The sequence below is a fragment of the Populus euphratica genome, unplaced genomic scaffold, assembly GCF_000495115.2.
Source record: "Populus euphratica unplaced genomic scaffold, PopEup_1.0 scaffold152.1, whole genome shotgun sequence".
In the NCBI taxonomy this organism is placed as follows: domain Eukaryota; kingdom Viridiplantae; phylum Streptophyta; class Magnoliopsida; order Malpighiales; family Salicaceae; genus Populus; species Populus euphratica.
In genome coordinates this window covers 174,167-239,957 of record NW_011500040.1, presented here as the reverse complement: position 1 = coordinate 239,957, position 65,791 = coordinate 174,167, and the positions used below count along the sequence as shown (strand labels likewise).

General features: G+C 32.4%; 8 protein-coding genes across 15 annotated transcripts; 3 read left to right on the top strand and 5 right to left on the bottom strand.

Annotated features, from left to right (window-relative positions):
• Positions 1-420: 420 nt before the first annotated feature.
• LOC105107249 (uncharacterized) lies at positions 421-8,777 on the bottom strand. The gene is made up of 16 exons (XM_011001104.1): positions 8,240-8,777; positions 7,907-8,083; positions 7,660-7,776; positions 7,241-7,408; positions 6,542-6,856; positions 6,352-6,437; positions 5,519-5,603; positions 5,210-5,422; positions 4,572-4,631; positions 4,283-4,362; positions 3,819-4,149; positions 3,627-3,722; positions 2,206-3,546; positions 1,844-2,124; positions 1,073-1,240; positions 421-969 (listed from the first exon to the last, which is right to left on the bottom strand). The coding sequence occupies exons 1-16, from the start codon at positions 8,501-8,503 to the stop codon at positions 834-836; spliced, it is 3,918 nt and encodes a 1,305-aa protein (XP_010999406.1). The 5' UTR covers positions 8,504-8,777; the 3' UTR covers positions 421-833.
• Positions 8,778-18,143: 9,366 nt separating this feature from the next.
• Positions 18,144-21,840, bottom strand: LOC105107224 (uncharacterized). Of its 4 annotated transcripts, none has more exons than XM_011001073.1 (5): positions 21,706-21,839; positions 21,138-21,485; positions 19,053-19,112; positions 18,458-18,947; positions 18,144-18,396 (listed from the first exon to the last, which is right to left on the bottom strand). In XM_011001073.1, exons 2-4 carry the CDS (start codon positions 21,483-21,485, stop codon positions 18,465-18,467), a joined length of 891 nt encoding a protein of 296 aa, XP_010999375.1. In that variant the 5' UTR covers positions 21,706-21,839; the 3' UTR covers positions 18,144-18,396; positions 18,458-18,464. The 4 variants fall into 4 exon arrangements, with proteins under 4 accessions (XP_010999375.1, XP_010999376.1, XP_010999377.1 ...); XM_011001074.1 differs by having other exon boundaries at positions 18,144-18,400; positions 18,462-18,947; XM_011001075.1 differs by having other exon boundaries at positions 18,144-18,947; positions 21,138-21,498; positions 21,706-21,840.
• Positions 21,841-26,202: 4,362 nt separating this feature from the next.
• LOC105107226 (lysM domain-containing GPI-anchored protein 1-like) lies at positions 26,203-29,239 on the top strand. Its single transcript, XM_011001076.1, has 5 exons — positions 26,203-27,270; positions 27,667-27,784; positions 27,867-28,028; positions 28,147-28,178; positions 28,680-29,239. Exons 1-5 carry the CDS (start codon positions 26,619-26,621, stop codon positions 28,952-28,954), a joined length of 1,239 nt encoding a protein of 412 aa, XP_010999378.1. The 5' UTR covers positions 26,203-26,618; the 3' UTR covers positions 28,955-29,239.
• Positions 29,240-34,332: 5,093 nt separating this feature from the next.
• On the top strand, positions 34,333-38,820 carry LOC105107223 (basal transcription factor complex subunit-like protein). 5 transcript variants are annotated; one of them, XM_011001069.1, is made up of 12 exons: positions 34,336-34,503; positions 34,595-34,686; positions 34,773-35,046; positions 35,142-35,188; positions 35,526-35,563; positions 35,644-35,689; positions 36,305-36,358; positions 36,447-36,515; positions 36,751-36,827; positions 37,197-37,292; positions 38,018-38,116; positions 38,405-38,722. In XM_011001069.1, exons 1-11 carry the CDS (start codon positions 34,473-34,475, stop codon positions 38,088-38,090), a joined length of 897 nt encoding a protein of 298 aa, XP_010999371.1. In that variant the 5' UTR covers positions 34,336-34,472; the 3' UTR covers positions 38,091-38,116; positions 38,405-38,722. The 5 variants fall into 5 exon arrangements, with proteins under 5 accessions (XP_010999373.1, XP_010999369.1, XP_010999371.1 ...); XM_011001070.1 differs by lacking the exon at positions 38,018-38,116 and having other exon boundaries at positions 38,405-38,428; positions 38,461-38,716; XM_011001068.1 differs by having other exon boundaries at positions 34,337-34,503; positions 38,212-38,716.
• Positions 38,821-39,070: 250 nt separating this feature from the next.
• On the bottom strand, positions 39,071-41,667 carry LOC105107222 (elongation factor). Its single transcript, XM_011001065.1, has 6 exons — positions 41,238-41,667; positions 40,921-41,038; positions 40,613-40,824; positions 40,504-40,531; positions 39,861-39,969; positions 39,071-39,394 (listed from the first exon to the last, which is right to left on the bottom strand). The coding sequence occupies exons 1-6, from the start codon at positions 41,505-41,507 to the stop codon at positions 39,313-39,315; spliced, it is 819 nt and encodes a 272-aa protein (XP_010999367.1). The 5' UTR covers positions 41,508-41,667; the 3' UTR covers positions 39,071-39,312.
• Positions 41,668-47,663: 5,996 nt separating this feature from the next.
• On the top strand, positions 47,664-52,162 carry LOC105107221 (DNA ligase 1-like). The gene is made up of 9 exons (XM_011001064.1): positions 47,664-47,955; positions 48,142-48,247; positions 49,108-49,640; positions 49,822-49,927; positions 50,012-50,362; positions 50,478-50,554; positions 50,636-50,760; positions 50,967-51,218; positions 51,755-52,162. Exons 1-9 carry the CDS (start codon positions 47,837-47,839, stop codon positions 51,775-51,777), a joined length of 1,692 nt encoding a protein of 563 aa, XP_010999366.1. The 5' UTR covers positions 47,664-47,836; the 3' UTR covers positions 51,778-52,162.
• Positions 52,163-52,414: 252 nt separating this feature from the next.
• Positions 52,415-54,897, bottom strand: LOC105107220 (ChaC-like family protein). The gene is made up of 8 exons (XM_011001063.1): positions 54,599-54,897; positions 54,432-54,508; positions 54,142-54,195; positions 53,588-53,644; positions 53,463-53,503; positions 53,300-53,371; positions 52,863-52,942; positions 52,415-52,759 (listed from the first exon to the last, which is right to left on the bottom strand). Exons 1-8 carry the CDS (start codon positions 54,894-54,896, stop codon positions 52,680-52,682), a joined length of 759 nt encoding a protein of 252 aa, XP_010999365.1. The 5' UTR covers position 54,897; the 3' UTR covers positions 52,415-52,679.
• A 608-nt stretch (positions 54,898-55,505) lies between these two features.
• LOC105107219 (WAT1-related protein At4g08300-like) lies at positions 55,506-57,990 on the bottom strand. The gene is made up of 7 exons (XM_011001062.1): positions 57,690-57,990; positions 57,517-57,579; positions 57,288-57,404; positions 56,643-56,880; positions 56,374-56,532; positions 56,117-56,268; positions 55,506-55,928 (listed from the first exon to the last, which is right to left on the bottom strand). The coding sequence occupies exons 1-7, from the start codon at positions 57,899-57,901 to the stop codon at positions 55,706-55,708; spliced, it is 1,164 nt and encodes a 387-aa protein (XP_010999364.1). The 5' UTR covers positions 57,902-57,990; the 3' UTR covers positions 55,506-55,705.
• Between the last annotated feature and the right edge of the window lie 7,801 nt (positions 57,991-65,791).

Below are 65,791 nucleotides of genomic sequence, written 5' to 3'. Positions count from 1 at the left end.
TAAAATAGTACTCAATCAAAATTTGTCGGGTGTTCAAGTCACGGATCAACTGAATTTTATTGGATTTTTATTCATTTTGATCTGCCAGTTTCCAACTTAATCAGGTTTTCAGTCCATCTGTCATGGCGGTTCGAATTTAGTAACTATAGACGTAGATGGGTCTTCAAAATCGCAGGCGTGGGCGGGGGATGGAGATGTTACAATACAGACGAATTAGCATTCAGCAACACTTTTTCTTCAGTCTCGTGACTAGAGGCAGTATACGACATTATCATGACATCGCCCTACCGTGGTCGGTGCCTTATTCCTTTCTGCTCACTACTTTTAGGGCACGTGGAGTACTTGAAGGAGCCCCATCCCAGGGCCTTTCCGACGGGGATTGGCAAAGCTTTTTGAGTCTGATGATCTTCGCAACCCCTGGCAAATTGCAAAATAAAATGAGGGTTGCTGCACACACGGCAATTGCTCAAGTTTAATTTCAAAAACAAATCGCATCCGTTTCTCCTTCCACGTGGTACTTTTCTTCCATCTTTCTCTGCAAATTGCCTTATTTAAATATAAAATCAGAAGGGAATCACCATTAGCTTTACAACAACGAATCATGCATCCAAATTAAAGGTCAAGAAGATAACCACAATGACCAGATCAGACGTCGCCCTAAGGTGTCACTGGCATGCCTAATCTTCAGCCATCGATACAAGTAAAATCAGCATCCACTCTATTTGTTCCTGTGATTTCGCGAAAGTAACCAATTCTTGTAGCAGCTGCATTGAGTCATGGCCAACACTAGTGAAGAGTCAACTGTCTCACGAGTTAGTTCCTCCACAAAAAGGTTATATAATTCTATGTGTGGCGTCCATTGATTGGGACGGAATCTTTGAATAGATGTTAGACTGGCCCAGCAATGAAAGTTCTTCCGGAGACAGCATTAGGGAACCATTGCTCAAGTAGTTTCCAGAAGCTCGTGCCCTACATAATAATAAATTGTAACTAAATTAACCTTGTGGTGATGACCGGGAAAGATTACTGGTATTAAGAGGGTTTCAGTAATTCTCGCACCACAGGCACGTACCTCCGTCCTTTTGTCCTGACAATGCTTGCTGATAATCGAGAAGTATCTGATCTTGCAATGTGGCACAGCGAAGATTGATATTCATAGAATGCATCACCTTTCATCGTCATATATGCTCGTGAAGGGACTATGGACTCGATTATATCACGAAGGCTTGACTGCATTTCACTACTTGGAGAAAACCAAAGAGAATTGGGTTAAGAGAAAAACGCTGCAGCTAACGCAGATATTGAGTTTGGCTCACAAAGCAAGAGAAATTGCATGCAATTGACAGTGCCAAAGCAGGGCAAGTTTTGATGGCATATAACGTGGACAGTGCAATTTAATTAATTCTTTTCTTTTATTTTTTCTATTGAGGGACAGGGAATTTGGAAAAGAGAGGATAATGTATGCTTTCAATCAAAGGAAAAACTAAAATAAAGGAATAGACCTTAGAAAAGCAATGCATAAATATGCCCTGCTTGGCTAGACATTTGATAACCTATATGCCATTAGTTTCACATATTATACAGGCAATTAGGTATACATACCTAGCTTTGCTATGTCTCTTTACAAATACCATTTTAATCCAGAAATTTAAAAGAACATGGCAATGGCATGAAACCTTTGCCACGTGCACGCAATATGGAATGATTTTTAAGATTCATTGCATGGCAGTGACTTTACATTAAATGTCAGTTTTGATCTGTAATTCAAATGTGGAAATATTCAAGCCAGTCCGCAAATGATCTAACAGTATGAGCATGAGTAGAGTTGAGTTGAGCTCTATACCTATTTGACGATGTTCCATTTTCAGGTAGGCTCACCTCAGTACTCATCCCAGAATGTGAGCTCTTACTGCTCAAATTCCGTCTAACCAAGTTACCACATTCCATCATACTAGCAGTAGACAGCATCTCCCAGGTGAAATCTACTTTGGAGTCCAAACCTATTTTTAACCCGTCATTGGCAAGTTCTTTGGCATAGAAGCAAAATCCTTGCCAAGCTATTGTTGATGACATCTGCAAATGCTCATCAGACCAGCTGAATGCATCCAACACATCAGAGGAATCCTGCAAAAAATGTACCAATATGAACTAACTAGCTGAGGATAATACACAAGGAAAAAGTTTTAATTGTTAGTTCATACTAACCAAAGTTTGATGCTTTGAAAGCAATAGTTCAGCTTCTGAAATCAGATTGCTCATACCATAAGCAAGTTCTATTATCCCAGTAGCGTCTTTGACTTCTGAGGTGACAAAATGTCTTAGATCTATGTGACGATCACGAAGTTTTCTCCAAGACTCTCGTACTAAATCAGTCATCATACAGGGTCGAAATTTCTCCACTGGCTTGGATTTCTTATTGAAATCCATGCGGCTACATTCATCCAATACTTGATATTCTCTTGTAATAACTTCAGCACGTTCATTTTGAGAATCTTCCACCTCTTCATGAGATGATTCTGCGATTACATCACAAGTGCTTCCCAACATATCAGAATTATGTTGTGATATGGGTACAAACTTGTCAAGATTTTCAGTTTCAACTGGACATAGGTTGTGATTGAACTCGTTGCTCACTGAAACTTCTTCCAAAGCGTCAGCCACTGAAGTGCAATACACCCTGCTAAATGACACCTCTGTTCCACCATTAATTAGAGTTTCTGGAACAAATGTTGATTCTGGCACACATGATACATCAACTGATATGGGTGTCTCTTTTACATGCAACTCAATTGCTATATCTGGACAGTGACAACAATTTTCATCTAGTTTCTCCACTCCAGAACAAAGTTGCAGGTCAGTTGATGGACTTGAGCAGTTTTGCGTGCTTGGACAGTGAGAGGGAAATGCACCATCAGCTTCAAGGGTGACTTCACTGTTAGTATCCCTCTCTCCAATTAAGGGAACTCTGTCATTGACCAACTCATCTTCAGAATCTGAAGACATTACTACATTGAGCTTCCTTCTACCTTTTCTCTTGGAGAATGACACCAGAGTTCCTGAGGAATCAAAAACATCATATACTGCATCAAAAGGGATTTCGAAGTGATCACAATCATGATCAGAGCAATTCTGGATTAACATTGCTTCTTTCTTGGCCTCTATACTGTATTTGCCATAATTATGAATCTTCAAGTTAGTTTGCATTTCTTTATCTTCAAAATCTTCTTCTATGACCTCCATGGAAACAGAATTTGCTTCTTCCATCGCAGACAATGAATTTGTGATCTCCTTTTCAACTAGCTCAGATAAGTGAGAAGGGAAATTCCATGGCATCACTTTTGGCAATACTCTATGCCCAGCCTCAGGATCAAACTTGAGCGGGCCAAACAATCTTGGTGCTTCTCTACCTGGAAGCAGTTTTCTAATTTGTTTGCCCTGAAACCAGAACTGAAGATGCATAAAGGTTTTTCTGATATCTCCTTGACAATATTCAACTACTTGCTCTAGTAGATGAGGTTGAATGTTGACCTTCTCAGCAGAACAAACCTAGAAGTCAATAAAAACACCAATTTAAGCTGGATACAAGATTAACAGCATAGGAAAGCACATAAACAGGAAGCACATACCATATACGCGTGCCGAAGAAGCTCCTTCTCTGATGGCATCATGAAAGAAACTTCTAGCCTGTCCAGACTGGCAGGGAGGAAGAACAGGATTTTCACCTGGCAATCACCACAATCACAAGTTAGTGACACTAAGAAAAAACTACCAAAACAAATGACATGTCAAGCAACAAAAAACAATTTTAACAAGCAAACCCTACTATTGCTGGTCAGTATCACAGGCCCTTTTGCTTTTTCAGCTATTTGTTGTATTGCAGAGACAAAGCCACGGTCTTCAGTAAAAGTAATATCCACATCTTCAAAAAGAATCAAATGTTTAAGCTGTCCTCGACCACTGGCAATTGTAGTCTCCTTGGAAGCACACTTAGTAGTGGCCTCAAAGGCTCCAAGAGAATCATCCTTATTCAATGTTGGTATCACCTCAATAATCTTGCTGTCAGAATCTGGTGTCAATTTACCATCAGGAAGGACTGGGGGAAATTTTGCAATTTTGTTGCTCTGTGGTTCCACATGAATTTCCTGTGACCTGGAACAAATACACTGTATATTGTAGAATAGAGGATTATATTCTCAATGGTTGACTAGTTTAGGTTTTAATTACTGTATGTTGTAAAAGAAGTTAAAAGATATATGTGCATTGCTGCTGAATATTGACAAACCATTCAAGGGAATGTGATTCTAATGCCTCTCCAAATCTTTGCTTCACCACAGCTCCATTTCGACATTCTGATGCATTGACCTGAGGATGATGATATGAAAAAACATTTAGTTTTCACTTTACAGGCTACAGTGATCATGTTATGCTATCCACTCTAAGGATGAAAAACCATATGCAGTCATGAAAAAAATTGTAAGGATGCAATGTTTATCATGGCATCTAAGATCGTCCCCGAAAATGATGCACAGAAAACTGTAATGCAGTTCTGAAAATTAGTGTTTAAGCAGCACCTCTAGAACTTTGAATCCTTCTTCCTTCGCACAAGCATAGATAGCAGCAGACTTCCCACTCTGCAATAAAAGGCCATGCGTTAACTACAGTGATGGAACTAAAATTTGCATTAAACTAATACCAACACACATTACATTATGGACATTCTTATACAGTATAACAGTTCATTGTTTAGTATTGAAAAGAAACTCCATCAAAAACTCCAATAACAACACATTAGCATCCTCTAAAGTGGAATGTGACCAAGAATAGGCCATACCCAAATTGTAAAACATAAAAGAGAAAAGAATCCATATGAACAGAATTATCAGAATGATTCCACGGAACAGTGGTAGGGCTGAAATCTTACCCTGACCTGAAGCAAACTATAAACAATTCCAGTAAAGAATCCAAGGAGCTAATGAATAACTGTATAGCATGCTGACAAAAGCATTTGACTGAAGAATCCTAGAAACCTTCCCCTTTTTTTTTTTGGAGAACAAACAAAATGAAACAGAAAACTTCTTATTTCCTCCTTTATGAATTGCAACCAAGAGGAACTTTCATATGGAATTCCACAGCTAATTTCTTTCCACAGGAACCTCAAAAAAACAAGCAGTAGGAATCCGTGAGGTATTGAGAGGGAATTGATTCATACCCCAGCTGGTCCAGTGATCAAGAGAACATTCTTAAGGCTGGCCCCTTCATTAGTATTTTCTGAATCAGAGTCACTTTGAGAACAGGTATAATCAGCATCTTGTCTATCATGTACATCACCACTGAAGGTATCTGTGCTGGCTTGATGACCTCTTTGTTTCCAAGAACAAAGCCACTCACTCAAAAGTTTCACTGATTCATCATTTCCACATACCTGCAGAATTTTCGGAAGAAGTATTACAGAAAGGAAAAAAATAATTCCTGTAACAAAGACTAGCAAGAAGATAGAAGTAGATTAAAAACGTCTGACCTCAGTGGCCTTCTTTGGTTGGTACTTATCCATCCACAATCTATCCTCAAGCTGATTAGTGCAACTAAGGTATGATGAGTCAGTCCTACAATATCAGCAATATAATGAAAAGGACGTTACCTCTCTAAATGTACTAACTAACTGAAACTAGTCAGATAAAAGCAGCAGCCAAAAACTAGCATCTATGCAACAAGGTCAAAACTAATTTATGATAAGACAACCAACATGTTTGGGGCTAAGCGATGTTAGCAGCAAGTATCGAATATGACAGCTATGATATTATCATCACAAGATTCATAAACCAGCTTGACCAACAACATGTTCTGCAATTTAACCCTAAATATTGATGGCGAAGGGAAATTATATCTCGTATATAATAAAGTAGAAGTGGAATGTTTGCTTATCATCATTTGAGAATGCTAAAAAAGGTTCGGGTACTTGGAAGTTGGTATTTTGCATTTAATGTAGTTTGCTTATGGTTATCACAATTCATATAATCAAACTTCCAGCATTTGTAAAACTATCCATTCATTAAGGACCTTTCCAGTGCTCCTTTCAGCCATAAGAATCTGAATCAGCAAACAAGAACAGGAATGCTTATACATATGATGCAGCTGAAAGAACTGATCCCTTGAAGCTACAACTACAAGCATCAGCATGAATGAGTTCAAAAGCCTTACCAAAGATGTTACTCTGCAATTCAAGGACTATGTTTACAACAGTAGTACACACTGAACAAAGTGTAGCTACAGTTACAGAAGTCATCAATTCACATGCAAACAGCACATGGCTAAGTGAGTAAAACAAATAGGATTGCCAATGATGATCCAAACCTTTCTTGAAGAAGGTCACTTTGCTGCTTGGCATCTGATTTTCTTGTACAGCCAGAAAAGAAACCAACTTCAACAACCTTACAGTCCTGCAAGTAACACATTTATAATCTCAAAAATAGGAATGTGAGATGCAGAGTTGCATAACAATCTGAATTACGGTGAGAACAAATAAAGATGCAAGATACTTAACAGGTGTTGCTTCACATATGATTTCTGTATCCTTAAACTGACAGCATCCCACCTGCACATCTGATGATGTGGAAGAGAATATTGCTGATGCCTCGCACCCAAATTCTTGTCGACAAAGGCATTGATCCAAAGATGCATTATCTTGAAGAAGTGATGTACTGGGAGGATGTGACGCACAGGGGAAGTCATTTATGTCTAGCGATCCAATGAAGCCTTCAAAGTTTGATGAGGCGGGGCCTTCTAGACTACAGCTGCTATTGGCAAATGGTTCCTCACAAACTTTCCAATCACTCCAATCAAGAGGCCTTGCATCATGCTACATAGCAATCTTCAAGTTTCAGTTGATGTGAGTTAAAAGTAAAAACAAATGCTAGCTTTGAACACCATTGATGGAACAAGAGTGATTTGAAAGCTGATTTTGATGTTCAGTAATTCACGCAAGGTCAGAGCTGGACGTGTTGCTTGCAATGGGAGAGGGGATTTTGAAAAAATAAAAAATTTAAGATTTGATGTTTTATGGACATCCATAGATAGATAAACTATAGCAAGCCCTGCAAAACTTTGATACACACACATAAACAATATCCCTAAATCCCAATATGTGTATCATTTTCATACTTACTTGGGTCCTGCAGTTAAAATTCAACATAGCCATATAGCTCTACCCTACAAGGATGCATGGCCAATGGATGATGCATACCTGATCCCTTTCAAAGACGTGAATAGGACCAATATTGATGTTTTTATCTTTTATCTTGGCCGAGCAATAGTTACTTTCTGATTCAGTTGTTTTGTTGCATCTCTTACTCACTTTCCATGATGTGAAAAAGGGGTGTATTTGCTTCCCAGCAAACAATCGTGAATTTTCCTGATAAAACACAATAGAAGTTAATAGTGTTACCCACCGATTCACTTCAGCAGATATTGAAAAGAGTTTAACTTTTAGTTTTAAGCATTTTCAACTTCCAAACCAAAGTCTGATTGTAACTGAACTCCATAAGCATCATGGAGTCTCACCAGTTAATAGCTGCTAAACCCTCATGGAGAAAGTGCATAAATATTATATATATATATATAAACACTTTTTTTTCTAGAATTCATGGTAACAAGATAACTAACCTCGGCTGTCATCTTGGCCTCTAACCTCAAATTAGGGATTGGTGGTGATGCATCCTTGTTCTCTATCAGATTACCAAAACCTTTTCCATTACTGGAGCCATGTGACTTCTCCCTTGACTGTTGAATAAAACAAATAAATAGAGCACATAAATTGACTGCAAAAATCAAAATGATTCCCACACGAAGCCAGTCAAATCACCAAAAACTTAACCACTTCATGCTTATACACGGCTAATTTTAATTGTACCTTTTTAGGAGTTATACTTTGTGGAGTTGCCTTTCCTTTCCGTGTGTCCTTCTTCTGAATCCCACAGTATTCTTCCCCTTCACTTTCGCCATCCCCACAGACAGCACTATATTCTTTACCGCGTTTCTGATCACAGCTGAATTCCGTCTCCGGTGATTTGTGCGGTAGCTGCTTAGACTGTTTGACAAAAGAACTCGGTATCAAAAAAATGCAACAAGCTGATGGTGTAAAAACTAAGCTAAAATAATGAATAATTCTCACACTAACCAGTCATATTAACAAAGATTTAAGCAATGCATACCGTATCTAAATTACAGCCAGTTTTAATTTTACCATTTTAGGAGTTCTGGTTTGTGGAGTTGTCTTTCCCTTACGCGTTCTCTTCTTCTTATTTTGACTCCCACGACACTCCTTGGCTTGATAATCGTCATCCTCACTGTTACATTTTTTATCGAGCTTTAGTTCGTTATTTTCTGGTGATCTATGAGGGAACAGCGTGGACTGTACAAGTCTCCGGCGAACACTCCTCCGCTCCGGCTGCGGAATCTCTTCAGCTGCGGCCACCACTGGTCCGTCTCCATCGGCTGATCTATCCATGCTAAATTACGATAATTAAGTGATTTGATTTTAGGGTTTTTGACGATTTGGGGGTTTTGTTGATATAGAGAGAGAGAAATGGAGGGAAAGGGGCTTTGTTGCAGCCTCTAGAGCAGGATTGTATTTGTTTGGAAATGGGCATGTACTGTAAAACAAACGAATCTCTAATCTAATGCCAGGGGATTTTTTATTTTCTTTTTCTTTTCCTTTTCTGTTTTTTCTCGTTTGAACGTTGCCCGCCATCTTTTGCTGGGCTTTGATATCATGCCGGAAACTTTTTTCCCGCGCGCTCGATGCTGCGCTTTCTTTGTTACGAAGTCTTGTAAAGAGTTGTGATCGGTGTTTTTTAAAATATTTTTTTATTTATAAATATATTAAAAACATATTTTATTAAAAAAATTATTTTATATATTAAAACTATTCAAAAATATTAAAAATAATTAATTTAAATTAAAAATTAAATTAAATTTTTATAAAAATTATATTGAAGCATATCCATAAACCCAAATGGATATTTAATGGGAAAATCTTAAACAGGAAATTTAGGAGCTTGATTTTAAACAGCACAGTAATAAAAAATATTCTGTAAGGTAAAACAATAAAAAAAATAGAAAAATAATACATTTTATCTGTCACTCCTTCAATTTACCTTTTTTTATTTATTTAACTCTTTGGCATTGCAATAATGTTGGTTTAGGTTTTTCTAGGTTGTTTTGTATGTCTATGAACAGGGATTTTGAGGAATCGGAAAAATATTTTGCTGCTCGATTTCATATTATAAAATATAATTTTTTTGGATTATAATAATTAAAAGTTAAGGAATTAAATTTGATGTTTTAAAAACTTTTGAGCACCTTTAATTTTGTCCGATTAAGGACTAGTATGCATGGGTAAGGCAAATATTTATGTCCTTCTTTTTTTTTTAATTTTGGTTAATGTTCTTCCTCTCTTTTAATTTTGATCCTTTTATTTTTTTTCAATTTACTTGATAGTTTATTTTTTTTTACTAGGATACACCGGTCTCGATGTTTATAAAAAGTTTTGGTGTTTAATTAATACTTAGTTTATCAAAAATATATTTAAATTATATTGATTTAGAGCAATTAAAGATTAAAAGACTAAGTTTGATAATAAAACAAATAAGGAGGGCTTGAAGTTAATGGGAAAGTTTTAAATAGTTACTGCATGTATTACATATGAGAAAGAGTTAGGAAAGACGTGGTGCTTTAACGACGCATGCAACATTCTATAATGGCCAGATCAGGGCTTCTATGATGGCGATCAATGTGGCTCAACATTCACTTCTTGTGTATTTTCTTTGATTGATTTAGATCGTTTTTTTTTTAATTTTGAACTTCCTTGTTGGATTGGCTTTGAACTAGGCTTCATCGTTTTTTTTTTTATTAATGCTTTTTTTTTCTTCAGGTTCTCATTAAATTTTTTCTTAGTTAGTCCATTTATTATCGTTGAATTTTCTCTTATTACTTAATTAAATAATACCAACTTATTTAATTCTATTGGATTTATAACCTGAATTGTAGATTTTATTTTCTTATTTGTAGTATATTTATATTACTCAAGATTTTTTTTTCACGTTGAAAAGAATCTTATTCAACCTTTGGCGTAATTTGAGGCCACAAATGTAAGTATTTTACTAAATAATCTTCAATTCTTTTTAATGTTAGAATTATTTATTTTACTTTAACTAGCTACAAACTTTTATGTCTTCCCTTTGCATATTAGTTTGTTATGCTAGATAAGTAGTCTGCATTATGTCGTCGTGAACTACTTTTTAATGTGTAGGAGAAGTTTCATTAATGCAATTAGTAAATGCAAACTATGAAAAAAAGATGAAGTCCCGGTTTTCAGTGTAGATGTTTGTTTAAAACTGCGATAATGTTATAAAAAGCATATTGAAATAAATTATAAGGTCTAATTTTTAATTAACCGTGTATATAAAAATAAAATTGAAAAAAACCAATAAAAACTCAATGTTAAACGATAAAAATTAAAAACAATTCTAAATATTTTAAGAAACTTTTGTAAAGTTAACTAAGACAAATCACCAATTCTAACATTAAATCAATTAAATATAGAAAAGATCAAATTAAAGAAAAAAATAAAATAACATAAAAAAGTCAGACCAAACATGCAAGTGTGGCAGTCCAACAAACTTAGGCCTTAACATAAAAAATGTTAGGCATGTGGGCCTAGGAAAGGCTCGCGGGCCTAGGAAAGGCTCGCATGCATGGACAATTTTAATTTTTTTCTTTTTCAAGAGGCATATAACTTATCATCGACCTTTTTCTAAGTTTTTTTTTTTAAAAAAAGAAGCAAATGATAAGTTATCTGCAGTGGTAGCTTGTCTGCTTGCAAAGAATTTAGCCACCATAAAGGTAATTGATAAATTAGGAGAATGTTTTACAACCTAAAAATTTATTTCAACTCATTTTCATAATAAAACACTTAATAAATACCCTGAAACCCTAAAAAATCAATCTAACAGCCTAAAAAGGTCAAAACACATAGAATCAAATTGGTAAAAAACTCTCCCTTCATCCCAAATTATTTTCTTAGGTCATATGAAAGTTACAAAAAACCTTAATGGCACTTTTCTCATCAAGAAAAAAAATTTGATACCAAGTTCGCCCCTTTTCTGATCAGAATCAGACTAACTAACCTTTTTTTTTCTCTCTCATTATTTTCTAGTAATACTCTCTTCTCTCTCAAGCAATTTTCATTATACACAATGGTAATCATCATGTCAAAAATTAATTGTCTTATATATTCATATTTTAAGCTGATATGTCTATATTTTTCATTGTAAATCTTACTTAATGTCTTAGACATGGTTGTTTGACTATCATTATGCAAGAAGATATATGGCATTGGTTGTGACCATAACTTAACATCCAATTATATATTTTTCAGCTATTTTATCTCTTTTCCTATGGCTATTAGAGTTATGAACTCGAATTCCATTGTAGAATGAGTTATACATGTTTGTTTTTTTAAGGTCAAGAAACAACACCACCATAAAAAATAAATACTTGTTTAGAGGTTGAGTTAATATTAGTTGCATTAGTTATTAACTAGCATTATTATAATATTTAAGTATAGCTAGAAAAATATTATAAAATAATCCAAAATGCATAGTTCTTTTCAAGTAACCAAATACTCTTATACTTGATTTCCAATTATCTAAACTAGAATTGCTTGTGTATCTGGACAATTTGCATACCGTGAAAGCAATATCTAGTATAGTAATGCATGACATATATTAAGTTGTCAATTGCACTAGCATATTCAATATGAGCGATTAATTTACTTGTATTTTCTGTTAATTTAAAGGAAACATCCAATAAAGTATTTGATTTTTTTATATTCAGATGATTAAATTTATTTAAGACTTTCTCGATATAATAAGATTGACAAAGAGCGAAACCATCCACTATGTTTTCTTACCTTGATGCCTAAAATTGTATATATCTCATTTAAGTCCTTCATTTTAAACTTTTAAGTTATATATTTCCTCATAAAATTGTATATAAAATAGTCCTTCATTTTTTTATATTCAGATGATTAAATTGTATTTTCTTTTGAAAACCTGTTTACATCTAAACTAACTTGAAACTTGAAAGTAAATCAACAATAGTTCAAGTATTTTTATATAATAATGAATCCATCTCATCATTAACTGTCTATTTCTAAAAACCAACATCTGAAGACATCATTGTTTCTTTATATGTTTTAGGGTCATCTTCTAGTGTTAATAAAATTGGTATCTTATTAAGCATATCGATTCTATTACCTTCAACTAAAAAACCAATAGACTATGAAGATATATAATCCAGGTATAAATTCTTTTCTTTTCTAGCACGTTGACTTGTTCCAAGTTCAATAGGATGATCAATTTGAATTCTTTTACTTCTACAATTTGTATTATTTGTTGATTTTATTTTACTTTTAGAATTATTGATTCTTTCACTAATTGAATTTGAATCAATTTGAAACTTATTTTCAATAAACATAAAATCTCTAGATTTCATAATTGCATTAGAACTCAAATCAAATATTCTATATGCTTTTGAATTTTTACCATAGCTAATAAAATTTTCCTTTAAAACTTAACTTTAGGTCTTAATTTTATCCCTCTAGGATCTGAAACTCTATAAAAGGCAAGACAACCTTAAACTCTAGAATAATTTAAGTTTGTTTTTCTTGTCTTTTTATAATTTGTATGAAAAAAATTTTAATTTTCTAGAAGAAATTCTACAAGCAGTGAATAAAGCTTTATCCCACAAACTAATAAGCAACTTGGCATTCACTAACATTTAAGCATATCAACAAGTGATTTTTCCTTTAAAATCTTTCTTTAAAATTTTAGGTCTTAATTTCATCCCTCTAGGATCTGAAACTCTATAAAAGATAAGGCAACCCCAAACTCTAAAATAATTTAAGTTTGTTTTTCTTTTCTTCTATAATTTGTATGAAGAAACTTTTAATTTTCTAGAAGAAATTCCAGTATATACATGACAAGTAGTGAGTAAAATTCCCCCTACAAACTAGTAAGCAACTTGGCATTCTCTAACATTTAAGTATATCAACAAGTGTTTTTTTTATGCTAAGTCTTTTTGGTAGGGTGTATATAGAACACTAGTTTGATGTATGATTCTATTTTCTTCATAATATGAAGAAAATTCCATGGAACTCATCACCTTTGTCACTCTTTAGAATTTTAATTTTCTTTCCCTTTTAGTTTTCAACTTCTAATTTATAATTCTTAAACATTTAAAAAGGTTGATATTTATGTTTCATTAAATAAACATAATATTTACTCCTCTAGTTAAGATGTCAAAGATAAAGATAACTCAATCATATAAATAAAAATATTAACTTTATTATTAATACCGAGTTGTAACATTCCATCACATGAGTAACTCTTTCTCATAAAAAGTTTACTTTTAGATAGGATAATTTTATTAGACTAAAACAATTTTAAAACCCTTTGTACTTTTTATAAAGCAAATTTGTATATATAAGATTTTTCTTTATATCTAGTACATGTAAGACATTGACTAACAATATTTTCTTTTTAGAAGTGAAATTTAGTATAAAACATATTTTCTTATCACTTTTATTGGAAATTTTTGTCTATCTTCTACAACCTCACACTATTTGAAATGGTTTTTGTTGTTGCATACATGGATGGTTGTATCAAAATCATACGACCTGTCATTAAACATGATACTTACAACCATATAAAGTCCAATAATAATTTTGATATGCAAATTTGAAACTATTACAACCAATTTGGTTTTGTATTCAACCATATTTTCATTATTTAAATTCTGGACATTGTTAAAATCTTATTACTTTTATTTATTTCAAAACATGCACTTGTGTTTGTAATGTCATTTACTGTCACAATTGTAACAGGTCTTTCCTTTCTTTAAATTGCGTAGGTTATCTAGATTTTTGAAGTTATTTGCTACCTTAACAAATTTTCTAATCTTTCCAGCATTCTTCTTTTGAATAATCCAATTTCCTTCAATATAATTCAATTTTGTTGTTAATTCAATGTTGAATTTCTTTACATGAAATTTCATTTATTCTTCAATTCGTAAGTGTTTTTGAATTTATTCAAGAGAAAGTTCTTATGTGATATATACTAGCTTTTTTCTATAATCATTCCAACTAGGAGGAAATTTTACAATTGTCCCTCCTACTTCTACTGCTTCAAGAAATTTCACTTTCAAGTTTTTAAGTTTAGAAATTAGAACTTGTAACTTATGAACTTGATCCATAACAAAAATATTATTGATTATTAAAAATTAAAATTTTAAAATATTTCATGATAAGAAATTTGTCCACACCTTGTTTTTCTGTATTGTATTTGTACTTCAGTAACTTCCATATTTTCTTTAGAGACTTTATGGATGTAAAAAGATTACACAGATGATCTAATAGATTATTGAGGGCATGACCTCTGCATAACAATTCATCATTATCTCATAATTCATTATTATCTCATGTCTTACACTTTGCCTTCAACTGATCATTATCTTTAAGTGTAGATGTAGGAATTTTAGACTGATCCGGATCAAGGATGTAGGAGATCTTTAAAGTAGTCAACATGAACATCATCTTATCTTTCTAACAAACAAAATTTGTTCCATCAAAACTCCAGCTTCACAAACTCTTGATTCACCATAGTTTTAGACTCCATTGCAAATTAACACCTTAAATTTGTTAGGGCAATCAGTATAGCAAAAAGGCTTTGAGAAGTGAAGAACAATATCTTTAAAGTATTAATTGCTCCCACTATATTTGTTGCAAGATTAAAGCAATAAATCTTAAGGATATAACAAAGCCTTGAAGCTTATAGATAACAACTTCTATAAGTTTCCTAATAATTTCTGTTTTGTTTCTGATGAATATAAACAAAGAGTTTAAAGAGAAAGAAAATAAAGAGATAAGAAGATTCTTTTTTAATTGATTTATATCAATATTAAATTCATATTTACAAGGAAAAGAATATTTTTCAGACCAATATGTCTGTAGAAATTTAAAGACACACCTCTACAGACCAATATGTATGTAAAATTCAAAAATACAACTTTTCACTTAAATTAAAAGAATAAATTAGCAAGAGGTATTATGCATGATTAATTAATTAATTTCAAAAAATTAATTAATTAAACTAAACTAATTATGAAAATAAAAATTATTTATTTTTATAATTTCAAATGCCAAATACCCCATTGCCAAGTGTCATCATATATATAATATTTAAATTTTGGTTTTTCTTTAAAATCTTTCTTCCAACATCTAAATCTATTGATTTGATGTCTCTCACTTTATAAAGTACAACAAAACCTATTTCATTTCTAACATAGAATAGATTTCTCTTTGTCTTACGTAATATTCAAGCTATTATAACACGTGTTTTAAGTTGGTTTTCTTTTTGTTTTTGTTTTTTTTCCTCTTTATTTTTTATTTTTTTATTCTTTATCTTCACATATGATTCACCCTTATTTATACAAGGTGAATGAGGTGTTTAAGGTCCCTTCCAACCTTGAATCTTGGCCCTTGATTTGTCTGAAAATGATCTTAATCATTGGTCATAAGCCAACAACTTAGTACTGTTAAAACCAGTTGTTAAAGATGGCCAGGTCAGGAGTTTTGGCCACTTATAGCAGTGACTAAAAAGCTATAGACTAGCGGAAATAAAACTGAAGAGGTAAAATAATTCAAGATGTGAGGATGATTTATTTTTTATTTTATTTAGTAAAGGTACGAGAGAGGACAAATGCATGAAAGGTGGCATTAGAGGTAGCTTTCTCAGGTTCTTTATTAAAAAGATAATGAATATTGTCTGATAATGTGTTGTCTGGCTTTTTCCTTTTTTTGCTTTATGTTGACCTAAATGATGTCATTTTAAACCAAAATGAACAGTTTTATTTAAATGAAACGACGTTGTTTTGAAAACTTTAGATTCAATTAGGTCATTAAGCCAGTTTTTTTAATTTCGGCCCTCAATCTTTAAATTTGTTTAATTGAGTTCTTGATTGAATTTTTATCTTTAGAATTAATTTAATTTTACCGCTGTGAAGTTCTAAAAAGACCCTATAATTTTAACTTGTTTTTCAACTTAGTCCTTAATCTTAAATGTTTTCAATTCTGTCCTTAATTGACATTCAAACTTTTAATTTCTTTAATATCAATCCTATTTTAGCTGAATTTGATACGCGGACCCTTTGCAAAGAGCTCTTTGAGCTTGAATTTCTTCAATTCAGCCTTTCATTGACATCTAAACTTTGATTTTCTTGCAATTTTAACACTGATTTCATCCGATTGAGTTTGAAAAAAATTAAATATGGTCCTTTAAAACTTCAATCTTCTCAATTAAGTCTGAATTGAGTTTCCAATTTTTTTCACCAATTAAGTCATTAATCATTAATTTGATTTATTAAAAGTTTAATTAAGTCCTTACACTTAGTTAATTCTTTTAATTTTTACCCAAATCAGTACTTAAAACTTAATTAAACCTTTAATTAGGCTTGTGATTAAATCAAATTAGCCTATTAAAAATCTAATTAAATCCTCAAGTTTATTTTTTTTGCAAATTCATCCTATATCAATTTAAGTTAACCTTGGATTTGCATTATGTTTTAATCTTTAGATCCTTTAGAGGTACAATTAGGTCTCTAATTTCATTAAAGATTTCAGTTTGGTTCCTCCATGTATGTAAATTCCTTTCTGACTTGTTTTTTTCCAAGTTGTTGGTCATTTTTTATTTTTTATTGTTTTTATTTTTTTTGAAAAAAAACGAACAATTTTAGAGGAAATTCAAAATTAAATTATGACAAATATAATGCGTGTTATGAAGGGAGAGGCTAGTGTCGATGCTATAATGTTCTAAACGGTATAAGATGCGAAACAACCAATAATTAAAGACAATACCTTAGTGGCATGGATGATTGCTATGTATAAATTTAAATTATCCCTCGCCAATTAGAAAGGGTTGACCTAAGCTTTCCAAAAAAATATAGTTGTTTTTCTAAGTTTTAAAGAGAAATAATGGTGAGCATGATAAAGGTTGCAGCTACCGATTTCCTTAAGGTTGACAAAAGACGAAAAAAGATTTTTCATGAGATGTTATATGAAGGAAATGTTTTTTGAAGTAGCCATGTATGCATTCATATGACAAGCTTAAAATAGTAGTTGAGGTAAAGAAAAGAGACAAATAATACAGATTGATGCTGCAAATGATGCAAAGATTGCTCTAATATCATTACAGAATAAAAGAGAAAACTAATAAAGAAAAGGTGAGAAAAGATGTCGATAGCTCAAAAGAAATCCTTACAGCCTTTGATGCATGTACTGGCATGTTGCCTATACTTCGTAGCGGGTCAATAATAATTTTTTTAATATAAAAAAAATATAAAAAGCATAGAAAATATTTTAAATATTTTGAGTCTAACGGTTAAGCCAGACCCAATAATCTTGGGTTGGCTGCAAAGTCAGCCCAAATAGCGGTCAATATCAAGCCTAAGATCCTTGAGTCTAATGGCCTGGCCAAATCCAATATCCTTGGATCTGGTGGCCTACACATGCCAACTACTTTTGAAATAAAAAAAATAGAACAGACAACACCCTTCATGGTGTTTTGAACATCTATAATATGGTTCATAACACAAACACTTTATGTTTATAATGTACTCTATGTTGCAAATACTCTATGTATATAATACCAGCATAATGATTTTCTCACGTGATGATTTTCTCACGTGATGTAATATAATATAATGTGCATGTACTTATAATTTATTATGTATATGTTATGTACAAATAGAAAAAAGATAGCTAAGGGACTCTATATAATGGACCATTATTATAGACACGACATGTAAACCTGGAGAAAATGCTCTAAATGCCCTTTGTTTTCATCTTCAAATGCCAGCATTACTCTAGATGAAGTGCAGCACCGGCCATCCAACCAGAATAACAGCACACTTGCAGCACATGTATCATCCTCCAATATTTGTTCTCCATTCGTTGTGTGCAGTCATAAAATAAGCTATTAACCACAGATGTCAAGTGAATAGCCATAAAAGAGAGAAATTGCAAGAGAAAATACAAGACCAGAAAAAGTTCTTCATTGCAGCGACATAGTGATATAAAGCATCTATGACAATTCCATATGTATACACGATCTGTATATGGTATATTATATGTACCTATACAGTTAATGCAGTATCGGTAAAGATGAATGTCAGTGAATTCAACAAGCTGATGGTGTCAATGTGATCCAACTAACTAGCCATGATCAAGTCAGAGTAAAGATTAGATCCAAACCACAAAAGATAGAAGAATGGTTCTCGAACAATCTGCGGAATTATCATAATTTTCATTGAAGTGTATACGCGTCATGAGAAAAGGGCATTTGTACTGCAATTCATCCAGGGCAAAACTCACTGAACACAGGCAACCTCTTCTTTATAGCCGGACCATAGAGAACACTGTGAATATAGGCATCCACTTCTGCCATTGATATGCATTTATCAGTTTGATGAGGCAAGGCAATCTCAATGCCATCATCCTGTGGTGACCAGTAGTCCGAGCTGATGGTAGCAGTGAAAACCATTCTAGAGTCTTCAGATTTAATGTTGGCAGCTGGGCTTTTATTGCAATGTTCTGGCCTGGTAGAGATGTAGGTTCTGAGAAAGTGATCAGGTGTGGAGAATGGGGTGGAACTATTCTTGCTGAATTTTTCAGATGAGATGGCGATGGGGCTGATGCTGGTATATCCTGGTATTTTAGAGAAGGCTGTTTGGTTTGCAGCAACAGCAGCTTTTGTCATGGCAGGAGGAAGAATGCGGCACTTTGGGACATACGGGCTTGATCTGGGACTGTTAACATATGAATTGCAAGTATGTACCTAAGAAATACCAAACAAACAATCACAAAAGTCGTATGAGCAGTTGATTTCTGCCAAAATCAGTTCGAAGGTACTCTCTAACTGAAATGCAAGGCATCTGGTTACCACTGCTTTGTTCTTGATGGGGAAATGAGTTGGATGGAGCTCTTCTTTACCATGTGCAAACTGCATGTAACAAATACTCTCATTAGTTGACAAAAGAATTGAAAGAGTAGTCCTTGCATCACTGCAAAGGACAATTGCAACACTCTCAGCATAATAGATTTAGGACAGAACGCAGCAATATTCTAGATCTTGTGGTAGTGTTTGTATAAAATCCAGTATGACAGAGAGCGTGCCCAAAAAATAGTCATTAGCGGTCATCGTATGCTGTGGCCTGCCAACCATGGACTTGGTCAGCTGGCAAACCATATAAAAAAAAAAAGCTTTTTGGTCATAGCCAGGCCCTTCCGGTTTAAAGGAATGATTTTAGGACTCGCTAATTGAAAGCGGGCTAAGCAGCAGCTAGCAATTCAAGACCTACACCTTAAGTAAACTGATTTTGGAACTCCATGCATAACAAATTTGATACTTAAAGTCAACATGGAAGAAAATGATTCACAGAAACGGTATCACTTTGCGAGTCAGAAGGCATGCATTTGTTGGCTCCATCTAACAGAAAGAAGAGGAACCTCTTCTGTTGAAGACGTACATATACTGATACATTTCATAGAAGATGAATGAAAAACACAAAGGTCGCATATTTATAGATGATTTGGTTAAAAATTACTTCAGTTGACAACAGCTGATCTCTTTATCTTTAATGCAATTTAATTTAATAGGCTATCCAAATCCATCATTCTACCAGACAATTAACAAGGTCGTGGTACAAAAAGATAACAATGAACAAAACTGCTATATAAAATTCTTACTCTGTCTGGACAAGGATGTCAAAAGAATTGAGTTTGACATAAGAAAATACAAGAAATGAGCATAATTAAAGAGTGCTCGAGAAACTATCAAGAGAGAGCACAAGTGACCATCCTGGCTTAAACCACATTTTTATAGGCATAAAGGTCAATATAGCTGATTCATTTAACACCAAATTGGATATTTCCCTCTGTCAATTTCAGTTATACAATCTCTACAAAACCAGCCAACCAGGGCTGCCTAATTGTATAGCTAAGGCAACCATAAATGAAGAGAACTATGTTAAACAATTCACTAGTGTCTGCATGCACCCCACTCAGTTGAAAATCATCACGGATTGTCAGGGTCTTGAAACAATGGAAGCTCAAGAAAAACCCACCTTCTCTACTGTGTAAATAAGAAAATCTTTTTATTTAGGGAGTGGATCATGAAACAACAACTTAGCAGGGAGTGAACAGAGAAGCAATAGTCAGAATTAAATTATTTCCAATCTCAAATTGGTATTTAAAGAAACCAGTAGCAACCTACAATGTGATATTGCTTCAAGCATTCCAATAAAGTGCGTGGGCATCATGAAGCAACCTTCCAATAAAAAACATTCCAATAAAGTTGCATAGAATTAGCAGGGCCTTTCCACAACTCTCTCAGGTTCCAACCAAAAATACTTTAATCCTCTAGTTTCTATTGTTCAAGTGCCATTTTCTCATGACAAATTTCAGCAATTGTTGGCAAGAAAACAAACTCCTTCCCATAACAAAAGACAGAACAGCTTTATTCTGAAGTACAGTTTTCCATAAACCAGAATCCTATAAGCAAGGTGAGTTTTGCATTCCCAAATCAACCTTCAATTTTACAAAAGAAACAGGAAACAAACAGCACCTTAAGTTTCTTGAACTAGCTGTTTGCCAACTCGGAATTTCGGAATATATGAGAGGATGGATCACGAGCAAAATGAAACGAGGGGGCGATCCAATAAGATTTTTCGAGGTTCAAAAACAATATGTTATGGAGATTAGCTCTACTTTATGCGACAGATTTTAGCTTCCAATTATTTTTCTGTTCTAAGGACCGACTAGCTGGGGAGCAATATGTTGAAAAGCAAATGCTATTAAGAATAAAAATCATCAACGATCCAGCAATATGTTGAAAAGCAAATGCTATTAAAAATAAAAATCATTAACGATCCTTTTTTTTTTTTTGTAATGGAGTTATATGCATGAAGAATCGGAAACTGAGAACAAGAAATTGAAGATGATAAAAGAGAGTGCGTGAGAGTGAAACCTGACAGTTGGCAGCATAGCGGCAGTGTCCAAGATCCTCCCAGGCTCTGCAAAGCTCCTTCTTATGCACGCTCTTTCCCGAAGAAAAGGAAGAATTCGATGATGATCCACTTCTGACGACTGACGACACCAGAACTCCATCCATCACCAGAACTTCATCTTCCGCCATCATCGGTGCCTTCACATTCTCAAGCGGGGACAGCGGCGATCTGGAACTCCCGCTTCGGTTGCGCTGGTAATTGGAAGAGAATCTGTCGCCACCAGGCGATATAATTGGAGATCCAGCGCCACCGCGCAAGTATTTCACGAGCATGGAGTCTTTGTTTACCGACTTGTTTAGCGATTCCATCTGCAATCGGAGACTGTTACATTAGTGTTTTTTTTTCCTTCTCTCTCTTTTCTGTTCGTAGCTTATGAATTTATTTGAATTTGAAAATATGGATTCTCTTAGAACAGATAGAAACAGACGAACGCCTAACAAAATTAAGAGGTTCACACAATCGAGGAAAAAGAAAATAAATAAATAAATTGAAACGAAAGAGTCTAGGACGGATGGATGCCTCTCATACCTGAAAATCTCGGAAAGCAAGCCGGACGGTGGTTTCAATTCCTTTGGTGAAGCGTTTCGACTTCTCTTGAAAGGATGCTGCGCGCCACTCTTGCTTCGGAGATCATGGCTCCTTCACTTGTGTATATATACCGTTTGTTATTGCTGTGACTTTTGGTTTCTACCGACGACTTATAAAAATTATTTTTTATTCATTTTAAAAATTCGTCTCACGGTAACTTTTAAAATTCCGCTAGACCGAGCACAGCCCAAGAGGGAGAAGTTATAGGATCAACAATAGCCCTTCAAGTTTGCAAAATGTCAAAAGAAATCCACTATCTATTCCTTTCTCTATTTTTTTTGTTTTTGATAACTCGGGGTGTCCGCTCACTATAATTAGTTTCTGGACTCATTAAATATTATACAAATCTAATAAATAGGTAAGTTATTACAAAAATAACAAATATATATAAAAAGAATCGAATTTAAATATTATAATAAATATTTTTTTACTAAAATCATGAGGTCACTGACTCAAGTACCTTTTTTTTTTTTCTTGACCAGGGAATTGGTGATGAGATGCATCGGAATTCTATGTAAATTTACGGGGTGAAGAAAATAATCGCATTTCACATGTGTTTTCATGTATTCTAGTTTTTTTCTAATTGAAAAACAAAAAATATTGTTTATATTTTATAGAATAAATTAAGGAAGGTGTGAACTAATAAATTAAAAAACTAATTAAATATCAACACATAGTATAGATTTCATTTATTTTATATCTGCAGCTAAATGCTGTTGTTAATAAAAGATTGTTTTTGTTTTTAGAGATACTTCATACAAATACAATTAATTTATGTAAAATATAAGAGAGAAAAATTCAATATAAATCAAACTAATCTCTTGTATAACGTAAAAAATTATAAAAATATTAATTATCATGTACAAAAAAAAGCTAATTCTACCTGTTTAAGAACTAAAGGGAGACACAGATAAACATTTAAATAGAAATAAAAAAACATCTGTAAAAAAATAAAAGTGATGAAGCATTGATGAGCCAGGCTCACGAACTAGATGTTAATAGGTCAGACACACGTGCCTAGTCTTCATAAAATACCTCAAGGCCATGCAAGAGTTCACAATGCTTGAACATTTTCTTTTTCTTAAAAAGAGAGAGACAGGTCGCCTACAAGCTAATATGTTTTTTGATCTCCTAAAATAATAGGTAAATTTAGGATCCTAGAAATCCAAGTCCTAGATTTTTGTTTTTTTTTTTATTTCAAAACACCTTAAAAACACATAATAAATCTCAAAAAATTACTTGTCAACCCCCTAATATCTTAAAATCACTTTTAAGAATGAAAATCAACTTGATATAGAGAAAAACAAATAGGTATTTTCTAAAATATTTAATTTAAAAAAATATCTTTATTGAACTCTTTTCAAGAAAAAAAATTATTTACATAAAAATAACCAAATAAAAATATGTGTAACTGAAAATTTTTTTTCCATGACAGTTTTTTAGTTAATATCTCAATTTTCTTTGAATTTATTCTTTTTACAAAATTATAACTGTTAAAATAATTATAGAAAAATTTTATAGAAAAAAAATTAAAAACATTTAAGATAATGGGACCTCATTTCTGATCGTTTTTGTAATTTTTTTTAATAACTTAGATTATTTTAATACTTATAAGTGAAGAGTTTATTTATGAAGATAAAAATATAAATTTGATTTGTAAAAAGCATTTTTATTTGAAAAAATAGTTATGATTTTTGAACAGAATAGTTTTAACCTTTAAAAATGTAAAAAATATCTAAATAAAAATGAAAAAAAATTATTTTTATATATTGATATCATAAATAATTTTTAAAATAAATATATCATAAAAAATAGCAGTTATTACATTATCAAATAGATTCTTAATTATATTTTAAAATGATATTTTTTTTAAAAATAATTGTTATTTAAAATTAAATTTTAAATGTTTTAGAATTATTTTAATATATTAATATTAAAATAATTTTTTAAAATAAAAAATATTATTTTAATATATTTTTTATCAATTCTAAATCTCCAGACATCTTATTAAAATTAAATGCGGGAAGCTTCTCGTGCCACGACCCCACGTTTTCTTCTTAGGTAATGTTTGGAAACACGGTTGAAGCTGCCCCCACGTTTTCTTCTTAGGTAATGTTTGGGAACACGGTTGAAGCTGCGTTCCTAAAAAATTTTAAAAAAATTTATTTTTTTTTATTAAAATATAATATGGTTTGTACGTTTTGAATTGTTTTGATGTGCTGATGTTAAAAATGATTTTTAAAGAATAAAAAAACATTATTGATGTGTATTTTTATATAAAAAAATATTTAAAAAACAACCATTACCACACTACCAAATACTTTTTATATAAAAAAATATTTAAAAAACAACCATTACCGCACTACCAAATATACTCTTAAAATACCAAACAGAATTCTTCACTGCACGCGCAAAGGCTTCGCGTGCAACCCATGAAATGATAATACCATATCCAAACCAGGAACAAAATAAAATACCAAAAATTCCTTATCTACATGCCCGAAAAGAAAACCGAACTATAGATTAGATTTTTATGTGGGGTTTACTTGGATTCTTCTAAATCTCAAAAGCAAACTTTAGAATTACCAAATTACCCACGTTCAACGACGGTTTCAAGAGTGCCTAAAAGCTTATAATGATAATTATTTTTAAAATATTTTTTATATATAAATATATTAAAATAATTTTTTTATTTTTTAAAATTTATTTTTAAGATTGATACATTAAAAAGATTTTAAATATATAAAAAATTTAAAAATATAATTTACATCATGTTCGTAAACATTCTCCAAAAAAATACAAAGAAAACCCTTTATTTTTACCTATTTATTTGAATTAATTAATTATTTATAACTTTTGTGATTTCTTTCAATTTTCAACTTCCAATTTTTTTTATCACAGTGATGACATGGATTAAAAACACATTCGTTTAATAAAAAATCCAACTCAAGCAATGGGTAATTTTTCAATGAAAGAATGAAATTAAAAATTAACATAAATATATGAAAGAAAAAATATTTTATTGGAAAAAGGAAGATAATCAGATGTATAGCATTCTCGAGAATGCTGGACTAATTAAAGAAAATACAATTTCTTCTGAGTTAGTACTGTTCAAATGTTTTTATTTTAATTTGATAAATAAATCTAGCCTTATTTTATTCAAAAATAAGACAGTCATGGTTTATAAAATTAGATTAAAAACAACACTTGGCCATAAAAAAAAAAAAGGAAAAGCAATGCGAGGAAAATTACTAGCGGTAAGAGCATCTGCAATAACAAATGTTATTTAAAAAGTCAAGTGGTTAATATGACATTTTAAATAAGGTAAACATGCCCTTTTTTCTCTTCCCCCTCCCTTTTTTTATATGCACTCAATAAATAATATTTTAATAATTTATTTGTATTTTAATATATTTAATATATAATTATTTTAATAATTTAATATAATTCGATCAATTTAAAGATCTAAAAGCAACTTTAATAATAAAGGTAAAGATAAGTAAAAAAACTAAAAAATCTAAAAATAATAATTGAAAAAACCAAATAGTGAAAAAATAGATTAAACTAATTAAAATTTTTAAAATTGACCGGTTCGGTTTGATTTACAAGTATGAAACTAAAAAAATCGAACCGAGCTAAATCAAAACTAGAAAAAACAGGAAAAAAAACTTGAGTCAAACATGAAAAAATTAATCCAGACTAGTTTGAACAAGTTTTTTTCCTAAAAATAGAATTGAACCGAATAGAAACCGGTTAGTTTAAATCGGTTTTAGTTCTATTTTATTTTTTAAAATTTGATTTTGTTATTTTTTATAAAAATTAAATCAAACTGAAAATATCACCCTTACGAAATGATCAAAATATTAAATAATAAAATTAAAAAATAATATAAGTTAATATGGGAAATTCCATATACCTATAACATTAATTATAAGATTAAAGTAATCTCATAATAAATAAATAAATAAAAACATAAAGTTTTTTAAATTTTAAAAAATTACTGCAATGAATAATATTTTATTAGTTTTTAATATTTGTATAAGATGTTAAAGAATATTATTTTTGTAAGAAAAATAATATTTTAATATTTTGTTTAGTATTTCTAGTTAGCATGTGCAATACTATTGCAATGAATTTTTATTTTGCAAGGTTTTGACATTTTTGTGAGTTATATAAAAATAACATTTCTGTAAAAGAAATTATATGATGACATTTTATTTAACATTTACTAGGAGTATATATAAAACAGGCATTGAAAAGTTATATTAATATTTTTTTTTTATCTTTTCATTTATCACGTGACTCGGCGATGTACCAAGTAAGAACTCTACAAGGACAAATTCGTCCAGTGAAAGCTTGGTGCAGTACTCTAGGATCGTGAATCTGACTTCGGTCGGCCCCTCTATGCAACCCATTTGTCTTCCTCCCTTTCCTCACTCTACTATCTCGAAAAGACTCTTCTTTTTTACACTCTCTCTCTCTCTCGCTCCCTGTCTCTGTTCTTGCTGGAGGGCACTAGAGAAAGGTAGGGTAAAAACTCAAACCCTAAAACCCTGCACCAAACCACTAAGACTCTAGAGAGTAGCAGCTCAAAGCGTAGCAAACCAAACCCCAACTCCTGAAAACCATATCGCATTCCATTCCGGCACCAATCCAAAGCGAAAATATTTCTTCTTTTTGTGATTTGACACTCCCCACCTGAACCCTTTTTTCCATAAGCCATTCCATTTTTTCTCCTTGAAAAGGAAAGCTCTGCTATACCCCATTTCATCGTATTTATTTCGACTTCCACTCCGTAGTTCTCTTCTTTTAGTGAACCTTTAGAAAACAGAGCAAACACCTACAGCCCCAAGATGCCAAACCCAAGATTCATAACCTTTATCTTGATTTTCATCAATGTAGTGGCTTTAGTGACCCCCAAATCCACAATCGAACCCTGCTCTAACTCTGACTCCTGCAATGCTCTTCTTGCCTATACACTTTACACAGACCTCAAAGTGTCAGAAGTGGCTTCCCTCTTCCAAATTGATCCAGTAGCTCTCCTCACAGCCAACGCCATCGACATCTCTTACCCAGATGTCGAAAACCACATCCTCCCTTCGCAACTCTTCCTCAAAATCCCCATCACTTGCTCTTGTGTTGATGGAATCCGCAAATCCGTCTCGACCCACTACAAAACAAGACCCTCAGATACATTATCTACCATTGCAGACTCAATTTATGCAGGTTTGGTTTCTGCGGACCAGATAAAGGAGGCGAATTCAATTGATGATCCTTCAGTGCTTGATGTGGGGCAGAGCCTTGTTGTTCCTTTGCCTTGTACTTGCTTTAATGGGACGGATAATTCGTTGCCTGCTATTTATTTGTCTTATGTTGTCAAGGAGGTGGACACTCTGGCTGCCATTGCTGCACGGTATGCAACTACACTAACTGATTTGATGAATGTTAATGCTATGGGGAGTGTTGCAATCATGGCTGGCGATATACTTGCTGTACCATTGCCAGGTAATATATGTTGGGGTGTAGTTTAAAGAGTTGTGTGTTATTGTCACTTTCCTTAGCGAGTTTTATCGGGAAGTGATTATTATTATTTTTTAAATTAATTTAGCTACTCTTTAGTGATCTTGTTAGTTGCTAACATATAGCTGTTAGGAGGCTGGCTTTAGCGAGCTTGCTTGATATTCACTGTCACTCAGTTGAATTTCATTCAATGCTTCTGAAATTTAGTTATATCATCATGTATTGAATTCGTTTGGTTACTGTGGTAAAGAAAATGGGCAAAGCCGTAATGTCTAAATTTGCAGCTGCATTTGTTTTCAATAATAGTGTCTTTTATAAGTGATCATATTGTTCATATCAATGACATGGATAAGGAGCATTTCTTTATTTCTTGCATTGCAGCCTGTGCTTCCAAGTTTCCAAGATATGCTTTTGATTTTGGTTTGATTGTGCCAAATGGTAGCTATGCTATCTCTGCAAGTCACTGTGTCCAATGCAGTTGTGGACCTGGAAACCTCAAGTAATCTGTTTCGTTGACTTTAATGTTGATATTCTTGAACTGCAACTTGCCTTTTCACCTTATTAATTTGCTTTTGGTGTAGTTTGTACTGCATGCCTGCTTCCTTGGCAGTTTCTTGTTCGAGCATGCAATGTAGGAATAGCAATCTCATGCTTGGGAACGTTACATGGCAGCAGAGTAGTGCTGGATGTAAAGTAACTTCTTGTAGCTATGGTGGATATGTCAATGGAACTATTATAGCCACGTATGCTACACTTCTTACCTTTTCTAATTCTTTGGTAGTTTCTTGAGCATGTTCCTTATGTAGTGTTGTTGCCTCCTGATGGCTGAACCCTTTCGATTCTCTTTTTGTCTTCATGCAGGCTGTCAACATCTCTTCAACCTCGATGTCCAGGTAAAAGTTTGATAAATGATGTTTAATTTATGGGGAAATTGAAATTGATCACTCTTGGGGGCTTGGGTGGAATATGAAAGTTCAATATTTTTGCTAAAATGTTATTATCTCATAGGTCCAGTTGCTCCATTCCTTTAATCAAAATCAGATTGCTTAGTCTTTGATGATGATTGATCATGACCATGCCATGTTAGTGAGTCAAAACCTAGATCTTCATACAGGTATCATTAGTATTTAGCAGGAAAAAACATCTCAGCAAATCTAGATGAATTCTCTTAGCACGGTATCTTTTGTCACTACCAACCTTCTGCGCTGATCCGCTGATCCATCAACACGGTGAACACAACTTTGAAACTTGAAATGCAGAAAGCTTGAAATTAAACAAATCTGATATTATCTTGTGTGGTGTTGCCAAATGAATCAATTTGTAAAGCTTTATTCTACTATTCCATTTGCACAATGGTTAAACTGGTTTGGCTTTATGTTAAAAAAATGTTGTAGGCCCGCAACAATTTCCTCCCCTGGTAGCACCACCTACCACAGTGATCAGGGATTCAAATTTTGCTCCAGCACCCGCACCTCAGTCAGATGGTTCTAGTACACCGACATCGACACCCAAGACAGGAGTTGTGCCAGCTACTGGATCACTTCCTGGATTATCTCCAGCAAGTGGCCCAAGTGGAAGTATTTCTGCTTCTTTCTCGGCCAATCCATCATCCACTCTCGTAATTGCAGCAGTGCTATTCTTGTTTGCCATGGCCTCCATTCCATTGTAGTTTTACCATGAAACTGCTTGTCCAGGTGGCATAGTTTTGGTTCGTGTGGTTTGTTTCTTTTTTAATAGGGCCCTTTCTGTTGTATGTAACATTTTTAGTTTTGCCTCTACCACTTGAAACTGAGATACGGGAAACCATGGGCTGTCTACGAGCCTGGTTGGTATTTTGATCTGCTAGCTTGCTGCATTATGTACTGCAAGGCTTGCCATGGGCAGTTGCCCTTTTGTTATTCATTCGTCGCTTAAATTATCCAGAGCTCAATGATATTTGTTCGCAATTGTGTTCTAAGCTGTTTATAAAAAACCCATAAAAATTATCTTCTTTGCAGTAAAAATTTAGTGATGTGGAGTGGCATGGTTGACAAATTTAGTATTTTTGCCCCCCAAAAAAATCAGGTTATCCGTTCATGTTTCACAATAAATTTATCTGCAATATAAATGTTTTTATTTGATCGATAGTATGAAATTAAAAGAAAAAAATACCTGGAAAAAAACTAGAAATCAAAACAAAATATGATCATCTATGAAGTATTACCATGACACAAGGTAAGAAAGAGTAGTGGCGGGGAAGAAAACAAGGTGCGGCTGAAAACCATCGGCCTCGTGTGGCCCTGGCCTTTCGACTCGCCATGTTCTCGTGGAAGAAGGCCATTAAAAAGCATTTCATTTGCATCTCTTTTTTTTTCCCCTTCAAAATTGCACCTTTTCAAACAAATTTTGGAAAGGGAGCACAGCACGTGGATAAGGTTTGTGAAAAAATAATAAACTTAATGGGTTGCATTAAAAAAAGAAAGCATATTTAATGGGTTTTAATTATATAGCAATAACGCAATTTAATACGCCATATGCATATTATGTTCTAAATATAACAAGTTAATCCAAGGGGGTGGGGAAATAGTTAAAAATACTTATACATATTTAAAAAGAACCAAAAATATCCTTTTGGTTCATGGAAGAGATGAAATTATAGTTTATAGTTATTTGAAAGTTAGATTTCAACTATATATTGATTATAGCAAATCTTAATTGGGATATATTTTAAGTTAAAAATACTCATAAATACTTAAAAAAAATAAAAAAAAAATCTTCTTTTGTCTATAAAAAATATGAACTTGTAGTTTATGATAATTTAAATGGTAGTTTTTAAACGGATATTAATGATAGAAAATCTTAATTGAAATATATTATACTCTAAATGATGCTGCTGTGAATTGAAAAAGTTTCAAATAAAAAATCATAATAAATTTTATTACTAAAGCTGAATATACCTCTACGTCTAAAGCAATAAAAGAAATTGTTTAGATCAAAAAGTCAATTGCTAGACTAAATATGGTTTCTAACATTATTGATCTAATAACCTTATATTGTGATAACACAATAATTACACGAGTAAAGAAATCAAAGTCTCATTAGCTATCTAAGTATGTACGTAAACTATTCTATTTGATTAGATAAATTATTGAAAAGAAAAATATAAAGGTAAATTGAATATCATTGAAAAGAATCCTGCGGATCCTTTTCTTAAAGCATTGTCTCAACAAAAGCATGATCACCGATTAGCATTGTCTCAACAAAAGCATGATCACCGTATGGAGAAATATTGCATTGGTTTTAATGCAAGTGAAAGATTTTTAGTGTATATATCATGCAATCAATCAATTGGTTACATGTGATGCCAACCTTGTTCATGCAAAATATATTTACAACTAATAAAGGGTATTCCTTATCATTAATATTTGTTTTTCTCTGATTAATAAAGCTATTGTTTGATTAATGGATTTAGAGTGAAGATAAAGTTCCTGAGATAAAAATATTTTGTAAAAAAAATTATAAAAAATTTATAATTTCGAGATTGCTATTATATTAAAGCATTATTTCTACATGTTTCTGAAGCATTATTCCTAAATGTTTCTAATCAATGCTTTTATTAAAACTGAAAATTAATTTGAGTTGTGAAGAATAATATTTTTTATATTATTTCCTATATAAAAAAGTAGTTATTCTCATGAGTTAAGGTATGAAAAATACATAGAAATATTATATAGGTGTTTGTTAGATAACATGTATATCAAACTGACTTGTATAATAATTATATAAAATGGATAGACATTAAATGTACTAGGAACTATACGAAGGTATTTGAGTGATTAAGAGAGGATTTATCACTTTAAACAGGTTAAGAAAAGATACTTCACGTGTTCTTAAATAGTATTGATTGTGAAATCATTATATAAGGTGAAATGAAATTTGAAAAGAATTTCAAATCTTATTCAAAAAATCAATCTATGACTATAAGTTTTGATAACAAACATAATTTAACAAGGCATACACATTCTATACTATAATGTCAAAACTGAAATATTTTTTATAAAGGAATAACAATTACATCAAAAAACGACACGCTGAAAGCATAATTATTAAACCCGGTCCGGGGATTGACTCGACCGAGGGGCTGGTTCTTGGGTTTTATGAGTCAACCCGGGTCAACTCAAATCAACCCGAAAATTCACTCATTTTTCTTTCCTTTTTAAAGCTGTTGACAACAACTTCAACACAAAAGAAATATTCCCATAACTTTATAATTTACCTTTCCCAGCTAAATGGCTCCAAAAGGCAAAAGCTATGAGGAATGCCCCATATTGCAATTTAATATATTTTCTGGTCAACTAAAAATTTTAAAGGAAAGACACACAAATTAAACCTAAACTTTTCTCTGTCTCTACCAAATAAAACAAGTCGCTTTAGTCCCAAAACCAACCAAAGCTTTCCTTTTTGCGTGGCCAAAACAACTGTCATGCTCGACTGACTATCAAAAATTGAAAGATAAAAGACATTCTCTTCCCTTATTTCTTCACTCTCGTGCTAGAAGGCATTCCATCAAGCAGTAGGAGACTAAAGAGCCTCGGCTTCATTCATCCCTCTCTCAGTCACCCCTTGGTTTTTTAAACAAAACTAGAGAGCCCCTCCTTCTTTTTCCCTAGCAGTCTCAGTCTCTTGGCCAAACCAGAATCGCCGCCCACCGACATAAGAGGAGAAGACATCAACCTTTTAGTCGTGTCAAGCCCCTCCTTCTTTTTCCCTAGCAGTCTCAGTCTCTTGGCCAAACCAGAATCGCCGCCCACCGACACAAGAGACCAGCTTGACCAGCCTCTCCTTCGACCAGTCTCCAACGACAGTGTCCCTCACTCTCCTTTCCTCTCTGCTGCTAACAACAACTCATTGTAGAGAAGATGACGAAATAAGAAGGGAGGCCGAAGGATAGAAACCACATTTGAAAAGGAAAAAAAATCGGGTCTAGTCCAGGTTTGCCAAGGTCATCCGAGTCATGAGTCGACCCAGCGGGTCGACTGAGTTTCGTGATTGTTGCACCAGCCGGTTTTTTAACAAACTTGAACCAGTCCAGGTCCCGGGTCAACCCGCCAGGTCGATCCGGGTTTAATAACTATGACTGAAATGTTAAGTTAGACCCATATGAATATTTTAATATTTGGGAAATCATGACATGTTGTTAAAACACTGCACTTGATTTTTAAATATAAATTAATTAATTAGTGAATTGAAAATAAATTAAATTATTTATTTTATATTTAACATATCTAATCAAATTGTTCAATTGTTGATTATGATTATAATGGATATTTAGACCAAACATATTATGAATTTAATAAATAACAAAAAATAAAACTATTGGTAAAAAAATCAATAAGAATGATTAATTAAACGTGACTTGCTTAGAGATAAGATTTAGAAATAAAAAATTGAATGTAGTTAAAACATGGATTCCAATTCTAAACCTAGAAAAATAAAATATGAACTTAATTGAATACATTTCTAAAATTACTATGAAATAATATATGTGATATTATTCAAAGGATAAAATAATATTTTTATTTATTTATAAGGTTATTAGGATTTTTCTATAAATAGAATATCATGTCTTTTATATATATATAAAGTGAAGCATCAAAATTAAAAATACAGAGCTACAATTCAAATTTATAATGATACATTTATTCTAATTTTTTTTAAAGAGATTTCTTATTATTTATTAATATTAAAATACCAAATATTTAAACTACTTAATCTTAAAAAAAACCTAATCAAACCTTGTAAAGAATATTTGATATTTAAATAATTTTTTAATAAACCCTAATTTTTTTTTAATTGGATTAAGACTCCCAATTTTTTTCATACTATTTCAGTGCTTGGGACATAGCCATTCATTTAGTTATAGCTATATCAGAAATTTCAAGTCTTTCCATAATGGTTTCGGAGCTGGTACTCCAAATGAGGATTTTTTTTCCATCTAAATGCCAATTACCATGAAACTCTTTATGGAAAACTACCTTATTTTAAAACCAATTAATTTTTTAATTCATTATCAGGTGCCCTAGATATCCTTTTTTCCCCCTTTAATTTTCCATAAAATAATATTTAAATGATTATACAATTATGTAATTGTTTTTAAAAATATTATACCTTTTTTATATAATGATATTATCAAGTACTTAAATAAATATATACTAGCTTTATATGTAGAAATTTTATAATAATTTGATCATCTAATGAGAATAAAATAGGTGTTTTTTATTTTTATTTTTATATAATTTCTCAAATTTATTATTCTTAGACATCTTTTTATACTTAGCACAAAAGAATAACTGTTTCATAATTCTTTATTTTTTTAATTGTAACTTTCTTTAACAATTATAATAACTTTTTATTTAAAAAAAATACTTTGCATAAAAAATATACTCTTGTCAAAATAAAAAGGATGTCAGAAATAAAAAAATTAATTTTTTTATTAAAAAATATATTTTCTTGTTATTAATTCAAATCATTATAGCTTTTATGAATTTTATTTTTTTTTATTTAAACTTTTTATTAAATGAACTATTTTGCTATAAAAAACCATATCGTTATTAAAAACATTACATGAATTAAAACATAAAAAAGAGATAAAAAATAAATATTTTTTCAAATTTTATTTTTTAATTTTTTTAAATATTTATTTTTATTATTATATAATAAAATAAAAATTTGATTTCAAAAATTCCTGTGGAGCCGAAAGTTTTGTAAAGGGACATATTGAAGTAAATTAATATTAGTAGAGGTCAAGTCGTTTGATAACTTTTTTTATTTTTAAAAAAATATTTTTTACATTAATATATTTTAAAAATATTAATTTAAAATAAAAAATAGAAAAAATTAATTTTTTTAAAATATTTTTAAAACATAAAAATAAATAGAAAATTAAACAATTAATAGAAAAATAAAGGTGTTCTTTTTTAATAAAAAATAAGAGAAGACAAAAATGACCAACAAAATGAAATTAATTACTAGAAATGCCATTTATTTAGATGAGGGATCTAGTCGTTAAAGAAATTCCGTGATACAGAACAAAAGCCTAAAAAACTGGGTTTAACGTCATAGGAGAAGAGAAGAGAAGAGAAGCGGTAGCCTGAAAAAAAAAAAAAAATTCTCCAGAACGCTGAAATCAAGAGAAGAAAATCTCTCTGATGACTTCAGTTCCTTCGAAACTCTACTCTGGTCTCTCTCCATTAGTTAGTTATCTGTGTTTATCTATCTCCATTGTTAATTAATTAGTTAAACAACTGATTAATTACGTTGTTAATTGCAGATGATGTTAGCCTTTTAGTTGTGTTATTAGACACCAATCCGTTCTTTTGGACCGCATCTTCTTCCCTCTCATTCTCCCAATTCCTTTCTCATGTAATCTCTCTCTGAAACCCTAACTCTCCCTGATAAATAATTTTTTTAAAAGGGATTGATTCGATATAAATATTTTTTTTTTGCAGGTGCTGGCGTTTGTGAACTCGATTTTGCTGCTAAATCAACTGAACCAAGTGGTGGTGATTGCTTCTGGGTATAATACTTGTGATTACATTTATGATTCTTCTTCGGATGCGAGTCAGCTGGGCTCGGAGAATGGGAGAATTCCGTCTCTTTATTCCAATTTGTTGCAGAAGTTGGAGGAGTTTATGATCAAAGACGAGAAACTGGGGAAAGAGCAGTCTCAAAGAGCGATCAAGTCTTCGTTGCTCTCAGGCTCATTGTCCATGGCCCTTTGCTGTATCCTACATGCTTAACAATGCTGCATTTCTGAACTTGATTTGTTATCGATTCATCTCGGTGGATTTGTGTGGTTTATTTAACTTGGTGAATAGATATACAGAGGGTTTTTCGTTCAGGACCACTCCATCCTCAACCTCGAGTGAGTATTTTTCACATAATTGTTTTTAAGGCAGTTAGTCGTGTTTGTATGCGGAAATTCGACCATTACAGTTGAGAAATTCTCATTGTACCATCAACCAAGCCCTTGAATATCGATCACTATGCAAATTAATAATAAATGTTGTATGGATTTTGTTTTTATTGTAATCTCAAATTAATTAGTATCTGGAGCTCGGAAATCATTCTGTGTGGTCAATCCAGTTGAGGGTCGTGTGCATTGCTTTTGATCTTCTCCTGCTTTATCGTGCCACTGGCCAATTACCACATCCCTTTTTATCAATTTTTTTTTTAACTGCGTTACTGACATCCAAGGGCAGATTTTGTGTTTGCAGGGATCCCCGGATGGGCCTGAACAGTATGTTGTTAATATGCTTTTCATTTGTCCGCTGTCCTTTTCCTCAAGCTTTTTACACTCACTGTTTCTGGTCTTTCCAGATATGTTGCAGTAATGAACGCAATATTCTCTGCACAACGCTCTATGGTACTCTAATGCTTCTAGTTTTTTTAGTTGTATTACATTCTGCTCATACATCTTATATTGGCCCATTTCTGAGATGCTCCCTTCTTTTCATCTTGATCAGCTACCTTTTCCTCTTCATAAATCACAAACTTTGCATCATCCAGAATGACTTGTTGTATCCCCCTTTTACCCCTAAATTCATTGTTCACCTTCTCTGGAACTGATATCAGGCTTTTTTTATGAGCCCTCGCTATATTGAGCATAATTTCATTGAAATTGTTTTTATATTTACTGCTTTTTGTTCGTCTTCAATGTGAACATGGTTACCCACTCAACAAAGGCTCCAAACTTAACATCAACCTGACACAGGATAAAAGTTGCATTCACGCATACTGCTAAGGACTTAATACGCTTGTTAAGTTATTTTCATTTCTGCTGCCTTTTTTTCTCTCAGAATATCTTGATTCCAGTATGTTAAAGATAATCACTTGGATAGATATTGTTTGGTACTTACATGCTTCATTCCAAAGAAAAACAAAAATGAGCATCACAACAGTATTTGTAACCTACCTTCATGTACATTGCAGTTGACTTCTTTAAGACTTGTAAGCATTCTCTGATTGCTCTTTGCTGCAGGTGCCTATAGATTCATGTTATGTTGGTGCTCATAATTCAGCCTTCTTGCAGCAGGTATTGTATCCTCATTGATGGGGTTGCCTAGCAAATTCTGTGCCCATTATCTGATTTTCTAACTGCCTGTGTGATTCATGTCAAACAGGCCTCCTACATAACCGGAGGTGTATATGTTAAGCCCCAACATCTGGATGGGCTATTCCAATATTTGACGGTATGCTATAATTTGTTAGTATATTATGAAAAGAAGCTACATGGTTGTTTCTAGATAAATCGAAACATCGTTTGGTTCTTCTATCTTATCTTGTTTGCACCCTCATGCGTAAGCTAGTTTATTCCATCCATTGATTGAACATGAAACTCTGTTAATTAAATTTGGTTGACAGTTTTTCACTTTCCTTGTTCCGGCATCTCTCTTGATGTTAATTTGGTATTTTTATTTCATGCAGACAGTTTTTGCAACTGATTTGCACTCTCGTAGCTTCATACAACTTCCAAGACCTGCTGGTGTTGACTTCCGTGCGTCGTGAGTTTTTGAACAATTGTAGATTGTCAATTCCTATGGAATCTTTTCAGGAGCCCTTGTTACCTAGATTGTGTTGTCAAAAACTAGAATAACTAGACAATGTCATATACTAGTGTCAAGGATATAATCATTTTCAAGAGGTATACCTGAGTTTTATGAGATTCTGGGGTATCAACTCATGTTATAAAATGGTTTGCTATCCTTTTATGAGATTGAAATTGCTAGCTACAATCCAGAATAGAAAGACAACTTTATCGTTTGCATGTGCCTTGTATGTTTGCATCATGCGTCTGTAGTCAATAAGCCATTTAGAAAATCACTTTGCATGTGTATATTGCAGTTTATCTTATCAAATTGTGCATTTACCAGGTGTTTTTGCCATAAAACCACAATTGATATGGGCTACATATGTTCTGTATGTTTGTCCATATTCTGCAATCATCACAAGAAGTGTTCGACTTGTGGGTGAGTAGATACTTGCTTTTTCCTAGTTATATTACAAAATTTGACACACTGGCTGCCATTACCATTTGTGGTGTTTGATTTCATGATAAAAGAGCAATATTAATGGGTAGTTTTAGAGGCAAGTTCTGATCCAGCTCTTCTCAAAATATAGAAAGTATTGTCCTCATTTTTGTTTGGCTTTTTCACTGTCTGCTAGTTATTAAAATGGTCAAAGAGTTTTTACCTGTTGTGAAAGTTTTCAAATTTTGCTTCAGGTAGCAGTTAACTTTTACTTTTGTCTTCCAATTGTACGCAAACCTATTTCTTAATTTACTGATGACATCTCTCTCTCTATTGCATTCCTTTGGAGCTGGGATGTTGATGCCTTCTAAACGAATGAAGTTGAAAGAGATTTTAAATGAAGTTTGTTTGTAAATGCCTTTCTAACCAGTGGATGTGGTAAAAATAAGTCACTAGTGGTCAAGATTTCACTCAGAAATGAAGATTATCTTCGATTGCATTGACTGTTCTTTTTTAGATTATCATCCACTGCATGAACTGTTGTTGAACTGAGCCAGAGCATGGGCTGCTCCTTAGTGCGTTTTTTCTTTTCTTCATCTTTAGAATCAGAGACTCTGAAGTTTTAACAGAGGGGATATCCTTTTTGCCAATCACTTGCCTTTTCAGTTCTTGCTTTATTGCTACTCTTCTCTTCATTTGTGGTTGTGGCTTTGGGTATAATACAGGTCAGTTTTTGGCCAAGCCCAATCAGATACTTCCTCAACATCAGATCTTAAGAGAAAGGCTCCAGAAACATAATCTCTCTTTTAGAAGCATTTGCATTGGTGAGTCTTCCTTGGCTGTTACTATGAAATTACACTACAAGTTTGTCTTCTCACTGGCAATTGATTGTATATGTTTCGATTCTTGTGGTGTCCAGAACTTGAAGATGCTCTGTGAAGATGGTCTTATCTGCATTACACAATTTTTTCTTCTTTAGCACGTGGGATTGAAAGTATATTAGGAATCCTAAAGACTGGCATTTGTTATGCACGACTAAATTGATTATCAAGTTGAATTGAGATTTGGTTTTGTTCTTTCATGACTGATCGCATGATATTCCTCACTTCCAGCGATGACATGCTGCACAAAATCAATATGGGAATGGATACCAGAATGCCGAAAGTCCTATGGGAATGGACACTGGAATGCCGAAAGTCCTCTGCTAGCCATGAATGGAGAGGTTATTCCGGTGATATGTTTTTTGGGAGTGATGAGCAAATTGAGCTGGCAACAGCTCTTGTACTAGTGAAAACTATTTCATCCTGTTGCTTGTACGTATTGTTTTATGAGTTTGTATTTGTTCTTACACCAAAAACTGAGGTGATTAACATTCTGCAGTCTTTGAGCTTCCGAATCACAAATAGTTCAAGTTTTCGTCGTTATTGCCAGAAAGATTTGAGCGATTTGGATCAAGATGTGCTATCATACAACTTAGGGCCTGATAGGAAGTGCAGGCGATTTTTGAATTTAAAAGTGTATTAAAAAATATATTAAAATATTTTTTTTAAAAAAATAATTTTTAATATCAAAATAAAATCGAATTAAAAATATTCAAAAATTATTATTTTTTAAAATTTTGGAGAAATGGCACTTTAACCTCACCGTCAAATACCGCCCCCTTGGTTTTTCATAGGGCATGCGGGGTATGCGCGGCCATTCTCTCCATTGGACTACCACATCAAGAAAGAAAGGAATAATATCAAGCTAATCACATGAAAACCGCAGAAGGATTCCCATTTGTCTGTGCACACAATTGGAACTTGTATTATAATAATTAAGCATCCAATCATTTTAACTGAATGAGTTGCAAACAGAAAGCCAAAGTTATTTACAAACATTTACAATAACAGAAGCAAGGAGGATGCGAGGTGAAGAATCACGAGTTTTTCAATTTGCACACAGCTGAGACGCTTGAAGCTCCCAAGAAATCCACATCAATTATGATACAATTTGTTCATTCGGATTGGAATGGCCATCTTTATAGGGCCTTCAAAACAACTTTGCTGGATGCGTGAATGCCCCCTGCTGCAAGCCTCAATACAGCTCGGCTACGATACAATCTGCGTCCAGAAAATGTGTCATAAAGCAAAACAAAATTTGACAAAAAGCTGCTCAAATCCCTAACGAATTCTAAACTTAGGTAATTTATGTGGCTATCCACCAAGCTTTTAGTAACAACATGCAGTTGTGCAGATCTTAGCACTCTAATGTCTTCCTTGCTCGGTTAACACAACATTCATTTAGGTGAAGAAGGCATTTCACCCTATTAAGGGTCTCAGGGACATAATCAAGGTTCATTTGCTTGGATTCCCAAACTAATTTTTCACAACCAATCAACTTAGAATATATTTTATTTGCAATGGTAGCAGTAAAAAGAGATTGAAAATCCATTCTTTAGCAATAAAAATAAAGTTGAGACATGCTTCTATCAGACAGCATAGCACAAATTTCTCCCCAGCCTGGAATTTGTGTTCCTCGAAGGCTAGAATTGCAAACTAAGATATTAGAAGATGATCGAATACTCACCCTGCCAAAGCCAGCCCCCAGGTCCCCAGGGTATAAAACATGGTCCCAGCATGCCAGATACCAAACACTTTTTCCAATTTGCTCACACCGCCCAGAGCTTTTGCCAAAACTGCAAGTTGCAGACCATATGAAATTGAGTGACACTTCATTTTTACAAAACCCATATTACTTCATCACAAATTACATAGAAAGAGGAACATATCCAGGAAGATTTGAAAATGCTAGGCATCAGATTCAGAATATGGTTTGCTATCCCAAACACATTCGAATATCACTATAACTGTATCATAGGATAAAGAGCATAACACTGAACAGCATAGATCCATCCAAACATGACATAGTATACTTCATCTAAGCATAAATTTAGAAAATAGATGGTCCTATTGAAATCCTTACACGGTTAGCTAATTGACAGGCAAGGAGAAAAAATGATTTGTTGAGAAATAAAAGTAAAGATCAAGTCTCCTCTTCACAGGGTTAGTGGTTATCTCATCAACCAGTCAAGAAGAGAAGTAGATAATATTTGCTGCTCCCTCTGATTTAACAAGAGGATGGTTGCGAGGAAATAAATTAAATGCACGCAATCAGGTTTTCAGCTTAAGAAAGAGAAGCACAAAAACATTAAAGTTCTATTGCAACTTACTTTTCTGCAGCTCCTCTGGTGTCAAATTCTGCAAGTACAAAATAGGAAATCATGTTACATATACTATATCAAGTATCAACCCATCTTAATAAACAGAGCAAAACATCACCTGTGCCTTTGGGTTTGCTACAATGCATTTAGCCATGAAGTTAGCAACCCCATCCACCACACGTTCCTCAGTCACCACCACATAATTCTCATCATCAATACCACTCCGCTCTTCAACATTGCTAGGAACCATGTCTTCTGTCACCCAAACCCACCGACTAGGTTCTTTGCCATCAACATTGATTAGAACCTCAACTAATTGCATATCATCCCCTAATAAAAAAATAAAAAGAAACCCAAATGAACATCAAAGAAACTAGAGTACTACAAAGCTAAAAAAATCGAGAATCGTGTAAGAAATTAACAAACCTGTAGCCTCCTTAAAAGGGAATTGAATACCGGTTTCATTAACTGATGCCTGCTGGAGGGATTTAATTTTAGTCAAGAAATTCTCAGAATCCACAGTAGCTACTAGACGGCTGTACAGCTGCAATTTTTGAAAACAAAAAAAAACGCCCATAAAAGTTCAATATAGATTTCGTGATAAAGTTTTGAAATTTAACAATATTTTTTTAATAGATAATGCTTATAATTGATGCCCAAGAATCAGATAAACAGTGCCAGATATTTGCACAAAGGGAGAATTTAAAGATTCATGCTTATAATTAATAAAAGTAATTACATACATGAGGAGGGCAATCGTTTAGTAAGCAAGGAGATTCAGATAAACTTTGGAGGAGTTTCAAGTTGTGCTCAAGCAAATCCTTCAAACGCTTATTCTCCGATCTTAAAGACTCCAATTCTTCATCCACTGAATTACTTTTGGTGTCGTGAGCTGATTCATGCTGGTGAATTTCGTGGAGGTGATGATGTTGGGTGAATTCCATTGCTTTCCAAGCCACGTCAGCCACCTCGATGACCGTCTTCGCTACCTCAACAGCGCCGTGGCCTCCCATGGAAACTTTTGTTGGACAGGGATTTTGTCGGTGCTCAACGTTGTATGATTTGTTGCGTGTTCCCAGTATCAAGTATAGTTGCGAGTTGCGACAGAGCTCGGGAGGGATAAGGAGGTTATTTTCACATAAATATAGTTACCCCAGCCGCAGCGGGTAATGGTATTATTTTCACATCATATTTGCTCTTCCCTTCAATTTCTAAACAATTATTATTAAACAAAAATAAAATATATCAGCTTTTCGCTGGTTAGTCTGAATAATAATTTGTTAGAATTTATTTATGTAATTTTTTATATTAATTTAATGTGCTGATTTAAAAAGTAAATTTTAAAAAATAAAAAAATATTATTTTTATGTATTAAAAAAAACTTTAAGAAATAAATGTTATTACAATCCGAAAAATCCCAGATTAAATTACCTTTTTGCCCTTCAATAAATCTCTTTTGGCAACATTTGATTTTTTATTCAAACAAATACTTTGTCCTTTTCATCGTCTTTGGTTTTTGGTGGTTGATTGCATTTGTGTCTCTCTCTTTTTTGGTTTGTGCATTGCTTCTTCATGTTTATTATGCAAGCTGTTTTTTTTTAAAAAATTGCTTGGTTGTTGTTAGGGTTCTGACGCCTCTTCAGTTCCTTTTCCGTTGATGATTTTATGCTTTTTTTTTTTTGTTCTATTTGCTTCGCCTGTGTTGTTTTAGCGGTGATATTTGGTCTCTTCTGATGATCTCGGTGTTTTCTGTTTCATGTTTTGCTTGTTGTATTTTAGCTTCGAGACGATTTCATGTTTTTCTCTCCACAAACACAAAATCTCCATATCAAAAACTGGCAATCTTTTCAAGAAGCTTGATTCTGCAGAAGACAGAGGGAGAGAAATTGGGACCAATTCCCTTGCTCAGAAGCTGATCCCAAGCCATCACTATGTTCGGATTTCTGCTTTATCTACTCTCCTTGAAGGTCCATCCAGTTTCGATCCCATGATCCATAACATGATGTGGATTTTCCCTGTAACAGAAGTTGATCATCCCTCGGCCATCGCCAAGCTCGGAACCATGTTTGCCGAAGCTTGTCATTTTGCAACAATAAGAAAGCAATTGGACGGTAATGAAATCCATGTTTTCTGGGTGAGTTGAGGACGATCTTTCTCAATATTACATGCTCGACAGGCATGGAGAGGGTGAATTAGCATGTTGCTCTTGAAAGTGTGTTCTAATGTGAAAATGGTTGTTTGTACTATCAAATCATCTCAACTAATAATTTCTTTTTAAATAAAAATTTAATATATAATTTATATTATTTTTAATATATTTATTAGAAAAATTTTAAATTTTAAATATATATTATCTTATATTATTTTTAATATATATAATGCATCGGATAAAAATAATAAAATTTAAATTCATAACTTATTAATGCATCGATATTATATTAAAAAATTATTTTAATTAAATATTTTAAAATTTTAAATAAATTTTTAAAATATAATTTATATTATTTTTTATTTAAAAGACATAATATCAAATATATAAAGATTTATTCATTAACTTTTTTAATTTTATTTTTTTTCACTCACTCAAGTCGATATGTACACTTTTATAAACATTGCAAAATTACATGGGAAAGTATAATCACATAAAAATCTCGATTTTCATGTCATTATAAAACGATATATCTAGCATGTAAATTTAGTAAAACACAGGCTTCTTTTGCATCATAATCAAATAAATATTTTTTTGAGAAATATCTTGAAATGATTATTGAGATCCTTAACTTTATATATTTTTATAGCAAGAAGACGATGTGTTGGAGTTTTATTAAAATAGAAATCGAAATATAAATTTTTTCTAATGAAAAAAATAGTTGATTCTATAGCATTTTTTACTTATTTATTGGAAGGCTGCAATCTTCTTTATTTTCTTGGAATTTGAAAATTTATTTTTTTATATTCTATGTTTAAAATTATTTTTTTGTTCATTTTTTTTTAAACCTTACAAAAGATGCAATTTTCATATCAATCTAATGTATTTAAATATAATTTTAAAATCATTAAAATAATTAAGAAAACGATCAAACCTAATTCATTGGACTCGTTCCATCATTGCCTTTAATTTAACATAAAACTACTTTGAATTTATAAAATAAATAAATAAACAATATATTATACAATATTATAAAAAAAACTAAAAGATTATACTTTTACCATGCAACACCTTATAAATTTTTTTTTTCTTGCATATAGTCTTCAAATCTATGTCTTTTTTTTTAAAAAAAAAAAAATCTTATAATACTTGATTTGTTAAAAATTAAGCTTCATGATTTGTTGTGATTGGCTTTCTATACGATTATTCTAGTTTTATAACATGTATTCTGAGTTTAACAAATTAACTCGATTGACTCAAAAAAATTTTAATTCATATATTTTTTTTAATTTTATCCTTTAACATTAGATTAAATAAGAATTAGACTTCATGATTTGTTTCAATTTACTTTCTATTAGGTCATCCTGATCTTATGACTCGGATCACGAGTTTTGTAGTTTAGCATGTATTGACTCAGATTGTTTTGTTGTATTTTATTTTTAGATTGATTTTTTTTTCTTTTTATTCTTTAATATATAATTAAGTTGATTATAAATTGTATTTCATTAACTTGTTTCAATTTACTTTATATGTGGTTATCACAATTTCATAACCTGAGTTAGGGGTTTGTCAAGTTAACCTAAGTTGACTTATATTATTTTTTTAATTTGATTTATATGAGGTTATCTAGGTATCATGACCCAAATCATGAGATTAATAGGTTAATCCGAGTTAACTCGAGTTATTTTTTAATTGATTTATTTTTTTAATTTTATCATTTAAAATTTTGAGAATTGAGCTTCATGATTTATTTTGATTTGTTTTATATAAGTTATAATGGTCTCATAGCTCAAATTGTAAATTTTACAAGTTAACCCAAGTTGATTAGGGTTAATCTAATATAATATCGTCTAAATATTTAAATAAAAATAATATCGTCTTGGATTTTTTAATTCAAATTATGTTTTTAATTGTCATTCAAGTTATTTTTAAACTTGTCAAATCGATTGAGTTGACCTTTACATAATTTTATTTTACTAGAAAAAATATAAGCAACACTTGAATATTTGTTTTGCATAAAAAAATACTAATCCAACCAATGCAGGGCTATGATCTAGAAAAAAACTAAAAGAAGAAGGGTTTTTATAGTTTCTTTTCATGTAGAGGTTTATTGGGTTGCACTATTATGTGTTGTATTACAATTGAGTTAGCTCTTTTTTTATTTAATCCTTGAAAAATTATTCAATTATGGTTACTAAACTTTTTTCTTTTTTCTTTTATCTTTTCATAATATGTTAGTGTGGTCATAATTTATTTTGGTTTATGTGCTATGATATATTTGTGATGGAAAAAAAATCCCAATATTAAATTAAAGCTTGATATTACAAAATAAAATTTTATTTTATCAATTAAAAAAATTAAAACAACAAGGACCAAATTTAACACTAAAATACAACCTTTTTTAATTATTATTCACAGGGCATGAAAAACTATAGTTTAGCCCTTGAAAATCTTACTTTTTTAGTTTTAGTTTATATGTCCAGTGACTTTTACATTTTAGTTTCAAACTTCATTTGTTTTAGGTTTTAATCCCTAAAATTTGAGAAAGAAAATGAAAGAAAGTGTTATGCCGACTATATTTAGGTTAATCTTAATATCAATAAATTTATCTTTGAGAGATAAGTTCAATTAAAGCAGTGTTTCTCTTTAAACATGCTATAAAAAATAAATTGAGACATGTGAAGTTGTTTTCAATTAAGTTTGGTTTTGAGTTTTTAAAATGATTATAGGGTTTTTAAGTTTCAAATGAGTTTATTGACGCTTTTATAATTTTAGAATATTTTTTAAATAAAAAACAAGTTGAAAATTAAGTTTTTAAAGTCACAAAACTTGGATATGGATTTTCTATTATCATAAGTGCTTGGGAAGTCAACTAGAAAAAAACACATTCTTTACTAAAATAGACAATATAACTAAAATAGGCAATATATTATCTGTCTAAGGAGACAACACATTTTTTGTTATGAAAAAACTAAAAGTGTGTTATCCACACAATGAAAAGATTAAAAAAAAACAAGGTACTCGAGCTATATCTATATAGACCTTTTTTTTTCATGGACTAGGTGTGCCTGGCCTTTTTTTTTAGATAATTTAATTTTTATTTCTTATAAGACTTTGATAAAAAAAAATCTTTAAATCAATTTATAAAAAATATATTTAAGAAATTATCCAATTATGTCCTAATTTTTTTAAAAAATATTAGAGTTTTTTTATGATGATGTCATCAATTATTTAATAAATAATTGTATATTAATCTAATATGTATAATTTTTAAAATAATTTATTCATTAATATCAAATAAAAATAAAATATATAATAAACTTAAATTTAAAAAAAAACCCTATAAAATCCAACTTTTATTGAACTCAATCAGGAAAAAGATTTATTTTCTTTAAATTTAGTCAACAAAAAAACTCAGCTTTTCTTGAACTAAACCAAGTAAAAGAGGTTTTTTATCGGCTGGGCTTAGCTAAGGAGCAAACCTATTTTTTATTGGGGTAAGTCAAGTGAAGGACCACCATCTTTGGGTAAGCTATATTTTAAATTTTATTTTCTTTATACATATTAAATGTGTAAAATTCCTTAAAGTATCAACAATATTTCTATTAATATTAATATTGTGTAAAAGTCATTTAATAAGTGTTTCCATTTACATTAATACATATATTGGGAATATTTTCCATAAGTGTTTCCATTTACATTAATACATATATTGAGAATATTTTCCATCAATATTAATATATATATTAATGATATTCTCCTCTTTAATACTATTAAGGTAATATCATATTTTGACCACTTATCTCCATAAAAAAAATTTATAGGCTATAAATAAACTATGAATCTTTTAAATAAATGGTTTAAAATCTCTATTTTTTATTGTATATTTATTTCTAGAGTATTTTTCTATATTATTATTATATTTTGTTTTAAAAAATTATTGATTTAATCATCGGAAAATCCTCCAACTCACTAAAAATAATATTTTGTAGATATCATACATTTGTTCCCGACCATCTTAGCTATAAATAATATGTCAAATGGCAAAAATTAAAAAATTAATTAATTATCCAAGATATAAATTTTGCCATAGTTTTTTTATTAATGTATGTGTTCAGATTAGTTTATCGCACATCGTCTAATATTATGAAGTTTAAAATTAATGAACATGTGAATATTTAATAATTTTGAAATTTATAAAATTTAAATGAGTAAGAACGGATTCAAAATTTAACCAATTAACTTACACTTTAATTAGCTTCTTGTAATTTTTTGAACTTCATGAATACCTTTTCTGTTATTGTATGTTTTTTTTTTAAATTTATTAATTTTATAGCCGACCATCTTAGCTATAAATAATATGTCAGATAGCAAAAATTAAAAAATTAATTAATTATCTAAGATATAAATTTTGCCATGATTTTTTTATTAACGTATGTGTTCAGATTAGTTTATTGCATATCGTCTAATATTATGAAGTTTAAAATTAATGAACATGTGAATATTTAATAATTTTGAAATTTATAAAATTTAAATGAGTAAGAACGGATTCAAAATTTAACCAATTAACTTACACTTTAATTAGCTTCTTGTAATTTTTTGAACTTCATGAATACCTTCTCTGTTATTGTATGTTTTTTTTTTTTTCAATTTATTAATTTTATAGATGCATGAAAATTTAATGCAACAGAGCTTCGAACATGAACGCTGTCATATTCTATTTCTTGGAATCATGATCCGCGAAAGGAAAACGAAACCGAGAACTCTCGAATTTGATATTTATTGACAGCAACGCCATGGAAGCAAAAGATTACCGAAGGAAAGGAAAGCACGCCCCCAAATTCAAATGCACATCATGGGGTAAAAAGTGAAATGATCATTGATGGAAAGACGGAAACACTGACACGTGCAGTTGAAAGTTGTGTTCTTGTACACACGGACGGCCCAGATCTATGAATCGATTAATCACATACATACAGAAAAACACGATGTCCCATTCCTCTCCGCAATTTTGATTTTTTTCCACTTCCCGTGTGTGTCTGTGCGAGTTGAGGTTTTAGACTTTTAGTGTAAAATAGAGCGTCACTTTCCCAAAGCACAGCTCGCGAAGTTAAATTATTAAAAGAAAAAGAGAAGAAGAAGAAAAAGAAATTCGTTTTTTTTTTTATATTTTCTCTCTCTATAGCGCCGAGAATGGCAGAGGAGATGCAAGAGCAAGGCACCGAGACGGTGAAAAAAGAAATGCTCGACATCGAGTCCCAAGTCAAGGAAGCTATGGTCTCTCGCGTTGGCCACTTTAAAGAACAAGCCGAGTGAGTACCCCCTCTCTCTCTCTCGCTCACTTGCGAAGTTAATGCAATTATAGGGCTAGGGTTTTTATTGCAGTTGGTGTAATGTAATTGTGTTTGGGATTTGATTGGGAAAGGAAGTGAATTATATTGTTTTGGTGAGTGAAGGATTGAGGAGAACTGTTGTTGTGACTGAATTTTAAATTGCAGCTCTTTGACGTTTGAGGGAGTTCGAAGACTGCTAGAGAAGGACTTGGGATTGGAAAAATTTGCATTGGATGTGCATAAGAGATTTGTCAAGCAGTGTTTGTTTGAGGTGGGAGATTTGTCAAGCAGTGTTTGTTTGAGGTGTGTGAGTATATATATATATATAATCTTCAGACTCTCTGGTAATTGGTAATTTAGCTTATGTTCATCCCAATATATGCCACTTATTTGAATTTTTTATTTTTATTTTTATTAAAATGTAATTATGACCATTAGTTTCTTTTGTTCCCGAGCAATTCTATGTCCATTTACTATTAAAGAAAAGTTAGTTATGCTGTGTTGTTTGTCTGCATTGCTCAGGCGGCCCAGTAAGTTAACAACCGTGTATAAAGATAAAAACCTTTTCTGGAAATCGGGGAATCCGAAAATTTTGGTGAAGTGTTTGATGCATCGGTAATTTTAAAATTGTTCTTGATATTGGTAGTTTTGAATTAGAGCACTGTGTGCGCGTTTTTCAATTATATTGTACTTATTTTGGATGTTTTACTGTCTAATTTGCTTATGAATGATTCTAGCAGAATGTTTAACTGTTAATCCATGTCTATCTTAGGAATTAACTTTTAACTCTTTCACATGCTGATACTGATCTCAACCATTTCGTGGACTGTTTTATTAACACTTCCAATCTTAAGAAGTAAGGGATGTAGAGGGTGCATTGGACTTTAGCTGTTCATTGTTTTTGGGAATTTGAATTAGAGATGTTTGTTAATTTGACAAACAATTTTCTAGAGCTGGGATTCCAAGAAATGGTTTTTGTTATTGTTGCTGCCACTGCTGGCATCATTCCCATACATGCTTTCTGATTTGCAGTACTAGTTTTGGTTGTTGATAAAAGGTTTCTGAACTCTGAAATGTTCGCTCATTTTTGCTCTTTGTTTCTTACTTGATACTTGTGTCTGTCCATGTTAGTGCTTAGATGGCACTGTTGCTGACAATGCCTCTAAGGGCTCTCGGGAAAAAGGGGAAAAACATGTTGGTTCTCCAAAAGAAGGCACAGAATCACCTGAAATACTAGAGTCAAAAAACAATATAAAGGAACCTTCCTCTGAAGAAGAGGAAAAAATGGAAGAATGTCCTGTAACGGGCCTTTTGACAGGACAAAAAACAACAAAATCAAAGGATACTCAAGCAAATGTGATTAAAGTTCTGAGTGACCATGCCTCCAAGGACTTCAGGGGAACGGGGGGAAAACATGTTGGTTCTCCAAAAGAAGGCACAGAGTCACCTGAAAGACTAGAGTCAAAAAACAATATAAAAGAACCTTCCTCTGAAGACGAGGAAAAAATGGAAGACTCTCCTGTAATGGGCCTTATGACAGGAAAAAAGACAACAAAATCAAAAACCAAGGATACTCAAGCAAACGAGATGACAGAAGTTCCAAGTGAAGGCAGCATAAAGAAAGCCATGATGAAACGGGCTTCTTATATCAAAGCTAATTCCGAGTATGTTTTTGTTTCTTTCGTAATGGCTGTCAATTCCTATGGCCAGTCTGGTTCTTTTACTAACCTTTATGCTTGTGTGTTGTTTCTGTGCCTATGATTTTTGGTTGAATCAATCCTTGCCCATTATTTTTTGATGGTATGATGTGATTTATGGAAGTTTATGTCACCTTTATCCTCTCAGGGAAATTACAATGGCTGGACTTCGTCGACTCTTAGAGGATGATCTTAAACTCGATAAATTTTCACTAGATCCCTACAAGAAGTTCATTAGCAAGCAGTTAGATGAGGTGCATATTCTTGTTTAGGTGTTACCTCTTAGCTTGCAGTCATATCTCATACCACCCAATTTTGCCATGATTATTTTTTATCAGGTATTAAAATCTTCTCGAGTTTCTGAACCTAAGAAGAAAAATCTTAAGAATAATTCTCATGGTAAAGCATCAAAAAGGGTAAACATTGAAGAGAGCGCAGATTCTTCAGATAAAGAGAGCGATGAGGAGGAAGAAGTAAAACCAAAGAAAAAGAAAACCAGTACAGAACGAAAGATGCAGAACACAGAAGGGTCCAAGAAACGGGGAAGACCTGAAAAGGAAACGAAGGTATCTGCCAAGAAGCGGATCAAGCCCTCGGAAACAGTGTCGGAGGACAATAATGACATGGAAGACAGCAGAAATGTTTCGGAAGACAACGATACTCCATCATCTGCAGAAAAACCAGTCAAGGTCTCGCCCCCCACACCCACTCACCTCCTGCAAGAAAAAAAAAAAACAAAGAAAAGGACCTTTGTTTAAATCGTAAAATATGGTTTAAGTAAAATATGTTTTGAACTTCTTGTAGAAAAAGGAAGCTTCTACTCCAGCATATGGGAAACGTGTGGAGCATCTGAAATCAGTCATTAAATCCTGTGGGATGAGGTATTTCTTTTACTTGCCATTTAGACCTAAATCAGAGCGTTGTCAGGCTTGACATTCTAACATTTGCTATTTCTTTTGTAGTGTGCCTCCTGTGATTTATAAGAAGGTGAAGCAAGTGGCTGAGAACAAACGAGAGGCTCAGCTAATAAAGGAACTTGAAGACATACTTTCTAGAGAAGGACTGTCATCAAATCCATCTGAAAAAGGTGATTTTATTATTGAAACTCTAGCTATATGAACTATGAATAACAAAAATGCTACTACTCTATGAACCTAATATTGTTTACATAAAAAAATTATTTCCAAGTTCTTGTTTTATTGATAACAAAACAGTACTTGGCATAAATGCAAGTTATACCTGCTAACATGAATTAATCTAATAAAGTTAACTTTTTAATTATTGTATCCTCAGATATCAAAGAAGTTAGAAAGAGAAAGGAAAGGGCAAAAGAACTTGAGGGCATTGACTTGAGCAACATTGTGACAACTTCACGTAGAAGGTCAGCAACCAGTTTTGTAGCTCCAAAGCCAAAAGTACTAGTTGAAAGTGAGAGTGATGACACCGATGATACAGAGGAGGATGATGAAGATGGTGAGGACAACAATGAAGATGATGGAGATGACAATGGGGGTGTTGACAGCCCAAGTGAGGAGGCTGACGAGGGTAAGTGACCATATAGACAAGATTGGGTCCTTTATTAGTGGGTGACACTTGGAGGGAAATGTGGACCTGTGACTAGTGGCCCTTTTGCAATTTTCCGTGGAAAGTGTTGCGTTGGATGTGGTCCTAGCACCATGAATTGCAGCACATGTGTTTTGCTAAGAATTATATCAGCATGTTTCTTTGATTCTGATATCTAGTCCGGTCATGTTTTGGTTCTATTTGACTAGTTCTGACAGGCTGAATTTAGGTCTCCCGTGAGAGAATTTTGTTACTCAATCGGGGGTCAGCCTTCATTTGGCACAGCATACCCTGTAATAATAGACCTCTAAAGTGACTGGACTAGAATCTCTTTGAAACCAGAACAATGTCAGCTAAACTGAGGTGCCTCAATACCTTCTCAAATCAAAGCGTACTACAGTGTGTGTAAGGTAGTTGGAATAGATCACTGGTTGAAATAGCTGGGAGAATTATAGTGGTTGCATGCCATGAGCTTCGATATCATTTCATTTTTATAATTCTCTCTTTTGCTTATGCAGAGCAAGATGATGGCAGTGACTGAATCCGGTGCAAGCTGACTTGACATGGATGACCGAAGCTTAAACAATTAGAGTAAATGGGTGTATTAGAATCCTCAGCCATTAGATTATGTGGGTGTGTTATGTGTACTATACTCAAATTTAATTCGTCTTGACTTTTTCTGGGTGTAGGAGTAGATAGTTTTGACGGGAAATTTGCTTGCGGTTTTGCCTATTAGGATAAGTTTATCGCAGCAGCTTTAGTGACTTGGGGAGGGTTCTTCTCTGGAAAACTTAGCCTGAATTATAAGCTCAGATTCTTGTATATCGATGTAGACTTATTTCTGCTACCAAAGATTTCCGATCGAAAACATCACAGAATTTGACGGCCCCAGGCGTTGGCTCCGAGTTGAGCTAAATTTGTTTTTAATCAACATTCCATGAATCAAATCATGCGGGAGTCCATCCAGCACGATGCTAGAAACATTCCAAGGGATCATTGTTCGGGCGATGTGATTTTTACAGCAATTGTTTTGGGATGATTGGAATTAATTATATTATCCAAGCTGTCCATCTTAGGGCAACTCCGAGGGGCTCTCGACCAGGCTAGTCTCTCTTCCAAAGATTTTGAGATCGGACAATTTGATTGTTCATGACAAAAGGATGAAAAACTCAAAACTCTACCCACGAGAAATGGCTCTAAAACTCAATTCATTTAAATAATCGAGTCCCATGGATGTTTCTTGGCCACAAACAATGATTGCTCCAATTTGAGGAGTACATCGATCTTTAACCATCTTAGCGGCACAAATCCAAGGACGGCATGGTATTTTCATGCCTCTTGTTCATAACTTATTTATCGACAACTTTTCTCTGGGAAAGTTGGCTGCAAATAACTGCGCTGATTCAATTAACAAGTAAATCTTGAAGCCTGTTATCCGGGGCATCAGGAACCAGCCAGCCCTGTCTCAGGACGAATGCGCCTCACTTCATTTGCAAGATCAATTACATGCTTGTCTTTACATCCTAGGTGAAAAAGGAATTGAAATGATTTTTCCTTCGCAGTAATAACTAACAAATAAAAAAGAACCAGAATACTGGGACTAACTAGTAGAAGTTAAAATGTTACCAATTTGAAGAAGAGCCGATTCAAGGTGGAAGAGGTAGTCTCTGTTGGGTCCTGAGGGGCCTTCAGCATAAAAAATCTGTCTGCAAAAGGACAGAATTTGAGAATAAATTGCAACTGAGCTTTAGATCCAAGGAGAGAACTTAAGCACCACAGCCCAGTTCAGCAACTACTAGTAGAGTAGAATTGACTAACCAGAATCAACTTTTAGGCCACAGTAATTTAATATATGTAACACTTTTTATAATTTCTCCGGGCTTTTGACTATTCAAATACATGGTATGGGATCATAGCATTTTCTCTGAGATTTTGATCATGAGTCGGATGTGCTTGTATATACACAGGAAGGATTCAAGATTTTGTGAAATGACACGAGGATTTGATCAAAGCAAAAATGAAGCACCTTTTACAACTGAAATGCAAAGATTGAAGATGCTTACTTGGCTATCTCTTCGAGAGGTGCAGGCCCCAAATAGTTTTGATTAAGTTTCTTGTCTGGAGATCCTATATATCTGAAATAAGAAATTGTTAAATAGAACTGGTTAAATCCCGATGTGACAGAGTGCGAAAAAGGTAACAGTTGGTGATAGTTTTGCCACTTACACCATTACTCCTGAAACTGCTGGAGTTGTAGCAGCAGGATCCTGGAAACAGATTTCAGAACACGCCTATACAGCTATAGGGCTGATGAAAATAGAATAAAACTGGCACCTAGAGTTAGAACTTACAGTGAAAAAATCAAGATAAGCCTTCTCATCGTACTGTTTCTCTCTCACTTCTAAATACTGTATGCCACAATGAGAAAAAGAAAACACTCTGTTAAGATATATTAAGCAGGAGCCTAAGAAAAAGGGTTGAGATAAATAAGCTCTGAAACAACAGCTTGAAGTGAAAAAATCTATACAGATGAGACACGTTTAAGCACTTTCCAGCATCGTTGGAGGATGAGAACTGTGCAATTTGCAATTGATGGATTCAACATACAGGTATCAATTCCAAAATACAGATGCTCCATCCATGATCCCTCTCCACCCCAATCTGAATACAAGCAAAAAAAGAAAAGAAAAAAGAGAGAAGTCCCCATAACAATGCCACCACTGTGATATCACGGTGTATCAGTTTAGTTGATCCCAAGCCAGTGCACGATGTGAAAGAAAAAAAGACTCTGTTCAATAGCTGAAATGTCCAAGAGTACAAGTGTACAGGGACGATAGAATAAAAGGTCTCCTACGAACAAAAGAATCAGAACAGCAATTCAAGAAATTGAGTTGAAAAACCATACCGTCAGAGCTACTTCTTGATCTTCTTTCTTGGAAATCTTATATGCAACTCCCCACTATGACCTCGCAGGATAAAAACAAAAAGAACACTCATATCATTTGATGATTTTTTTTTATCCACAACAAAAAAAGAAACATAATTGAAAACAAAATGTTAAATGGCAATGGGCAAACTCAACTCTCACTGGTTTATTAAAAAGAGAATCAGCAATTTCGTTTATCTTATTGCGTAGCTAGCCTTTGAAAGCAAATAGAATTGCAAAACCACAAGAAAAATGTTGAAAAAACTCACACAGACTTCCCCATCAGCAGGTTCTAAAGTCACAGTCCTTCCTGGATACTCTGGTGTGCCTCTGTGGTCAGTGCTGCCTATTGCCAGAATAAAAATCACCCATCAATACATTTCACTAACAAATACTCCCTACAATATATTTGTATTTCCGAGTAAGAGAAAGAAACCTTGGTAAAACACACGGCGATATCCTTTGATGAAACCAACGACACGATCATCGTAGTTAAAGCCTGCTTTCCATATTAGAGACCCATATCCAAATACCCACATCGCCATTTTTTCCCTTTTCGCTCTGCCTCTCTCTAACTTCCTCTCTCTAGAACAGACAGCAAAGAGGGAGATCAAGAGAGAAATTCGCGTAGCGAAATGATCCAATTGATGAGCAACTAGAGCAACTGGGGTGAGGGCTGTTTGGTGGATATCGGATCCAATAAAATCTTGCGTCTGAGGGTAAATTGGATCCATTTTGCTGGATGGGCTTAATCGGCCCAAATCTCAATATTTTTTTTTTTTAACTGTTTCTTGTTTGATGATCAGTAGAACTTTTGTGGGAGGGAAGGGATCTTGTCTGAAAGTCATTTCCTTGTACTTTGTTCTTGGACGACTAGGTTCTTATGCTCTTATTCTTAACAGCCAATAACAACTTGGCTACAAAGCTTTCAAGAGGTATTTACTCTCACCTGGCCACAAGGTTGATACTCATTCCATAATAAAAAGAATTTATATGGTATAAGATTCAGATTCTCGGGTGATAACGTGAGAGGTCATGATCTCTCTCTTGCCATATATGTTTATCTTCAAAGCAATCTTTACCATGTTCATACATTTTATCCACATCCAAGTCACTGAGAACTCGATTCTTTTCTAATATCATATTGTTAGCTTAGCGCATGCAATAATTCAAGCAAGCTGGCTAGATATAGGTTCTCGATGTTTCCTTCAAAAGATAACTTGAAAGACACCGAGAGTACACACCTGAAGGCTAGATATAGGTTCTCGATGTTTCCTTCCCAGATAACTTGAAAGACACCGAGAGTATACACCTGAAATGTGATAGCAATTATTTATTAAAATATTTTTATTTAAAAACACATCAAAATAATTTATAACCGCATTAACATCTCAACATACATCGACTAAAGAGCGATACATATTAATTTCGATAGAGTTTCTTTCACTGGCAAAGGAGAGAGAGAGAGTGTGTGTGTGTGTGTGTGTGTGAGTGTGGTATCTCTTATAGTGGTCCTAGTTAACATAAATCTTTTGAAGAATCTTCAAGATTTGGGTGGAATCTTCGGCACTCCATCGTCATGTCCTTGGATGCTATTTGCAAAATTGATTGATGATGATAGCTGAGTACTACTGTCTTTGATAGGCAATTCTTGGGTTCCAGTTCTCTCACTTGTCATTTGCAATTTCGATGAGTTTATCCTCTCTTTGCTTTTGCCCCACACCACCGTGTAAAGCCCCCAAACTATCAGAAAGGCTCCAATTATACTGCAATGCAATAGATGCAGCAAACAAATATATATACACATTAATACAAATAATGTTGAAATCCCTGAGGTCATAGAATCATAGAGTATCACATTTACTAAAGAAAAAGATGATTATTTAACTTAAATTACGTAAAAATACTACACCCAAAAAAAAAAAGAAAAAAAAAGAGACAATTACATGTATACCTTCCAAGGTGGATTTGCTCCGCTAGAACAATGGATCCAAGAGCTGCAGTGGTTATCATGCACAGAGGGCTAAAAGAAGTTACAAAGACAAGGCCTCGTTCCCTTTTTACCTCACCTTGCACATAATATGCAATTCCAGAACAAACCACTCCCTAATGACATGATTGAAGGTGTAACAACAACAACAAAAAAAAAATGTTAAGAAACTCTCCAACACTCACCTGAAACAATGAATTAAGAAAAACATATGTACTCACAGAGTAAGCAGCAGCAAGAAGCCGAGAGTCAAAGCCTATCTTCCAGGCATCCATGTCACGTTCCATAACAAGGGACACTGCTGCACCTTCCACTACGCCCATCACGCATATCAAAGCTGTGAGAGAAAGCTCTGCTGGGTATTTCTTCAAAGTAAATGACTGAACCAAAATCGACACATTTCAACAAATATTAGTATTAATTTATGTCAAAGCCTTCTACCCTCCTGTGAAAAACTATATATGAGCAGTAAAGAGAAGTTAATACTCACTTGCAATATGAAGAAACCTGCCCAGGCACAGCAACTACCTAAGAGCATTAGTGTTCCGGTAAGCCGATGCTGATTACCGGATTCATTGCTTGTTCCATGGTGAGCTGCTCCATGTGATCTTATAAAATCGATGATCGGACCTTTGTATAAGGTCATAACCATTGCTCCTGTAACCGTGATAACAGTTCCGATAGCCTTGGCTGCGCTATGTAGCTTCTTAAAGTTTACCGTCTCCAACCTATTTATAATATAGCATGGCATATTTAAACAAAACAAATTTGTTTAGCTTAGCTCTTCCATTAAGTTGCTCCTTGTGATTTTTATCCAATTATGCTTGAGCATGCATTAGAATCTTTCCCATCGTGCATACTAGCACGTACTATCCTTTTGTGATTTTATAATTCAAACATGGATCATGCTAATTAAATTGATTAGAATGCTTTTTAGAGTCATGTAACTTGTTTTTAAAATATGTGAAATCAAAAAAGAGTAGTACTAATTCAAATCATGCTATTTATACGCCCATGCATCGAGGCGTCGTGAATACATGGGGTACTTTTTATTTCACACAACAAATTTTGCAACATACAAACACTTTTAATAAACACGTACATGGGTCGGTAGCGATTTAAAACTTCAATTCACCTGAAACAAAGTGCCATCAGAAAGGTTATAGCTGGGAGGGCATTTGTTGTAGCAGATGAAAATGTAGCTGAGGTGTACTTCATCCCCAAATAATACAAATTCTGATCAAGCACTGGCCTGGTAATTAATTTCCAGTAAAATATATAGTTAAACATACATATGATACAGGTAGGTTACATTAATTATGAAGTATAAACCCAAAGATCTAGGGAGCTTTTATGCGCATTACTCAAGAAAACCAAGCACCATTATCCTTAGGAAAATCGAGAGTGTCATCTTTGGCCTTATTTTCCTGCCAAAAAGAGAGGGAAATATGTAAATAACAATAGGAGTTGAGCAAAATTAAAGTGAGAGAATTGGAAATGTGATTCGGGTGTGAATTGGCTTGTGGGAGAAAGAGACCTTTCGAGAACAAAGGCAAAAGGTGCAATAACAAGCGCAGCAACTACGTGACGGTACACTGCTAGTATGTAATGACTCATGCCATGTTTCAGAGAAACCATGGTGATGATGTACATTCCAGCATATCCAAATTGAAGGGAGACCATAGCCAGGTAATGTTTAACTTTCTTGAGCCCTAGGCACAGCTTCTCACATGGGGTTTGGTCTCCCATCTCTTCTCTATGTATCTTCCTAACTCGATCCCTCTAAATATATATAACCCACTCCCTTAATCACTCAATACTTCTCTATGCAAAGACTGAAACAAGAAGTGGCCTTCTTTATAGTCAAGAAAAGCTAAAGCAACGCGATGCCGATATTTGTACTCTACGCTTAGGGCACTGACTCTCACTCCATTTTTAAGAAGATTCCTTTATCCATTAACCAAGGACACTTGTATTCCTAGCAACTAGAATCCGAACAAAAAAAGAAGAAGAAAGTTTCTGCGGGTTAATTGATTTTCATGTATAAAACGTTCCCCCTAAGCAGTGGGGACTCTAGACATCGACCATCAAATGAATTCTAGGTTTAGAGGATGTTTGGAAATATATATCAATTTATATTTTTTAATTTTTTAATTAAAAAATAATTTTTTATATTTGAAATTATTTTAATACGCTATTTTTAAAAATTAAAAAAATATTATTTTAATATATTTTACAATAAAAAATATTTTAAAAAATAACCAAAACTATATTTTGAAAGAGACGCTGGGTCCGATAGCATGAAGCCTGCAGAGTGCTGTGGCATGCATTGAAGATTGAACGCCATTTCTAAAAGATGTCTGATTGTATTTTGATCCTAAAGTTAGTGTAAATTATTAACGCCGCTTGAAAAATATTGCTGGATGAATACAACTCATTAAAGGCATAGGAGGATGTTTTACAAGGACACCTTTTAACTTCTTTATAGCAATTATTACGTCCCAAAGCTTTGAAAGATTATTATATGGGATTTAATCTATTATTGTCATCAATGGATTTAGATCAACAAACACAGATAAAATTGTATAAAATGCATAGATTATTGTATTTTTATACAAGCATCTCGTGTTTTTATTTATTTATTAAAAATCTTGGTATAATATATATATATATTCCATGAGTTATCTGGAATGTTAACTATTTTATTAAATTCGGTTTCTCTTGGTTCCATCTAATCTGTACTGAGTTTTACTTATTAAATTAGATAGGCTTTCGGTTATAATCATCTGAATTTAAATGAGACTTCACTTGATTTTTCTGAAAAATAATACATTTTTTTAAATAATATTTTTTCAAATTATTTTTTATTAAGAAATTATTGAAACAACATTATTATGGATTTATTTAAATTGGTTTTCCAACCCGGATGGGTTTTGAAACCGTGACAAGACACTTATGCCCCCCTTGATTAAAATATGCAATTATTTCTTATTTAATATCTTGCTAATATAATTCCTGCTCCTGAAAACAAAAAAAAGGGTTACAAAACTCCTGTTTATAGCTCTTTAATTCCTTTGGGAAAATTCATACGAAAAAGAAATTAATTAATGTTGGTGCTATCGTGTTTGGATTCCAACGAAAAAACAGGGCGGTGGAATCCCACCGAAGAAACAATGGCAAACACGGGAGAATGTGAGCATATCTTCAAAAAAAAAAAACATCTTCTTCGTGGCAATATGAAAAGATGTGGCTATGGATTATTTCCCACCACATACATGGATCACGTTTCTACCCCCATTTTGTTTTTTAATGCGATAGTTTCTTCTCTTATCTCTCATGCTAATTATCTCTTATTGATGGATATAAAGTCATTTGTATTATGAATGCATTTTTACTAATTTATGGGTAAAACAAATATTTAAACGAGTCTGTTTATTTTTGTATTTTGAAATTATTTTTTAAAAAAATTAAAATTTTATTTTATTTTTTATTTAAAATTAATATTTTTTAATGTATTTAAATTTTTTTGATGTGTTGATGTTAAAAATAATTTTAAAAAATAAAAAATTATTATTTTAATTTATTTTTATACGAAAAAATATTTTAAAAAATAACAACTATTACATTTATAAATATCTCCCAGCTAGCCAGGTTTTGCCACATAAACCCAAATGATTTGGAACCAAATTTTACTCATGAATAAAATCTATTAAAATTTAGTAGGATGGATGATTTGTGATAGTTTATTAACTACTCTCATCCCTCTTTTATAAATTAGAGCTTAATTAGGTTCAAATTAATTATTTTTCTTTTGAATGAAGAAGAAGAGAGATTTAGAATAAAATAGAAGAAGAAGAGGTATCCAAATAAACAAATAATTTAATTTCTTATTTAAAGAAGTTTATAAACAAACAATGATCATGGAAATCAGTTGGAAAGGGCTGTTCTAGCTTAACCAATATCCTCGGTTCGAGGCTTAGGAATGCAGCTGTGTTAAATACTCTGTAGGGAGAGCTTTATGGTCTTACCCCGCTTGAATATGGATTAGTCGGAGCTCCATGTGATTACTGCATTCCAGATGGTCTTACAAAAATAAAATAAAATAAAAAATAGAAAAGGTGGATAGCGAGGGAGAAGAAAATAAGAAGTTAAAATTGCTTCCCCCCCTGGAGAAGTTAAAATTGCTTCCCCTCCCCCCCCTCCGGGTTCTACACACAAAAAAAGAAGAAGTAAAAAATATAGATAAAAAAAAATAGTCCAAGAAATATATAAAATATTTTAAAGTTTATTAACAACAAATGCCTCAACTCGACTGTTTATGAATTATTGTACCTTTTTTCTTTGTATCCTTCCTCCGTATATGTATTTCTAGATATGACTTTATTAGAGTTGGCTCGCACCTAAGTCATGTAGCCCAAAAAATAAATTATTAGTTAAACATTGTCACAAATAATCATAATCATAGTTTTACTAAGGGTTTTGAATGCATAGTAAAAAAAAGTAACCCGCTAATATGTTTGCTAATGGAACAGTAAGTCTTCTTGTTTATATTCGAGGATCCATGTCAAGAATGCATCTAAAATTCCTCTACATCTCAAAGTCATCTGGTTTGACTCTTCTCTTAGCATAGATGTATGTGTCAAACCAGAAATCACATAACTAGGTTCAAAAGTTCATTAAATTAAAAAGATAAGGCTAAAAAAGATTACTAATTTAAAAAAAAAAAATATAAACTTTACATATTAAAACTTACTTAGTTATGCTGTGATTTTCCCAGACATATCTAGCAACCCTAGACTCGCGTAACCTGGTAAATGAAGTAACTCGATATGAATCAAGTAACTTATTAAGTTGAAATACATCTTTTCCTCCGGCTATTTCATTGTTTTAAACAACTTAAACATGACTTCTAAGTTTGGTTTTCACAATAAATAACCAATTAACCATCTTACAATCCTTTCTAAAAAAGTGTAACATACTTGTTGGCATTGTTTAGTAAATACAAAAACATTATTGTTGTTGCTAGGTCTATCTCTTTTATTAATTTTGATCAAATAATGGTAAGAATTTACTCTAACTTCTTTATCAATATCACACTAATAACATTTGAATAGAAAGATTTATACCATGTGATATATATTGCAATTCAATCATTTTTTCCAACTTATCACAATGATTAACTTAAAATTCATTGGAAGTTGATCTCTTAATACAAATCTCACCATTATAAATATTTTTATCATCTTCATACTCTTTAATATAAAAAATATACTAATCCATAAAATATCTATTATAACACTAAATTTTTCTTCCAGGTTCAAAGATAGTAATTTCAAATTTTTGTAGAATTGCCTTCCATGCTCTACATGGGGTTAAAGATAACAATTTAAAATAGTAATCAAGTGAACTCCACTTCAGTTTAGTATTTAATGATCCTATTATCCATGTCTTTAAAATATATATATTTTTAACAATTTAACATAATGATAATGAAACCCAAACAGTACTGCCGGAAGGGATTAGTAAGAAAACGATGGCATCACTTTCAGCCTAATAAATTAATGGATTCAAAATAAAAAATAAAAAATAAAAAGGAAGATGTTTACTGCGTATCGTATACTATCATTGAAACGTAATTATCTTCGAATATTTACATTAAAATTCTTTTTTTTTTTTTTGTTTCAATGGAAAGGCTATATTATATTCATATTCTTGCACCAACCAAGAAGGAAAATGCTGGCATCCATGTTTTCCACTTGTGTCCAAGCAGCGTTGATATTATGATTCTGTTTTCTGTCAGGTCATTTGGGTCCCCAAGCAGCATTATAGTCTACGGAACCCGATTTTTTTTCAACTCGGAGACGTCCAGCAGGAGAATATTATATCGACGGATGTATTTGTTTCGGCATTTTCTAGGGGATAGGATTGCCAGGCTTATAGTATCTACTCGGCAGTTGACGCATGCTCGGTTGTGAATGAAAAATATTTTTTTAACATAAAATATTCTCAATATATTTACCAGCATAAAAAAAGTTGAAATTGTGATAAGATAATTTAATGTATATACATTTAATAAAATAAATTGATAATTATATATACTAATTATACTAAAAATTAAAAGATATTAATAGGATATAACTAAATTACTTCACTATTAATACAAACAATAAATTACCTAATTATTTTTATATTTTTTTTAAATGAACTTTTTTATATCCCAATTAAGATGTAAAACACATAAAGAATATATATCCAATCTAGTATCAACAATAATTATTATTTTGATCAAAAAATTTATTTTTTTTGTTTTTCAATCTTTAAGTTAGAGAGAAGAGATAAAAACTCGTTGAAAAATAAAGATAAGAGAGAAAGTGTTTTGTTGACATGGATTCCAATAAGAAAAAAGGTTAATTTTGATGTCAAATAGTTCCATTCAATTAGAAGGGTTTCATTGTAATGTTATTTAGTGTTCACTTTACTTGAAATAACATAACTAGGTTTGGAAAATTTTATTAATTCAGGTTTATTTTTATTTGATGCCATAAATATATTTATTTAGATCTTTAAAATGTTTTTTTTATGTGTTTTTGAGTAAAAATTAATTGATAAACAAATTTTTAGGCCTAAAAATTATCTTTCTTGATTTTTAGGTCACCTATATGGTGGTCAGATTTAAAAAAAATGATGATAAAAAAACAAAATGCAGATGATAGGTTATTTATAAAAATACAAAGATGATAAAAAAAAATAAAAGACAAATGATAGGTCATTCATATATATTTTTTTAATTAAGGTCAGGCATACAAGTTTGCCTTTAAAAGCCTATACACCTAGGTTTTGTTTCTTAAAAGTCTAGGCTCACTAGGCGACATCGGACATGCCTGAGTCATTGTCTTTTTGTTTTATTTTTGTTATTATTTTTATTTTTTATAAATTTATATTTAAATGTATTATAAAAATTATTATTCAATTCAGTCATCTTTCATAAATATTATTATAGGTTTTTATGGAAATTCTAACTTTTTTTTTAAATTTTCATGTGTCTAATATGGAAAAAAAACTCATGAATGTTCATTTAACATAATTTTTTTTTATTTTGTTTAAGATTCCTAATACATCTTTGATATAATTTTATAACATTAATAAACCTCTCTTTTGTGCTCATTATATCAATATATAGTTACGTGGTTTTACTTGAAAGAAAATAAAATTTTTGTTCTAATATTTAAGGTTAACTTCCTTGGGTTGAGATTATTATCTTTTTTCTTTATTAATATACATATAAATTTAAAACACAATGCATTTTTAACCGATGTAACGAGAACTAATGACTCCTAGACCAGTTGGTCATAGGGCATTAGGTGTTAAGACACCCCTTCAAGCTTAACAACTCGAGTTGCAGATATTGATACATATGTAGATAGTGCAATGTTTGATTCCTTTAAACTTTTCTTCTCAATCCATGTAACAAGCGTTGGGCCAATAATTCCCAAGTCAGTTGACTTTAGGGTGTTAGGTGTTAAAACACCCCTTTGTAATTAATTGCTTAGGTTAAGGGGTCTAAGAACGACTTAAACGCCTTCTATGGATTGGTGATAAGCTTCCCATCTAGTTTTCTTAAAAATTAACAAACAAGGTTTTTTTTGGTCAGATTTCTAAGACTAAGTCGATCATTTTTTTTTTATGAAAATAAGCCCATAAATCATGAATTACACGTTGCACATCTCCACTAGGATGCGTCTTAAGAGTCAATAGAAGATTATCTAAAGACTCCTTACTCAGGCCATCCTTAATGAATTGTATTTTATCTTCACGGTTTATAGATACCATTCCTAAAGAACAACATTATGTATTAAAAGTTCATTTGGCACATCGATAAAGGAATTTTTTTCGTTTTGCACGACGTTTCATTGCAAAAATGCTTTTACCTATTCTAGGCATGTGTGAAATGAAGGAATTCGAGGACACACTTAATAATGGGACCTTTGCTTCAATTAGCCAGCGAATCTCTTTAAGAATTCCATGGTTCATTAACAACCTCAATCTTGCACACCTAACTTGGTAAATGTTTGGAATCACATTTTGAAGCAAAGCGGGAAAATCTTTTTTTAATTTTTCAAGAGTAATGTCTATTTTTTTTTAAGATGAGAAGTGGAAAAGAGATGCAAAAAAAAAAAAGAAGAGAAAGAACAAGGAATTGAACAAATATATACACATATATCAATTATTATGGGAAATTAAAAGAACTAACTTAAGTTATGGAGTACCGTTATCTGTCATTTAACTAGGGTGAAAGAGACTAGCAAAACAAAAGTTTCACCAAAACAAAACATAAACAATGTGAGAAAAAGAAAATCGATCTTTATATATAGGATCATTTAATTTAATAGAGTCATTTTCAACTAAAAAATTATCAAAGTAAATTTTTAAACGATGTCCATTTACCTTTTACGATGTCCATTTACCTTGAAAACATTGCCATTCTTTGGATTCTCGATGTCATAGGCCCCATATGGATACACATGTTTCACAATAAAAGGACCGCTCCATCTTGATCTTAGTTTTCCAGGAAATAAATGGAGTCTAGAATTATAAAGTAAGATTTTTGACCAATACTGATTTTTGACCAACAATGAATATTTTTCTCAGTATTTTCTTGTCATGAATCTCTTTAATTCTTGCTTTATGAATTCTTGAATTTTCATATGCATCATTTCTTATTTCCTCAAGCTCAATAATTTATAATTTTCACAGTTGATTAGCATCATCAAGATTTGAATTTAAAGTTTTAATAGCCCAATAAGCTTTATGTTCAAGTTCCACAGGCAAGTGACAATATAAGGTGACATACCTAATGATATTTTATAAGCAGTTGGATAAGCCTAAAGTGTGTCATTAAGTCTTAAAAACTATTCTTTCCTATTAGGGTTCAATTTTTTCTCTAAGATATGTTTAATCTTTCTATTAGCAAGCTCTTCTTGTCTATTTGTTTGAGGATGATAAGCAATGACAACTTTATGTGTGATTCTATATTTCTTTATTAAAGACTCGAATGACTTGTTGCAGAAATGTGTTCCACCATCACTTATTATGGCTCGAGGGACTCCAAATCGACTTAAAATATTTTCTTTCGAAAACTTTATCACTGTTTTGTGATCATTGTTTCGACTTGGAATTGCCTCTATCCATTTTGAAACATAATCTACTGCGACTAATATGTATAAGAAACCAAATGATGAAGGAAATGGACCCATGAAATCTATACTTGAATAGTCAAAGATCTCAATGAGAAGAATAGGATTTAAAGGCATCATGTGACGTCTTGAAATAGATTCTAACTTTTGATAATTTTCACACGTCTTGCAGAATGCATATGAGTCCTTGAACATAGTGGGCCAGTAAAATCCTCTTTATAAGATATTTGCAATTATCTTTCTTAATGAGAAATGACCCCCATATGCCTTAGAATGATAAAATTTAATGACACTACTTACCTCATTTTTAGGAATCTTTTATCTCTATTTTATAATCTGGATCAATGACACTACTTACCTCATTTTCAGGAATCCATCTTTAAAATATTTGATCTGAACAATATTTGAATAAATAAGATTTATCCCAATAAAAGTTCTTCACTTC

Bases quoted from the DNA above. Each gene is read 5' to 3' on its own strand.
- LOC105107249 (XM_011001104.1), bottom strand. From the start codon at position 8,503: ATGGATAGATCAGCCGATGGAGACGGACCAGTGGTGGCCGCAGCTGAA. The intron at 3,723-3,818 runs GTTTGCTTGTTA...GGTGATTGCCAG, and splicing joins TACTGACCAGCAATAGTAGG to GTGAAAATCCTGTTCTTCCT. The intron at 970-1,072 runs GTACGTGCCTGT...ATTATTATGTAG, and splicing joins GTCAGGACAAAAGGACGGAG to GGCACGAGCTTCTGGAAACT.
- LOC105107224 (XM_011001075.1), bottom strand. From the start codon at position 21,485: ATGGAATCGCTAAACAAGTCGGTAAACAAAGACTCCATGCTCGTGAAA. The intron at 19,113-21,137 runs GTTTCACTCTCA...TGTTACATGCAG, and splicing joins GCTATGCTGCCAACTGTCAG to TTTGCACATGGTAAAGAAGA. The intron at 18,948-19,052 runs GTAACCAGATGC...GGTATTTCTTAG, and splicing joins CCATCAAGAACAAAGCAGTG to GTACATACTTGCAATTCATA.
- LOC105107226 (XM_011001076.1), top strand. From the start codon at position 26,619: ATGCCAAACCCAAGATTCATAACCTTTATCTTGATTTTCATCAATGTA. The intron at 27,271-27,666 runs GTAATATATGTT...CTTGCATTGCAG, and splicing joins ACTTGCTGTACCATTGCCAG to CCTGTGCTTCCAAGTTTCCA. The intron at 27,785-27,866 runs GTAATCTGTTTC...CTTTTGGTGTAG, and splicing joins TGTGGACCTGGAAACCTCAA to TTTGTACTGCATGCCTGCTT.
- LOC105107223 (XM_011001067.1), top strand. From the start codon at position 34,473: ATGACTTCAGTTCCTTCGAAACTCTACTCTG. The intron at 34,504-34,594 runs GTCTCTCTCCAT...TGTTAATTGCAG, and splicing joins TCCTTCGAAACTCTACTCTG to ATGATGTTAGCCTTTTAGTT. The intron at 34,687-34,772 runs GTAATCTCTCTC...TTTTTTTTGCAG, and splicing joins TCTCCCAATTCCTTTCTCAT to GTGCTGGCGTTTGTGAACTC.
- LOC105107222 (XM_011001065.1), bottom strand. From the start codon at position 41,507: ATGGGAGGCCACGGCGCTGTTGAGGTAGCGAAGACGGTCATCGAGGTG. The intron at 40,532-40,612 runs GTGATGTTTTGC...TTGTACTTGCAG, and splicing joins TAGCAAACCCAAAGGCACAG to AATTTGACACCAGAGGAGCT. The intron at 39,395-39,860 runs GTGAGTATTCGA...TTCTGGACGCAG, and splicing joins TGGGGGCTGGCTTTGGCAGG to ATTGTATCGTAGCCGAGCTG.
- LOC105107221 (XM_011001064.1), top strand. From the start codon at position 47,837: ATGGCAGAGGAGATGCAAGAGCAAGGCACCGAGACGGTGAAAAAAGAA. The intron at 49,641-49,821 runs GTATGTTTTTGT...TTATCCTCTCAG, and splicing joins TATATCAAAGCTAATTCCGA to GGAAATTACAATGGCTGGAC. The intron at 50,363-50,477 runs GTCTCGCCCCCC...AACTTCTTGTAG, and splicing joins CTGCAGAAAAACCAGTCAAG to AAAAAGGAAGCTTCTACTCC.
- LOC105107220 (XM_011001063.1), bottom strand. From the start codon at position 54,896: ATGGATCCAATTTACCCTCAGACGCAAGATTTTATTGGATCCGATATC. The intron at 54,509-54,598 runs GTTTCTTTCTCT...TTCTGGCAATAG, and splicing joins TCGCCGTGTGTTTTACCAAG to GCAGCACTGACCACAGAGGC. The intron at 52,943-53,299 runs GTAAGCATCTTC...GTCCTTTTGCAG, and splicing joins CCTCTCGAAGAGATAGCCAA to ACAGATTTTTTATGCTGAAG.
- LOC105107219 (XM_011001062.1), bottom strand. From the start codon at position 57,901: ATGGGAGACCAAACCCCATGTGAGAAGCTGTGCCTAGGGCTCAAGAAA. The intron at 56,881-57,287 runs GTGAATTGAAGT...TATTATAAATAG, and splicing joins CTGATGGCACTTTGTTTCAG to GTTGGAGACGGTAAACTTTA. The intron at 56,533-56,642 runs GTGAGTATTAAC...ATTTTGGTTCAG, and splicing joins CAGGTTTCTTCATATTGCAA to TCATTTACTTTGAAGAAATA.